General features: G+C 34.9%; 2 protein-coding genes and 1 pseudogene across 2 annotated transcripts; 1 reads left to right on the top strand and 2 right to left on the bottom strand.

Annotated features, from left to right (window-relative positions):
• Positions 1-4,809: 4,809 nt before the first annotated feature.
• Positions 4,810-5,751, bottom strand: LOC100724059 (olfactory receptor 1165-like). The gene has a single exon (XM_003461825.3). The coding sequence runs from the start codon at positions 5,746-5,748 to the stop codon at positions 4,810-4,812; it is 939 nt and encodes a 312-aa protein (XP_003461873.2). The 5' UTR covers positions 5,749-5,751.
• A 37,563-nt stretch (positions 5,752-43,314) lies between these two features.
• Positions 43,315-44,265, top strand: LOC100723775 (olfactory receptor 1165-like). Its single transcript, XM_003461824.2, has one exon. It carries the CDS (start codon positions 43,315-43,317, stop codon positions 44,263-44,265), a length of 951 nt encoding a protein of 316 aa, XP_003461872.2.
• Positions 44,266-49,508: 5,243 nt separating this feature from the next.
• Positions 49,509-61,062, bottom strand: LOC100723496 (olfactory receptor 5D13-like; annotated as a pseudogene).
• Positions 61,063-72,089: the final 11,027 nt, after the last annotated feature.

Genomic DNA, 72,089 nt, shown 5'->3' with positions numbered 1-72,089 from the left:
TTTGGGCTTTTCCTTTGCTTGAAGTCCTCTTTGGATTATGAATGAAGGGGATATGTTGATTTTTTTGTTGTTGTTGTTATTATCTTTTGCATCTTTGTCTCTGGGCATTTCTATTGTGTTTTGTATTTTTCAAAAATGAAATCCAAATGTTTTCATCAATTTCTGACCAAGTGATTTTCTTTATTCTAAAGTTTTAGCAAGTTCCTGCAAATTTGACTCACCTGTGGTGCTTGTATTACTGGCCCATGGGGCAGCTTGAACACTTGGAGGTTACATGTATGACTATCATATCTGGCAGCACAGGACCATCTTGCCAGGTAGTAGAAGCTGCTGGATGTGGCATTTATGTGTGTACAGCCTCAGGCTGAACGTGTTAATATAGAGTATTAAAGACAAACTCAGTTGATACCATTTCATCATAAATTCAGGAAGTCTAGCAGATGTTAGGGCTGTTGAACCTAGAGGGAATACCAACAACTCTCCATACACTGGAACACAAAGTTAACAAGTTTAACAATGAGAAAAAGAAAAAAAATACTATATGTCATGAGATAAAATAAATTCTGAAGTATTGCTATGGTTTGTCTTGGTTACTTTTACTTTTCTCATTGCTGGGACAAAATACCTGACACCCAAAATGCAGGAAGGAAAGGTTTATTTATTTTACAGTTTTTGGAGGTGTTGGTTTATAATCAGCTGGTTCCAAGGCAGGGTGGCATGGCACTGGAGCACCAATTCAAGGCAGCAGTCAGAACAAAATGGCGAATACAAGCCTCTTTTCCTCCCTTACATTATACACAGGCTACCCTCCCTCCAGGGTAGATGTAATACTCACAAAACCTCTGTGCCCTCCTCCTTCCCAGGATTAGGATATTTGCACAGTAAGAAACTTGGCTCCCTGCAGAGTCTCTCAGTTATACTCCCAAATTTCTCAAGTTGACACAATGTGTCAGCCATAACATATCTTTTATCTAGATGTCCCCTCAAAGCCTCATGCAGTCATAGGTGGGGAGTTTTAAGATGGCAGGATTAGAGTGTGATACTGGAATTAATTGTGCTTGCTGAGATTAAGGATGAAATCCTGGAATTCGTTATGTCATGCTGGGATTAAGGCTGTGTCACCCAGGTTGTTGCTGCACTGATCTGTAAGGCTGTAGACTGGATGGACTGGGACTATAAAGCAGCAGATGGGGCAGGCTGCTTTTTGCTGCTCCCTGCCTCCTTCCTATCCTGCTACACCATAGACTGTTTCTCTTGTGCACAGCCCCTCTGCCAGGCAACCCTGCCTTTGAGTCAGGTGTCCATGCATTGAGACCTCTACCAACTGAAAACTGAAATAAACCTTTTCTCCTTTAACTTGTAGATGCTGGGTATTTTGTCTCAGCAATGACAAAAGTAACAAAGATGATCTATGATACAATGATGGGCATAAAATAGGATGACAAAATCAAGTGTGAAAAAAGATGGCAGCAGGCCACCTAACTGTACCATAAAGGCACTGACATTGAGTTGGCTTTGAACAGTTACTGTTTCAGCGGGCTATAATAACAGTGATGAACACATGGCCACTTGCCTATGGAAAAGATGGCATTTAAGAACATTAGAGGGTTTTTTTTCTTGAATAACATCACAATCAGTGTGAAATGTTCCCTAATGAGTAATCATATGTTCTGATAATATGTAGTTTCGTAAAGAAAGAAGTAATCATAATTTGTAACTTTCAAACTTTGTTTTCAAATGTGTAAATTAATAAAATAATTCTGAAACATTGAGAGTGAGATACATGTATAATACTCCTACTCATAAACCTCATTCTAATGAGGAATTGTGTGTTCTGCAACAATATGATGTGCACTACACACAAAACTTGCAATTCAAAGTAGTCATACTAGATTGAGGTATAAAAAAAGCTGGAATATTTATAGGATGAAATATTAAACAGAGGCAAAACTAATGTCACTATGAAATATATGCTACAATTTCAATGACATGGAAGTACACTGGTATATTACAAAGTGTGATTCATGAAGCAAATACCGCAATATTTCATTACATTAGTTTGTCAATAGGAAATAAGTGGTCTACATATTTAGGTAGCATCTATAGAAAAATAACTGTCATAAGATGAAAGTCTTATTTTGGCTTTCAAGAGTGGAAACAAAGTGATACTTATATTGGGGATGTACTATCTGTTGATATATGTTGGAGTTAAATGTTCACTTAATAAATACTTTAAAATATATTTTAAATTTAACTGATGACATCAGAGATATTTTTCAGAGATTTATTTAATATATATATATATAATTTCTCTACATAATATTCAAATATAATCATATTATATAAAAAGATTATATATATATATATATATATATATATATATATATACAGTTAATTGATTGGGGAGAGAAATAATGAGTTAATATATTTTCATAAAATTTTGTACTTTTAAAAAATAGATAGTCTATCATTAATTGCCTGTAGAACTTTAGGGAAAATGGGGAAGTTCGTTTTGTATTAACTAATAAAACTGCCTTCACTATATACTCATCAAACCAAAACAGACACTTGAAGAGAGGGTTGATTCTGCAGATGTAAATGATGTGATTTAGTGATTTGTTGTGTCAGTAGTTAGCATGTGTGTTATGGCAAATGAATGGAATTCTATAATAGCTATTATTGAAATATAATAAAAATTGGAGATACATGTAGATAGTTCTAAAATTTTCATTCAAACCAAGTTTTTGTAATATAAACCCAGGGTCCTTGTTCTACTTGAAATCTTGTATTAAGGTTAAAGAAAAGATATCCTGAAATATGGGGTGTGAAGTATGGATCCAGTAAAGGCACCTGTCCGTGTTCACTGAAATTTCATTAAGCACAATTTAAAGTAAAGTCATAACACAAGGACTGAATTCCTACTTTCTTCCAGCTTTCTTCACTGTTGATTTCATAGTATACAGTAGGGAAATATTGAAAACTTGGTTTGTGAGCATAATTCATTCAAGAAATATGACTGTAATTGAAAGCAAGTCCACTATTAAAGTGAACTTCCTCATAAAAAACAATGAAACTTTGAATGATTTGTTATACAACACAAAAAGATTCATATAAAAGGATCACAATACAGTCATATTGTAAGGGCACAAATTACATGATTAGTAAAGGTACAGGTATAAAATAGGAAACATATATGGATTATAGCAAGTTAAAATCAAATAGCAGCCTTTGTATACGCTCTTGCTTCCTGTCATGTCAACACCCTGCTGAATTCAGTCAGCCTTGACTGTCTGGGTCTAGCTGCGTATTTGTTTTTGTTTTTTTGTTTGTTTGTTTTGATAATGCACTGGGCCAATTTGACTGTACTCAGCTTCCATTTCCCTTAATTAAGAAAATATATTGTTTCTAACTGGATTCAAGGACTTTGGCTGGGGTGAAGTAAGTCAGTCAAAGATACTTTTTAACACTACTTGTTCTCTTTGAACCTCCTCTTCTTATCCTCAGTATGTTTGTATGTTATGATAATTCCTTTTAAGCAAATCTATTTATAATTATTTTTCCTGACAATATATGACAATTCAGTCCATGTAACCAATCATGTAATGCTGTGTACTTCCTGATGCAAAGTGTATTTAAACTTCACTCAAAGTTGGCTCTAGCCTAGCAATTTGGACTTGGTCTCGGTAGTCTGTTAGTATAATAAACAGTTGTCTTCTAGCTCCTTGGTGCACAGAATCCTCCATTCATTAGATATTGGCTTTTCTGTAAAAATATAATACAATGTAAAGAAGAAAAATAAACAATTAATCTGCAATTACCTTTCATTGATAGGAGGAAGACGAAAGACAAGAGGTTTATTGTGTATGATAAACTTTGCTTTCACTAAGGGAGTCACTCTAACCTATTAGCTTAATAGAAACTTTTATTTTCTGTGTAAATTAAGCTAGGACTAGACCCAATGACTTGTATTTACCTGCTTTTGAAGATTTCACTTTTGAGCTTTTAACTACTTTTGAAGAAGTGACATTGTATTATTATAAACAGATTCATCACTCACTCTACTACAGCTTTATTTGGGTGACTTTTGCTATCAAATGTCGCACTGTTTCCAACATTTTATGAATCTCCCTAATCTCATTTGAAGTGAAGGATCACTTCACCTTTTGATCCTCCTGTTCTGCAGATGAGATCTCTCTCATAACCTGTTGCTGTTAAAAAACAATCACCCACAATCTCAAAGAGGGTGAAGGAAGACTCAGAGGTGGAGGTGGAAGTTGGGGTGAGGGGGAGACAGGATCAGAGAATGAGATTGAGAAAATGACATAAGAGGAGAGATCGAGTTGTTCAGGTGTGATCATGTGACCTTCAAAATCATGTACCACTCATATTGCAAGACATCACCTGTATAATAGATTAAATTTATTAGAAATAAATGTTTGGTCATTTTTTTTGGTCTTTTCCCTTTTTATCGGTACCAGGATGGAACTCACGACTGCCTGCTTGCAAGGCAGGCACTTGTGCCGCTGAGCTAAGTCTCCAACCCCAGTCATCTTGCATAATATTTGCTGAACAAATTATTCACAATATAATGTTTTGTAGTTCATTCTAAAATTCATGAAATGGATAAAAATGCAATATATTTGTATCAAATGATAGCAAATTATAAGTAATTCTAAACCCTGAAAACTATGGAATTTTGATACCTTAATTGATTACAATACAATACTGAATTCATTTAAAATATCAACAATCATGTATGTGAAAATATGAGATATGATTAAGACATTAGTAAACATGCATTTGTTTGAATTATATAGCTTGGGAATGCAATTTGGATGTGATCAGCTTTCTGACTGTATCTTTCACATCCTTGTTCCTGAGGCTATAGATGAGGGGATTCAGCATGGGGACCAGAACTGTATAAAGCACAGTTGCCACTTTGACCAGAAGCCAGGAGCTTTTAGAGCTGGGCACACAGTAGAGAAGGAGAATGATGCCGTGGAAGATGCTGATGGCAGTGAGGTGGGAGGTGCAAGTAGAGAGGGCTTTCTGGAGTCCACCTTTGGAGGGTATCCTGACGATAGTCACAACTATGAACACATAGGAGGCAAGAATGATCAGGAGGCTGCTAGCTTCACAGACTATAGAAATTATAAAACATACCATCTGGGTGAAGGAAAGGTCTGAACAGGATACAGAGAGGACAGCTGAGTACTCACAGCCAAAGTGATTTATGACATTAGGCTCACAGTAGGACAGTTGCACAAGGGAGTATGTGATTGTCAAGGAACAGAGTCCACCCCACATGTATGTCCCTGCCACAAGGAGAGCACAGAGCTTAGGTGACATAGAGACTGTGTAGATCAGGGGGTTGCAGACAGCCACGAAGCGGTCATAGGCCATCACTGCCAGCATAAACATCTCTGTAATCACACATGCACAGCCAAAGAAATATTGTGTCATGCATCCTCTGAAGGAGATGATTCTGTCTTCCACAACCAAGATTTCTAACAGTTTGGGTGTAAACACACTGGAGTAACAAATATCCAAAAAGGAAAGATGGCTGAGAAAAAAATACATGGGTGTATGAAGTTTGGGGTTGATCTTTCTGACCAAAATTATGCCCAAGTTCCCCAACAGAGTCACTGTGTAGATTGTCAGGAACATCAGGAAGAGGGGTGCCTGGAGGTGTGGGTATTCAGAGAATCCCACCAGGACAAATGCAGTCACAGAGCTCTGATTTCGCATATTAAGCAGCTTGAAGTGGAAGAAAATTGAGCAATGAACCTTGAGAAAATGAGTCAGCGGAATCTGAGCAGAGTCTCCATGTAAACCAGTAAAGATGAGCAAGGTCTGTGGATATTCCTGAGGGTTTCACTTCACTTTGGGGCATCACTGGGTTATTTTCTGAGTTTTTGCGCTGAGCAGTTTGATTTACCCTTCTGTAATTCAGTGATCTTGTCTATAAAATATAATATTATATGCATTACTATTTTATACTAATCAATAATAAATGTTAGTACTACTGAGAAAATCAGGGCAAAGCTTGTTTTGAAGAAATCAAAGGAGAAAGAGGAAGTTGAAATACATAGTAAACATAGTAGCCATATGACTATTGATGTGGAGTTACTAAAAAGATCAAATATTTTAATGTAAGTAAAATATGGCAAATAATTTTGAGGACAAATATACCTTGTCAGATATACTCAGGTGTGTGGTGATATTCTGAATTTCTCCCTTTTCTAACATAGAGTATAAATCGCTTTTATCTACTTAAGAGGGACTTTATGTGGTTTGATTGGTACTTCTAATAATATTGGTATTACTTCAAATTTAAATCTACTGTATAGTTAATGATACACTTTAAATAATAAAATGTAATGATCTGATAAAGTATTCTGGAGGTATCTTTAAAAGTTCCATATTTGTCACCTTCTGTGGGTCATACAATTGGTTTTCTTGTTCATGTCACATTAAACAGAAATAATTTATAAAAGTTATAATCTATATAAACAGAGTGATATAATAAGTAATATTTCTTCCTAAAGAACCATAGATCTGTTCCTGTTACTAGCTTAAGTATGGAGAAGGATGAAAGACATAATATAAAAGATTGAAAATATGAATTTTCTGCTTTTGATTACCAGCAGGACTATGATTATTAGGTATTTCATATGATGAATTTTGAATACAGCACAGATTTTGCAAGTGGCTGTGAAGACCCAGTAAATATGTTGTGTCCATCTTCAGCACATATGAAGTCTTTTCTGCAGCAACTCACTCTCCAGAATGAAATCTACAGCTACCATTCCCAGATACAGTGCACCAGAACTCCCCTCACACCATCCATGACACAGAGGATTGGGTGGACCTTTGTGAGTGTTCTTCTGTTTCCCACATGTTTTGATAAAAGAAGTCTTCACTTTGTATTCAGGGACTTAGACTGCTTTCATTGGATGTCTTGCTTGCTTTTCTCTCTTTGCTGAGACAAAATATCTGACACCCAAAATTAGTAAAGATAAGATTTATTTAGCTCACAGTTTGTGGATGTGTCAGTCCATAATCAGTTGGTTCCAAGACAGAGTGGCACATGGCAATGGGGCAGCAATTCATGGTAGTGGGGGAAAAAAAGCAAAAAGAGAGAGCAGTAAGGCTCTTTTCCTCTCTCTCATATAGTAAGAAATCTACCACTCCCTCAGTTCTCACACCATCTCCATGCTCTCTTGCAAAGGATGAGGATATTTACAAAGTGAAGATTCTGACCCCTGCTTGCTTGCTTACTTAAACTTCTCAGTTTGACCCAATGTATCAACCATCATATGAGTTTTTAGCCAAATGGGTTGAGAATTTTGAGGAAAATATGTATCTATTATAAGGAAGCCTGATAAAACCAAGGTCTGAGTAAGGCTCTGCTAGCTGGCACGCAGACAGAATTTCTGAATAGTTAGATTATATATTGTCTAATAGTAACTAAATATCTAAATGTCTCTAAAACAACTGACAGTTATGAAAATAACTGACATAGTTTAAAAGCTAAGAGTATTTCAATATTTTTACGGATTTTTCACAATATAGAATATCAAATATTTCAGACATTTGACATGGCCTTCTGTTTTTTCTTGGTAAAATATTGATTGTTGTAGGGGTTTTTTTGTTGTTGTTGATGGTCTGTTATTTACTTTTCATAATGGTTAAAGTTAACCTGGAGAATCCATTTCTTATGACAAATTCTTGATACAACATTAATTTTTCAGAGCTGCTAAAGTACCAAAAATGAGGTGCAGTATCCCAAGAATATCTTCCAAGTCCAGACAGAATGAATTTAATTAATTTTTGTAGCTTGTTTTATTTCTGACTTACAACCTGGGGTTAGCATTATGAATTTAGCTCAGTTCACTACCATGCCAAAATTTTTCCCTTCACTGCTCTTAATCCATGCACTCTATGCTTATAGACTTACAACTTTTGAACAAAGTTAAAGATTATGCATTTATTATTATTGTTATAGCATGCTTGATCCTCTCATTTCCATTGCAGGTTTTGCACCCTTTCATCCTAAGAAGATTGACCATATGGATTGCTTCTACAGGGCTTTCTTCCTAGTACCCTCACTGTAATTTCAATAGCCCTTAATATTACTGTTAATTACTGATGATTCAACTTTACGATCCCATTATGAGTTTAGAATTTTGTTGATACTTTATTTTCTTTCAGCTCATCTCGGGAAGAATATTAACAGTGGGATTAGAATATGGTTTTAATTTATTAATACAAACAGTGATCAGAATGTGGAAGAGTTCAAAGACTTTAAAAAGGATCATGTTTTTGCATCGCTCAACTTGGAGTAAAAGGATCCCACCACCTATTTAACACTTTACATACAGAACAGGTCCTGAAGAAGGAAACCAGAGCACAATAATTGATAATGATATCATGGTGATCATTTTGTAAATAGCGTCATGATGTAATTTAGAGATATTAACCAGTGTGTTGTGGAGGATACTGGGTTTGAAATTGATCAATTACTCATGTTTATCAGAGTAGAAAGAAGTCCTACGATTTACATTCTGCAGTGCATTTGGTTTTACATGAAGGAACTTTCATTTTATATTTTAAAATTGCACCAATTTCCTCAGGTAGTGATATGTTATCTTAACCTTCCCTTTGATATGACATTGTCATATTGCTCTTAGTGGTTATTATTTTATAACCTCAATTTATAGCTATTATAAAGTCAGGAAACATGAAAAATAAGCACAGATCAAAATGTCTTTCTTTGTGGCGCACTGGCATCAGCCATCATTTAGACACCATAGCCCTTGGTAGCCCACAATGCACCAATTATAATCTTCTTCAACCTTAAATACAATAATACAAGTATTTTGGGTGCACTTTAATAGAAAATATTTGCAGCTAAGAAGTACTTTATGTGTGTTTCTACAATGTCCCTCAGAAATTTTATGAAATAGCTTTTCACTGATATAATGCCAAATTCATGCCATTATTTTAACCTTTTGTTGTATAAAATATTTATTTTTCCAATCCACTAAGTTTGTACTGTTTCTCCAATAGTGCTTTTTATTATGTCCTGTTTGAATGGTAACTTTTTAACATAGTTCTTCCAAAAAGCGTTTCTGGACATTCCAACTATCACTATTTTTTTCTCTATGCTGTTTTTCTTGCATCTATGTTATCATCATCTTTACAAACATTATCATATTACATATTTCACTTGTATTTATATTTGTATATTTTATTCTATTTTTTATGAATTGACTAAATTTCAAGAATTCAAAACTTACACTGAGTATTTCTTTTAAAACCTCTACATGCATACATATATTTAAGATATCATTTAAATATGTAACTTCAAATTCATTAAAATGATGCTAAAAGTAGAGTTTGTCACATTTAACCAGTACCATTAGCTAATTAAGTTAGTGTTACTCTCCTTAAACTCACTATATTTATTCCTTCAAAACCAGTTTTCCAGATACTAATATACATCATAAGAGAATGAAACATACCCAATGTTACAGGTACTCACCAAAACACAGAATTACCTGTTGTACATTTTAAATTGGTTACTTCCTTGCTGTTATTAATAAATTACATGCATCATATGCCTAGAAATTAAATTTTTCTTAAAAATTTTACCACTCCTTGGAAGATAGTGGGTGACTCTTGTCAAACAGAATTTAAGAAAAAAGGCAACTAATATTTTTCAAAAGATCAAACATTTTGGATGGAGTTTGAGATGCCTCTATGGATGATTCAGACATTGAAACTATATTTATGACCATGTTGTTTGTTTCATGTCTAAGTAGTTGACTTTGGGGAATGGGACCCTAGAGAAATGATATGTGTTGTCATAATCTAGGAACCAAAAAATTAGAGGAAATGATTCTTCTGTTACTTGAAATGGAATTTCTTCTAAGCCAGGAGTGTATCAATATTCCTGTCTTAAGGAAATGTTAAATAAAAAGACAAGTTGCATCTATACAGAGGTTATGCTTTTGAATCTTATGGAGGGAAAATACAACAACAGAACCACAGCTCTATGTAATCCTGTAACCTCAACATAACAGAATCAAAGATTGACAAAAAACAAATAATATTTTCTTTTCTCTCCTTTTTTATTATTGAGATTATTTGTCACGGATGTAGGCCAAGACTAAAGGGATAAAGGCAGCTGAAAGCCACATGGTGAAGTAATATTTGGACACAGATGAGGTCTTGTGCCCTCAGGATGTTGTCGGGGCCCAAGTACATTCTCTAACCTTCCCCAAGAACTACAAGCCAGGCTAAGTCAGCATGCTCTCTCTACACAGTGAGAGAAACATGACTTGCAGCCTCTGAACCATCCCAGTGGAGCTGACACAGTTGAGATGAGGGAAACAAATCACAACAGCTTCCCATAACTCTGCCACTGTAAATAAAAGAGCTTAGTGTTGGGGATTCCTGAGCATACTTGTGGTTAAGTGTATGTCTGAGTTTCAGTTTTTGTCTTTCTCTTCCAACCTTTTCTCCGTCCAGTCTATTTTCTAGAATCTGTATTTTATTTTTTTCTCTTTAAAATTTTTGTCATATGCTGTCATATAATACACTTACTTTGAACTATGTCTCTGAAACTGGCCTCAAATTTTAATATTTCTGCCTCAGCCTACTGAGAGTTGTAATTACAAGCGTGAGCCATCATACTCAGCATTATTTTTCATTTTCCAAATCAACGTTATGTTATCTTTGTTTGGTTCTTTAGTTGATTATCTTCATCTCTTTTTCTGTTTTCCCTCCTATAATAATAATTATTATTATTTTATTATATTAATTGTTTTACTTTCCTCTTTTCTTTCTCTCTTTTACATCACTTTTACTATTCTTCTTTATCATTTTTTGCTATGCTTTGCTTCATTGATTTTCACCTTGTTTTAGAGTATTGCACAGCATGTATTTATTCTTTTGGTTCTAGGTGATTGATATTTGCTTAATTGCTTTTTGCTATCGTGCAAGTTCTTGTTTGCTTGCATGTGCAGCTTGTTCTGGCTTTAGATTGCTTTCCTTGAGGGCAGTGGTGAGGACTAATCACAGGTCACCAGTTTGCTCCCTGAATGATGGCCCCAGAGCTCCAACCTCACCCCATTGAGAGAAATTGCACCTCACATTAGGCAGGACCTCACCCACAGAAACCTTGACTGTGCTTCACCCTTTGTAATGGAGGAAACAGGAACACCCAGCCTGCAACATCATCCCATGTGAGCATGACTAGCAGGGGTTAAGCTTCACTTCTATACACAGAACTTCACTTAAATTTCAAAGACATATAAGACCGCCAATCAACACCACACCTGCATAAGGCACCCATGCATAAGATGACCATTATCTGTAAAATACATATTGTAAAATGGGAGGAAATTGTTCAAAAGGAAAGAAGAATTAGGATGAGGAAAGTGGAAAGGAAGGAAGGAGAAAAGAAAATATGATTTTAGAAAAGGGTGAACATTATATTCCTGGAGGTGGAGCATGCTGGAAGACAGTGAGTTCATGCTCCTGGTCTCCTCCATTACCAGAACACTGGATACAGAACCAGTGGGAAGAGCATAAGACCAATAGGAACCACAAAGCCCATGCAACAACCGAGTATATGCCATTGTATCCCCCCACACACACACATTTGAAAGGTGAAGTAATCAGAAAGGTTAGTAATGTGAAAATATCTGACACAGCAGTGAGGAGACAGCAGTTGAACTCTGAAGAACTCCACTGACAGACCAGTCCAGCCCCCACATCCAGAGGCCATGATCAGCTCCATATCCAGTTCATCTCTGGGAAGCAATATAGACATTATCATAAAACTGTAAACACCAGAAGAAGGTAGGTTCTTGGGATACCTATAAATAACGTCTATATCAGGAAGATATCCCTGAGAAACAGAAATCTCCTTTCTTCCTTGAGAGAGGCCTCAATGCTATTGGTAGAACTATATGTCATGGAAAGTTGATGGGCATCAATGTAGAAGACAACATAAAAGAACAAAGAGAATGTGGAAAATGGCAAGACACAGAGGTGGGACAAGGCCATAGACCCCCAGTTCACCCAGGACAGACCAGGAACTCACTGAGATCCATGAAACTGAAAGTCTAACACTCGAACTATCCATAATGATAACAACAGGAGTGAAAAAAAGACTATATGGAAAATGATCCTTCAGATACAAAACAAAATGTTGCTTAAAATTAAAGATATTTGAAAATACACAAATAAAAGAATAGATGACCTTAGAAAAAGATGGAAACAAATATGCCCAACATGGGGCCGGAGATTTATCTCAATAGTGTAAGCACCTGGTTGGCAAGCATGAGGTCATGAGTTTAATCCCTGGTACCAAAAATATTCCCAACATAAGAGAAAAAAGTATCTAAGAAAAAGTTCCAAACAGAGATCCGGGAGATTAAAACCTCCAGTGAAAGTATACGTAACAGACTGAATGAAGGAAAAGATAGAATTTCAGATCCTGAATTCACAGTGGCAGCTAATGATCATTAAAAAAAAAAAAAGATATCTCCGAAATAGCAAGAGAACATGTAAATCAATCCAACAGTTACAAAGTGAATCCAATAAGAATAACATAACATTTATTGGGGTCAGTGAGAAAACTGGAGACAGCACAAATGCTATGACAATCATAAATACATATTCCCCTAATGCAAGAGCACCCAACTATACTAGTTGTTGGTAGACATAGAAAATCAAATGAGCAATAACACTGTTGTAGCAGGAGACCTCAAAACCCATTGTCACAGAGACACAGTTCGACTAGCAGAAAATCAAGCAGGAAATGCCAGAGCTGAGCCAAGTGAAGTTAATAGGAAGAAGTGAGGCCTCAAGGCTATGTGAAAACAGCCTGCAGAGATTCAATGAGCCTAAAGCTGGCCCAGAGAATAAATCGTGCCCTGAGGCCCCACTGTCATTAGAGAGACATTAGTGTACCACTACTGTGTGCCAGTCCTCCACTATAGGAGCATGCATCAGAGGAACCCAGGTGCCTAGACTCACCACTACACTAAGGGACTGGCAGCCAATACAGGAAGCACCTGGGATGCAGCAATGGGCTCATTCACAGGAACACAGGAACGTTTCAGGATGAAAGAGCAAAATGCAATCTCAGGCCTTCAACCCACCCCAAACAAGTTCAGGAGACAGTCATAGTAGAAATTAGAAGGCATACACCTGAAATTTCTGAAAAGATAACAACTGAAGTAAAGAAGCAGCTTAATTCTTGTATTGTTAGGTTAATTTTGCATGCGTATTCTGATGGTCTGGACAGCTATTTAGAAGACAATAAAAAACATTCTGTTTGCCATTGTTGATTTCCTATTTTCTTGTTTAGAAGTCCTGTATCACTTTCATTATTTTGTTTTGATTAATTTTATTCTGTTTTATGTTGTTTGATTTTATTCTCTTCTAAACAAGAATACAATGGAATCCAGTCTGCACATAGAGGTGGGAAGATGGTATGATGGGAAAAGAGGAGATTGGGAAAAAAGAATACTCAAAGCATATCATATACAGATATGAATTTCCTATGATGAATATAATCATTATGTAATAAACTTAATTCACAAAAAATAGAGATATATTCACAAGGGTATGGCAAACACATTCTTCTGCTTAACACACACAAGCCTTAAATACTGGAAGGATCCCGCACTTGTGAGATTTATGGAGAAAGAAGGTGAGGCAGCTTCTCACATAGTAAGTACTGTGTCAATTGACAGTGGACAAAGAAGCCATGGGGAAGACACACAGCTAAATCTGCTTAAAGTCAAACTTCATTCAACAAACTGATTCCCAGGGTGCATTCTTCTTTTCAAGTGAAGCATGTTTGCACAATTTAGACATACATAATGATCTCATTCATTATATAGAATTTGACATGAATACACACTTACCAGAAAGAAATAGAAATGGTAAATAAATAAATGAAAAATTGTTCAATATCATTGGTCATTGGAGAGATGCAGATTAATGCAATTCTGAGATTCTTCTTCACAAAAGAAAGAATATTATCAAGAAATCAGTCAATATCAAATACTGGCAGAGTTGTTGTTGGGAGTGTAGACTAGTATGACCACTGTGGAAAGCAGTGTGAAGATTCCTCAGAAAACTAGGACTATATGTTCCATTTTACCCGGCTTTTCCTCCTTAGACTATACTCAGCGAACATTCTTAAGAAAAGACTCCATCCTAAGAAAGCCTTACAAAACACAGTAAGAGAATCCCTTCCCAAATTCCGTGCAAGTTTCCCAATGGAAACATATTTGTTTCTATGAAGCAGAGAAAGGTGAAACATAAAAACATAAAAATCTCTATATTTACATATATGTATTATATATATATGAAAAAAGTAAAGCAATGATTCTTCCATATGTTAATACTCTTTTAGCCACCAATTCATAGAACTTCAAAGATGACAAAATGTCAGTTAAAGAGTTAAAAATGATTATAAAAGTGACTTATTAACTCAAACAGGAATAAATAAGTGAAATCAGATAGACTATAATTGACAGAAAACAATAAAATGTAAAGTTTTAAAATAAAAATAAACAACTTTTGGCCATTAAAAGCTGAAAATTTCAAGCTAAAACCCCACTAAAATCCCCACTAATGTACTATATAAAGCAAAAGTTCAAATTTCAAGGTTTGGGGGCTGGAGATTTAGCTCAGCGGCATAAGCACTTGCCTTGCAAGCAGGTGGTCCTGAGTTCAATCCCCCTAACCGATTAAAAAAAAATTCAAGACTTGAAGGTAGTATAGATGATTTATTATATTATGAAAAAAATAAAGTAAAAAATAAGAAATTATAAGCAAAATATTCAAAACATCTGGAATACAATTTAAAAATTAAACAGTAATTTTGGGAATAAAATAGGTCATTAAGATACTAATGCCAGGCTAAATCACGTTTCATTATCAAATTTGGTTCCTAATTCCTTACATTCTATTAATTATCTTTTTTACAGCAGGACTCTTGACAGTCTTTCCTAAAGATTCCCACATCATGTGTAGGATCATCTTCATGTTGTTCTACATGGCAACTCTCTGAGTTCTCTCTATCCTCAGCTGTTTAGTCAAACATGAGATCTCTGTGGGCCTAGGCTCTTATCTCCCATATAGTGACACAGCCATGGCCCTCCCCACTCCTGTTATTCTTTCCAGCTCAACTCCCAGACCAGAGAAAAGCCCACCTATCTACACTTTTATCTGTTACCCTTTCAGATGAAAAAGTTATCACCTCTAATAACTTCAGTCTTCTTAACCCCACACTTATTTGATTATACATGATTTGGTTAAAGTTTGTTCTTGTCTAAAAGGTGCCAAATTCCAAGGAATCATAGAGATAAAAACAATAACAAATACATTAAATTCCTTTTAGATTCCTTTTACTGGAATCCACAAGGTCTTTTCCCCCAAAAAAGGTCATATGTTACATATTGGAGCCATATTTAACTATGATCAACTGGCCTCAAATATCACCACAGCTGATCTCTCTCCTAAATAAAAAAGATAATATTAATAAATAAAACAGATCATCTTCCAAAATTAAATAGTAGTAGACATTCTAACAGCACCAGAAGCACTTACACAATTATAAAAACCAAATGTGTGTATGACAAATTAATGACATGTCAATTTCTAAAATTCCCTGGACCTTATAATTATCCTCCTTATGGAAAGCAATTAGCAGATATATACTCATAATGATCCTATTCTGTTATTTGGCCTGTGCATACTTATTGATTCTTTGACTTTGTCTCCTCTAGACTTAAATATGTACTCCTACCCAAGATGAAAATGCCTGCTATCTACTGAGGACCAATAGTTAAAAATCATGCAGAGTATCCCTGTCTGCCACTTGATAACATCAACCCCCTTCAGCCTAAAGAAGCCAGATTGGTCATAATCCATTACAATAGTTATGACAGTTTGGATTTTTTCTTCAGAGGAAAAATGCTACAGGCAGCTGAGTCAGTTAACAATATCATAGGCAGTCAGACAGGGCTAGGGCATCAGAGGAGTCAGCACAGAGGAGCAGAAGTCTTGTGACACTGGAAGAGACAGATACCTCCTGTTGTGGACTAGATCCCAAGACAAGAGACTAAGCTTGACCCTCAAATCCTGCAGGAAGATGTTCTTAATATGGCTTTTTTTGTGTTTTCAACCATAGAGAGAAAAGTCAAAATGAAGAAAAATAACAATCTGATCTTTTAGCAGTGACGCTTGGAGCTCTAAAACAGATAAACCATACAAGATGGAGCTGCCTGAGCCCCTCACAGACCATTCTTCAAGTGCAGTAAGAAAGGATACAGGAAAAGAGAATGCCCCTGTGGCAATCTCAAGGGCCATTGGATGAGTGACTGTAATAGCTGCCAGAGAGCAGGTAATCCATCCTGTAACTCCTTGCCCTGACAAGATATCTCATCATCACTGTATTTGTCACTAGCTGATCTACTTGAACTTGCTGTTAAAGACAGATGGGGCTTGGATCCCACCACACCCATTAAGGTATCTTTCTCAGAGCCTCAAGTCTCACTGGAGGTCTCAGGTAAGACACTCTATAAACTTTTAGACATGAATGCCATGCATAGTGTTCTTCCTGAGTTTTTAGGTCATTATATTAAATCCTCTGTCTCTATAATAGGTATTGAAAGCCAACCAGAACAGCCTCTACAAACAGAGCACATTCCATGCAGGTTCCAAAATTTCTTCTTCATCCATAGATATCTGATATTACCAACATGTCCCACACCCAGTTTAGGTAGGGATCTCCATTAAAAGTTTAACTTCTCCCTTACTTTCTCCCTCCCCACAGCACTCATCCTCAAGACACCATCACAATAAGCTGCAAAACCATCCCCTCCTCTCTTATCTTTTTACAGTTTGAGACACTTACAGTCCCACATGCTATGTGTGTTTTAATTTGTCTCAGGTATCCCTCAATTTTTCCTTGTGTCTCCAAACACTGTATAGCTCCCAAACATTTACTGGCACTTAAACTTGTAATCAAGCATGTTTTAGACAATGGCTTTCTTAAATCTACTCATTCACCTTACAATACTCCCATCATCGCAATATTCAGGCCTAATCAGCCCTATCATCTGGTACAGGACCTTAGGGTAATTAATGGTGCCAATCCAGTGGTGCCAAACCCTTGTACTATGTTCTCTTTTCCCTCCCTCTACCATTCACTTCATAGTCATAGACCTTAAAGAGGCTTTTTCTTGTAATTGTCATCTCCTACACCCTGATTATCAGGATTCCTTTACAATTATGTAGACTAACCAGACACTCTCGGGTCTCAACAACTTACACTTGTCATCTCTATGATACAACCTTTCCTTAGGGACACATATCATCCCCTTCCTTTTTTTCTCATTAATGTCAGAGAAACATCCATGGTCAGACTGGCAGATAGGTTTTACACCCCTGCTCCACTACAAAACTTTCAAATACCTTGTTACCTTTGTCTGTACTTTTTCAGAATGGATAGAAGCCTTTCCAACAACCAGGAGACATCCAATGTAGCTACTAAATTCCAATTACAAGAAATCATTCCAAGGTTTGATCAGAGTATCCAGTCAGATAATGGTCCAGCCTTTATTTCTCAGATCTCTCAACAGGAGTACAACAAAAATGGAGTTTCCCCTACATCGTGTGCCTCAGAACTCCAATAGCAGTCAACGTCACTGAACTACAATCCTGGTTCCATGTCACTGAAGCTAAGCAGTGCCCTCCTAACCTTAACTCCCCTGACTCTAAACATCCTGAATGGTCATTCTCATCTCCTATCTCCTCTCTCCATCTCACCAAGGCCCCACAGCTACAATTTTCAAGCTAGGTCATGTTTTGTTATCCTATGTGTTTCCTTATCCCTTACATTCTAAACATGAGACCTCTCTTGGTCTAAGATCTTATCTCAGTTATAGTGACACTGGCACAGTCACCCCCACACTTAGTTTATAGTTTCCCAAACATGATTCAATGGTCATTCTTTACATTTCTCATTTATCATGCTTCCCATTCAGCTCAACTTCTGGACCAAGGAAACTTGCTACCTACACCTTTACTTTAACTCTTTCAGGTGGGGAAATAATTGTCTCTTGTAACTTCACCCCTGTGGGTAACTCTGCAGTTGGCCATCATCTTATGTTGATAAGACAACAAGCATCTTACTGTTACATTTCTATTGAGTAGTTAAGTTTCTATCTCTCCTCACCTTGCCTGTCACATGTCCCTGTGGTTTGGCCCATACAGTGATTATGCTAATTAGCCTGCCATATGGGCCCATGCACAGGAGACTTAAATTACCCTATAACATCCAGTCTCACTAGAACTTCCCACTGTTGCTAAGTTACCTGCTAACATCTCAGAAACCAACTCCCTCCTCCCCCAACACCCTTTATATTTGTTACTCTTTCTTTAAATAAATGAGACTTGATCAGAGCACTGTCTTGTCTCCATTCTTCGCGTCTCCTGTCTCTTCTCATCCCCACTGCCCCTCTAGGGTCTCCATGGACTTACCTGTAGGGCAGGACAAGTGGCACCCAAAGTGGGGCTTGAGAACGGGGGACTTCATGAGGGACACTTATCGTGGGCCCAAAGTAGAAAAAAAGGAAAAGAAAATAGGGGACCTGGTGACATGGGAGCCTGCCATGCCCATGCTGAACCTCAGTAAGTGAACAGCGATTATGGGACAAGAAATTAGCCAGCATGAGACTTTTGTTGAAAGTTTAGGAAAGGCTTTAAAGATGCAGAGAGTAAAGGTTAAAATTAAACAATTGTGTCCAATAAGGCTTAGTAAATCTTATCTCAGAGACAAAGTGACTTGGTAATTATTAATGTTATTCAAAAGGGTAAAAATATATTACAAGGAGAAAATTTTAAATGCAAAAGTGAGCAAACCCAAGGGACAAAGAGACTTTACAAAAACTAAAACCTTATATCCTTTGATAATGATAATGAGGAGATAAAGGGTTCCTTGGAGAACAAAGATAAAGGGAGCAGGCAAATTAACACCCAACCCCTTCCAGGCTTAGCACACTGCAGCTCCATCCAGGCAGCCAGTGCAGACAAAGCCCTTAGCAGGGTCTTCACTGCATGCCCTCCCCCATACTGTAAAGGCCCCACCACTGTCGCTTCAGCATGTTTAATTTTCAATCCTATAAAGCAATTAAGAAATCAAATTAAACTTTTAAAAGAGCAGATTACATTAAAAAAGAACACCAGGAGTTTATAGCCCAATTAGTGAAAGGGTTGCTGGCCCAGACCGGACACTGTAGCCAGAAAAGCCTCAGCCAAAATTAGGGAGCTCCTGCCTCCCCCGCCCCTAGAGATTTACCTGTAACCTTATACCCCCCACCCTTCGGAATCTGCCCCTGGCGCCAAACGTGTGCCAATGAAATACCTGTGCATCTCTGATGGCCTTAGGGCACTGCCCTAAACTTAGGCTACTTATATTCCCCCATGCCACGGATTCCAGTGGCCAGCGCGCCAGTCCTCTCTCCCCATGTTCCTGGAATAAAGGCCTCTTTTGCCTTATACTCCTCAACTTTTGGAAGCATTTTTCATCCTCTGAAAATAATCCTATCAATTAGAAAGGCAAAAATAGAAAGTTCTAAAATGATAGTGAAACAAACCAAGTTTCCTCCAGGATTTCTCCCACTGAGTGACCTCCCCCCACCGAGGGGTATGATTTCTAATTTTACCCCCTGGTCTGACCCAATATTGAAGCTAGATGATATGGAGGCTTTCTCTGTGACTTAAATGAGGGGTGCAGAGGGTGGAGCTTTCTGCCACTACTCTGGCTTGGATTTCAAACTGATAAGAGAATTTAAAATAGTGGTTACACAGTAGGGAGTTACAGCCCCAGACCCCTAAGCCCAAACAAATCTTTGTGGTGGTAAGCTTTGTTCCAGCAAACAGCAAACCATCTCAGACCTCACTAGATCCACAACAGGGAATGCAGGATTGAACCTCAGTTCCACCACTCACACAGTACTAACCCCTGAGATGGGGGTGCCCTCCCCACAGGAGTTTTTGGGCCCCTACCAAAAAATACATTTGGCCTTATAATAGGACATAGCAGCATCACAATTAATGCACTACAGGTTTTTCCAGGCATAATTGATAATGATTATTCTGGAAAAATTAAGGTCAAAGCAGAGGACTGGGGATTTAGCTCAGTGGCATAAACGCCTGCCTTTCAAATGCACAAGCTGGCAATGGGTAGGGCCTTGATACATTAGTAGGGGAGAGCATCTATGCAGACAGAGGCACAAAAGCAATTCAACCCTGTGCTTTTCACTCAAATTCAAACAGCAGCTACTGGAGCATGGTGAAAACTGCCTATAAAGGGTGATATGAGTTCCTCTCTCATGAGCATTAGCAAGGACCTGATGAATCTTTCTCAGAATTTGTCATTCATTTGACTAGCACTGCTGGCAGAATCTTTGGCCACAATGACACAGGCACATATTTTATTAAGCAGTTAGATTTTTAAAAGTTCTAATGCTGCCTTTCAGGCTGCTATTAGACTTCATAAAGCAAAACAGACCTAACAGGATATATACGCCTTTGCTTTGATATTGAAACTGTTTGCCAGCAAGGCCTTGCCATGGCTCTGCCTTGCAAGGGTTACAGTTAAACAATTATCTCAAAAGCATACACAAAAATGTTTTACCTGTGGAGAAACTGGTCATTTTGCAAAGAACTACAAAAAGGACTCCAAAGATAGAACATCTTAATATTAATTATAAAATAGGCATAATTAAAAGGGCACATCTCTAACTAAAACTCACAATTGATAAAATAAAAAGGGGGGAATGTTACCCCACAAGGGAGTCACTTAGAAATATTCTGTCTCATGCCTTATTCATCCTTAATTTTTAAAATTTATCCTTAATTTTTAAAATTTCGATGCCACCGGACAATTAGCAGCCACCCATTTTTGGCATACCAAAACAAAAAAGCCATTTGCTTCTGTACTATGGAAAGACCCCATGACAAACTTATGGCATGGTCCAGACCCAGGCCTTATCTGCGGATGAGGATCAGTATGCATATACTCTAAAGAGATGAAATCTGCAAGATGGCTACCAGAATGATTGGTTAAACAAATAGATCAATTGCAACAAATAGAGAATAATGTTACAGATGACTCCAGGGGTGATAATGCCTGCTGAGAAATGTTTCTCATCTCTTGTTTTTCAGATGATGAAACTGGGCACATGGATTCTGTGCCTTGGGATTATGATGATTCTACTGCTGCCAGGAAAGGGAGGCTTTGGATGCCCTCCCAATGCAAGAGCTCTGAGGGCCACTCTGTTCTCTTACCCGTGTAATTGTAAGGGAGGTATAGTTAAAACTAAGCCCATCTCTTACACTAGAATGACAGATTGCAATGACAAGATGGCATACCTTCAATACAACCCCCAAATGGGAGGAGACTATGCACAAGAATGGGTATGTCTCCCCAAGCTTCCTATAACCCCCAAAATAAGGATCAATTAGACCCATGTCCTACAGCATATACAGAGTTCCATGAGTCACTGCATTCTTCTTGCTATACTTCTGTACAAAAATGCACAAAAGCCAATAAGGCTTTTTTTACATCCAAACTTCCAGAGGTAGTTTTGGAGGAGGCAATGGGTCCCTTATTCCACGGGTCCTTGGAAATTCAAAATATGCCCAAGCTTCATGTCCTGGCACACCTGGAAAACCCATATGCTGGCACCAGGTCCCACCCATTCATGTTTCTGGTGGTGGAAGACCACAGGATAGGATCAGGGAACGTATGGTGCAGGTACGGGTCTAACAAATTATAGGTAATCTGTTCCCTCAAATCCACTACCATTCCCTGGCATTCCCAAAAGCATGGGGAATTGATCTAGATACCCAGATCTTAGATATCTTAAAAGCCACTTATATAGCCCTTAAAGTTTCTGACCTTGATTTAGCTAAAGATTGTTGGCTGAACATGGCCCAGGGCACTCCTATCCCCCTTTGCTTGGATCGTTAATTAGGTTGTTAATTTTACTGTCATTAGGCCCTTTTCTTTTTAATAAGTTGATGGTTTTGTCAAACAATAGCTGGATGCCATAAAAATGCAACCTATACAGGCCCATTACCAAAGGCTTAAAGTGGCTGATAGAGAAAATTACACAGAGCTTGCAAAACCATATTATGATAATGCTTTGTGAAAACTCTGTCTACTCCATTTCTCTTACCTTGGTGTGATAACTGGATAGTTAGAGAAGGGCAAATAGACCTCACACATGCTAACCAACTGCTGCCTAAGACAGGAGCTGGGCCTGTTGCTCCCTGCCTCCAATGATGGGGAAGGCAGAATTGGACCCGTGTGCAAGCGTCCTGACCTAAGACAGGCACAGTCTCCTCAAGGATGCAGCCTCTTATAAGGCTCTTATATTTTAAAGTAAAGGGGGACACATTTGGATCAAGCACACCTTTCCTTCTACCTTTCCTGGATCTTTTAATTATGATAGTGATTTGCCTTCTCATAGCACCTTGTGATTTTATTTCTCCAATCTAGGAGGCAAGCATTCACCAATGATTAACTTCTTGTCCTATCTGAAACATCAAGTACCAGCTTCTATGTGGGCATCAACCATCACCCCACTAACCCCCAGGCCCCAACAAGATGCCTCCATCCAGCATGAAGTAGTAAGAGACAGTCTTTGCTCTATTCTCAACAATACAAAGAAGGGAATGAAAGATTCTTGCCCTAGTATAAACTACTGTACCATTATGGAGGTAGTCTAACATAGTGGAAGGTACAAATGGGAATGCTTACCACTCCTCCTTCTTCAGCCCTAATTTCACCTCCCCTTCCTGTTTGCACACCAAGAGAATTCTTCTCAGTTTCTCACACATCCTCAATTTCTCCCTCAGATGTCACTTCTGGTCAGAGGTCATGTAACTCTCTGCCTTACATGTATCCAGTCAAAAGAGAGCCCAACTGTCATGAGTTTTGTGCTCCTTTCCACATCTTCAATAACCTGTTCTTTTTAAATTTTGCTTCTCTATTGCACCAGAGGACTCTAACAGTGTTAATACTCTTAACTATGCTCACATGGTAAGGGCCCCTTCCCTTATTCCTGAAGTGTTTGTATTGTTTCAAGACTGGCCTGCCTGTCGGTACATGACTCAATGTATGTAACCAATTATGTAATGTTTGGTCACTGGCTTTGTATTTCCCACTTCTCTTCTATATGAACTAAATATTTTCTAAATTCAGTGCTTTTGCTTTTGAGGAATTATTCCTTCAAAAGCTCACTGTTGTGAAGATCTAACGGTTCCCTGGTTTAAAGATTACATGCAGCCTTCTTATCTCCTTGGTACAGAGTCCTCTTTTTGGGTTAGTTTGGTTTAGTTTGGCTTGTGAATTTTCCCACAAAATCCTGAGGGCCAAACTCCACCTGGGCCTAACAAACATTTCAATGGCCAGCCCACTGATGATGACACAGGACTCAGTACAGGGTTTTGAAGGCAGGACAGGGCTCTGGCATACTGGAGCTACCTCCATTTTTTCCTATCGCCTGCACACTCTTTATGCATCAAAGCTTGCAAGATGCCACCACTGGCACAGCTCATGTTCTACCCCACCCCCAGCAACCTGGGATTTTTTCGCAGCCTGCCTACATACCAGCCAGCCATACTCCCCACTCCAATGTGGGGAGATGGGAGCGATAGCCTGAGATAGTAGCGGCAAATGGCCAAGGAGGGGCCAAATTGCCTAAATACAAGATGCAGTTTTTTTTTCCTCTATACCTTACCACAAAAATTTCTTATAATCTTCACATCTAAATTATTCCTTATATTCTTCAGGTCTAAAAATAATGTGCTCACAATTTCCAAAAACAAAAGGGAGTGTACACCTCATAATAAATTTCACTTGGCAGTATACCAATTAAATTATAAAATTCTGATAAAGATGTATATACTGGAGCAAAAAGATAAAAGAATCAAATAAAGGTTGAAATAAATCCTTGGAAAGACCTTCATATTGAACAATAAAAGCACCCAGTCCAGTGCTAATTTGAGGTTGAAGGTATGCTTATGTTTTTCTAGGAAATGCCAAATGTCCTATCTGGGTGTCAAAGCATTCTGTCTGGTTGTGTCACAGATCTGAACCCAGAGAAGGAGTTGATTCTGCCTCTTAAGGAACAGAGTCTCTTATGATAGTGATGCCTTAAAGACCATGCTACAATTGACAGAAAAGGATGAAACTCAAACCAACCTTAATTGACCAACTATGCACAGGAGATGGTAACCTAAAACAAAACCAAAAGTCTAAATAGAGAGATGAAAACTGAAAATTTAATGATCTAAAGAGACATACAACTTACTAGTATTCTTAAGATTAAATAGAAAAATATGTTAATTATTGCTAAGATTTTGTCCTTTCCAAATTCCTTTTACAAAAGATCTCTGCTAGATTACCTACAACAATTCTGACTAGTTAATTTATAGTTATAAATTCTAAATTTATAAAAAATAAAATTACTGCAATTCAAATTGGCTAAAAATATATTGGAGTGCACTCTGATTTGTAAGATCTTTGTCAGTCTGCTTATGTATCTGTCTGTTTGTCCAGGCTCTTAAGCAATTAGTGGGAATCAACAGAGGTAGTGATCAATCATATGTGTGGAGACAAAAGCACATGTGCCTGTACAGGCTTGCCCAGGGCACTGAGCACCTGAGAAATGCCCTGAGGGCATCACGTACTGGAGGTGAGCAGGTGTTCCAGACTCCAGAATATGAGGTATAAGAAGCAAGATAGCTCTGCAAGAGGGTATGATAAGTAGGCCCCTGTGAACTTAGAGTTCTCTCAGACACCAACAAGACATGTGATTTTTTCTATGTATATTCCAATAGGTACACATCGTCTGTCCTTGTTTGTCCATTTGTGCACTCTATGAATAACTGCTCTTTTTATTTTCATTATGACACTTTTACTCATTTTTGATCATTTGATCAAAGTTTTCTTTGGGTTGTAAATTTACAAACCATGTTTCTATGTGTGTTGCCAACTAGCCCAAATACCAGCCTGTTGTCATTTGTCCAAATGATGCAAAGATTATTTATGTAAATATAAAATATATTGTGGTTTATTATGGACTTGAAAGTCTCTCATTGTTTAAAAATTAAATAATTGCTAATATTAGGTTTTTGTAACTCATTAAAAATTATTAAAATAAGTAAACAAAATCTGTTCTGGTTGATATTATTGGACAGAACTCTAGCTGACGAATAAGAAAACTGTCTGGTAATATTTTTAAACAATTCTTGTTCACTGATTGGAGAGCCCAATTATCTCCATAGCCTTATGGGAGTCATAAAATATATCATTGTAATATTTTCACATTGGTATTTGTCAAAAGAAATAATACAATAAGGTTTTTTATTTAAACATGCTCTGATATAAAGTTTTCATATATCTATGATAGATTGTTATTAACCTCATTGTATATTCATGTTTTCATGCCTCAAGTTGTACATGTCTCCAAAAATGTAAAACAGTAATTGTTTATGGTAACAGCATTTTGCTTCAGATTCATACTTCTGATTTTAATAAAAACTTATGAGATGTACATCCACTAAAGTTCAACAAGTTAGGTAAAAGCTTTTATGTATTAGATAGTGATAACTGACCAAAAAGGGGTTGCATTATGTAAAAATGCAAATTCAATTGTGTTACAAAATGTCATCATGATTGTCATAATATTACATATGGTTATGATTTATAGTTTTCTGTGTAACATATATAACTGTTTGTCAACATTCTACAGGCGTGTAAATGTTAGAAGACCCATGGTTGATAGGAAATAATGATTCCACTTAATTCTCTAAGGTTTTTAATATTTTGATAAGATAGTAATGTTAATCTTCTACTCTACCACACTATTGTTAGCATTCTTTTCTTCTGGATGTTCAAGAACTGAGGCTTAGATATCAAAAATTAGAGAGATATATGTGACCAGAGGCTATCCAATATTTTCACCCCAGTCCTTGAAGGTCAGTGAGGATTCAGGATGTAACAGAAACTCTGCTGCTTCATGCCATACTCAATGAGTCCCTGGACTTAAGATCAAGAAGATTATGAGACCACGAAGAAAAGTAATCATTGATATGGCATGCCTGAGGGCAGTCACCCAGAGAAAGAAATTCCCCTCAAGACTTCATAGAAAGTAACTTTGTAAGCAACGATTGTGAATCATCCAAATGGTTGACACTGACAAAAGAACAAATTGGTATTTTAGCTGGTTCCAAGGTATTTGTGAGGACACTTAACTGACCTAGATAGATAACAAAAATCGATTGTATTTAAAATAGGTCTCACCTTAACTTGATCTTCAACATCTTGCAGAAAATGTACACCTACTAGAGGGACATAAAACAATGTCATAATATACACTAGTTATAAAAGAAACTCCAAGCAGTAAGATCTTCTGACAATTGCCAACTACCCTAATAGTTGTCTACAGTTATGAATTAATGGACTGATCATGAATTCCATTGCAGAAGGCAGAGAGTTAAAATCCTTGGACTGAACTTAAAATAAAATGATCTTCTGCCAGGTGCCGCGGCCAGCGCGGGGAAGGAGTCAGGTGAGAGACTGAAGACACAGGGAGACCAGTTGCTCAGGAGGCAAAAGGTGATTTATTGAAAGACTACAGAGTTTTTATAATGTTTCAAAACAAAGAGCAGTACAAGTCACTTCAGGACACTTTCTTGTGCACACAGCAAAGGTAAACATGCTCCTGGGCCCGTGAGAAACTTCTATGTTGTGCAGCCCAGGAGGTAAACATGTTCTTGGGCCCATGAGAAACTTCTATTGTTTATGTTATGAAGCTTTTCCCAGGTTAATATCAGCGCGATGCTTTGTCTAGAAGGCTGAGGTCACTGTAGGATGAGGAACTGATTGAGGTCCAGCTTCAGTGTGTGGTTTCCCACACCCGTTCACTGCCGGACCCCTGGCTCCTGCTCCCAACAATCTTCTACAATGTTGTCCAAAACACGTCCTCTAGTTTTAATTGATCACCTATCCTGTGAGACAACAAAACAAAAAAGAATGATATGTTGGGAGCCATTGAAGCAGGAAATTGACCTCAAGTGCAGGGCTGCAGTATGGCCAGGACATGACCATACCCAAAACAAAGAGTGCTCATGGCAAGCCACATGAACAAGTTTCGAAAGCCCAGAAAAATTTCAAAACCTTACACAATCCAAGCAATTGGTTGCTAGGCAGCAGGTTTGAAACTGACATCATCCTTCTGAGGATATAAAACATGCTACAGTGGTTGAGCAGGTTCTTTCCTTCAATTAGGAAGAAAAGGGCTCCAACTGGCCCCAGCTTTGTCTCTTCTTTATTTTCTCATCCTCTTATTGTCCCTCATCCCAAGAACCTCAAAGGCCACATGGATCATGGCAACTGATCAGCCCTTCAATATTTTAAAGTTATACAGTAATTCCATTTGTAGTTAAACATTTGGCTTTTGAGATAGAGGATGATATTTTAACAGACACTACCAAGGCTCTAATGGTTGTCCCCCTGCATTTATTTGCTATGCAACCTCCAATTTCAGTCTTGAGTGAGTACTACCTACCCTACCATTCTATGATACCAAGCCTGTAAAATCAGCTATATTCCTGTGGCTTTTTTTTTTAATTATCAGTATCAGGGATCGAATCATGACCACTTGCAAGGCAGGCACTTAAGCTGCCGAGCTAAATCCCCAATCCTTACACTTCTGTTTTGAAGACAAGTCAACCAAATGAAAATGTAGCAAATTATTCATGGATTATACATTTGCTTTGTTTCCTCCTTCATCATTTCTGAACTCACAGTCTTAATTTGAACATGGAAGAAATACTTGAGGAATTCTTTACAGATGTTTTTATTTGATGTGCTGGAAAACATAAGTACACAACTGCCACACTGTAACTCTGCTTCAAGAGTTGCCCTGAGAGAAAGAGAAGAGTGATGGAAAATCCTCTGTTAGTAATTAGAAATTTAAAGCATGTGATTGAATCTTTATGATCACTATTTTTAGAGGGTCACCTTTTTATACTTAGTTATGAGAAAATCTCAGTGACATTACAAGGTAAAGTAATACCCTTTAGTAATAACCTGTGTCATATGCTCAAAGTGTGCAACACTGTTCATTACTGTTTCTTCAGTAATTTTTGATACCCAGATTTTATGAGTCTGAAGTAAGTGGAAATGCAAATGAATCTTCTTCCTAACACCTTCTGTAACCCATTAGTTAAAACTCTGTCTTCCAAAAGTGCATCCATGAGGTCCCTCAGTTTAGAGGTCTTCTCTCTCAGTTGTAGCAGTATGACCCTCCAAAACAGGGATAAATAAATTACTATTAGAGTTTTCTCAGTTAAATGAACTGAAATGTGTCTTATATTATAATGCCCATGACCATACTTGTTTTTATGAATAGTTGCAAAGTCTACTATTTGTGTAAATTTCAAACTATATGTTTACTGTTGGGCATGGGACTAACCAGATTCATCCAGGGGAGTGGGCAACCAAATATATACAGTTACTCAGAATCAGAGAAGTACAAATGACAATGTGAGGTGTATATAAATTATTAATAATTACCAAATTTTGGATTTTGAAATGTATTTTCCACAAATAGAGTAAACAGATAGATATATGTATTTTTACTTCCATTGTGATTGTTAACATGTTCGTAATTTTATAAAAAAAAAAAACGTGTGGCCATTGAAGTGTGTGTATTTGTGAATGTGTTAGAGTGAGGGAAATTTAACAGAAATGCAGTACTAAGCAACTCAAATGAATACTGCCATATCTATGTGTAGAGGGACCTTGCAGATTAACACTGTTAGTAATTCTTTTTGATTCTTGTAAAGTACTGAACTGTTATTTTCTGTATTTCTAGATAGAATCATTATTGAACTATTCTTTCATTTGATCTGTATAATACTTCAAAAGTTGAGTATATTTTACCTTCCACTTTTCCATTATTGTGCCAACTCTTCAAAACTTTAACTTTTGTTTTTACACATGTTTTTAAAATTTTGTTTTGGACTCAGTCTATGACTGTGGTACAGCACAAGCCATGAGAGATTACTCAGAGTCTATGTCTGGTTTACTCTCTACATGTCCCAGGGATGCTGCCTTAACCAAGAACCTGTAGGATGAGAAAGTTTCGGGAAAAGACATCTCTGAATGGAAGCTTCTGTGGGCTTTTTGACAGAAAAGGAAAGCAAGGGTAGGGAAAAAAAGACAGACATCTGTCCAGGAATTCACTTAGGTGACCAGGGAATGTCAGGGTGGTTTGTCACTCTACTGACCTTAGGGCCAATCCAAGAGACAAATCAGAGTATGAAAAAGAGAGTTCCAGAATGTTCATTCTTTAAGTTGGTGTACTTGATCCTACTAGGGCTTGTTTTCGGTGGGCTGTCTTTTAATCTCTAAACATTTGATCTGGGAGATTTTGAGCATGTAGCCCCAAAATTTCCTTATTTCTGCATATTTATTTCATACAGACTCTTGTCAATAGCCCTCAAAAGTTGTAGGCTTTTGAATAATAATTAAAAAGCATTTATTTTGCACCAAAGCAAAGCTGTCATTTTTTTTATCAGTACCAGGGATCGAACTCACGACCACCTGCTTGCAAGGAAAGCTGTCATTTTTAATTGATGTTGTTCACATAGGGGCTGAGATCTACTTCTATCAATTTTCTGACATAATGCAAAATGTCTTCATTAGTCTCTGGCTCTTCATGTGCACAGGGAACAGACCAACAGTATCTAACGTAACTTCTCTCTATTTTTGCTAAGAGGTATTTAGCCTAATTAATGGAGAGTTGTTGTAAACAATTGAATGTACCATCTGTTTCCACTGGTTTTAACATGTTGTATCTTACTATGTTTCACTATATGCTATAGTTATAAACAAAACTCTTTATGGGCAAAGAGATAATATAGAAACCATTGTTTGTTTTCTATTAGCAGGTTCTATATACCCTGTAATTCTTGCATTCTCTTGAAAGGCTTCACACTGTTTAGATATGCTTGATATTATAGCACACAAGTTACACAAATAATTCAAGGGAAGAGGCACTATGGTGACTACTATTATGTTAGATTATCTGGTGGTGAAACACAGTGATGCTTGAATTGCTCAGTTCTGCCCTGCGTTGTTCTATTACAGTGTCCTCTCTTATCTCAGTCTTCCCCATATTTTTAAATTAATCCATTTTCTCTCATTTTTTAATTAAGGGAAAACTAAATTAAAGAATAACGGGACATATTATAGTAACTTTTTGTTGTCCTATTAACCTGACTTGAACCCCAGTATTTCTCTCCCCATCTTGTTCTGTCTGATTATTATATATTCTATTTTGTTTGATAGTATCAAGTTTGAGGGTATAGGCAATCACTTTGAAGGCAATAAGATATACTATGATGCCCAATATGGATTGACTATTATTCTTTTTTTTTTTTTTGGAAGTCCTGTAAGGTCCTCAGTGTAGATTTTATTGGTTTTGTTCCATATTGTTTTGATCAATTCTATTATACCAGATGATATAGACAACTCAATTTAAAAATAGCAAGATGCACAATGGTAACCACTTTTGATAACCTGGTATTCTATTTTTGCATCACGTGCTATGCCCACCCTTCTGTTCTAACTGACTCTGTTTTGCTTAGTCACATTTGTTTTTATTCTCTTCAAAGAAGTAATAAGAACTATGAGAGTAATAAAACCGTAAAGTCTAATTGTTACTGTGAAAAAGAGTGGAAAGTAAGGTGGACTAAGGGATATAACCACAGGTATGTTTGAGAGTGTAGGATAGAAAACCATATAACTGAGCTTTTGTTGGATCATTGAACAGAACTGTCTCCACTTTCACTGTTTGAATGTTCACTTTATATGCTTTAGTTTAGTGATATGGACAAGTGTTTCTGGGAAGATCATGTGTAGCCTGTTAACTGGTGATTTCGTACTGTATATATTTTTTTCTAGAAATACTGTATTATTTGTACCCTTTTACTGCATTGTTTTTATGTCCTTTCTTTTATTTATCTTCTCTCTTTAAATAAAAACAAAAAACAAAAAAACAATTGAATGTACCAGAATTAATAAGTGCAGAAAAATTTTGGTTTATTCATGCTTTCTGGTGATCTTTACAACTTCTTGTCTCCAGGTTCATCCTTGTGTTGATTCTTGCTCATGATGACTAAATTTCTACCCACATTACTTTTAAAAGTTTAAAATTTTACAGTTTTTACAGTAATCACATAGATACCAGATCCTGTTACGGATCTCCAAAGTTATCATCTATTCTCTCTATAATATATCAGCCCCAGAAATGTGTCACATCATGGAAGTAGGCTTCATGTTTCATACGTGCTCTTACTCATGATGAATTCACAGACTTGTACGATGAGCTGTGAATATCTACTCAAACATCATCCCCCTACCATATCTGCTCATTTGCATAAAATTTAATAAAATGTGATTCCTCTTCCATACATTCTTGCATAATTTGTGTCCTTCCATAGTAGCAGTGAGATTTTAAATACACAAAATAATTCATTTATTTGAAATCTATGGATTTAGGCCATCTATGGTAGGTTGGAAATTCTGATAATTTGCTAAGACACTGTGCTATGTTAAAAGTAAACAGTTTAAATGAAATAAATCAGCATATATATGCAAATATATTGGAAACAACAGATGAAATAGTTTGGGGAATCATCTGAACCTTGCCTAATTTCTTCTTTATTTTTCTTTTTGCTTCTCTTTGACAACTATAGATTTTTTCTTGTAACAAGAAATACACTGTATAAATACAGTTTATATGTTTGACTTGTTTTATTTATACTACTGTTACTTTTTAGCTCATTGAAAATAATATTTTGTATTAACATCTATTAGGTTCTTCTTTGTAAGGCAGAAGCTTTTTCATTGATATCTTGCACTCTGTGTAGCTACTTTGAGGATAATGATACATAGAGTAAAAATAAAAATGCAGAAAATAAACATACTCATGATACCACAGGATGCATCCATAAGATAGATACACCTATTGGTCAAAGAAAAGTAACTACATTTATTGAAGACCATGGGAAGGAATACCCAGGACAGGTTCATTAGGAGAAAATCTTGGCTCACTCTGATGCAGTTATAAGTAAAGTAGGGTGCAGGACTGGCCCTGGGACAATGCCCAAATGGAAGTGTGTAGAGAGAAGTACTCAAACAGCCCCCATCAGTCTCCTGTACTATGAGAGCTTTCCTTTGTAATTTTATGAATTTATCCTTTATCATTTTTTCTATTGTACACAGCTTCCTGATATTATTGTGTTCATGAATATTTTAATCATTCCTACTTTTAATGCATGAGCATGGGATATCTTTTTCATTTAAACAAAAAATGATAAAAATAATGATTCAGAAATTGAAAACAGAACAATAGGTGATTAAAAATGGGTAACATACGTGTATTGTTGTCTTCAAAGTCATTTTTTAGATTAACATACAGATCCATGAAAAACTGATAAAACAATAAAAAATTGAAACCATTCTTTTGGTTGAGTTAACAGAGATTAGCAGAATAATCTTTACACCTTTTTTTCTTTTCCCCATCCCAGTTATTCTTTTCCATCCTAGCCTTTTCCTCCCCTTTCACTTTCATACTTTATAATATACATTTTGAATACTTTTTATTCTGTTTATGTTTTATTTCTTCAGTTTCTTTCACCAGTGTTTTAAAGTCTTTTAATTTTTTAAAATAAAGGTTAAAACTAAACATAACAAAACAGAGCAAAGCAAATCAGAAACAAAACACTAAGTTACATAGAGTTCAAAGCAAGTCATCAGGAGATCTACAGTGGTTACCATAATGTCTCTTGTTTTCTTCTAAATGGTCGTCTATGTCTTCATACAATGAATATACACAAAACACAATAGTATACAACTGATCAAAGTTGAATAATGAAAGCTTTATAGGCCTTAAAACACAGACAATATGAAAATCAACAATGGCTGCCATAATGTATCTTGTTCTCTTCAAAATAGCTGTCCATACTTCATGTATGTTGAAATTACACAGTATGAAACAGGCTAAAACCACTATGAATAAAGAATAGAAGCAATATTTGATTTCACAACATGATAATACAGAATCAGCAATAGATAATATTATGTCTGTTTTTCTTCAAAGTAGTTATTCATTTCATCACACATAATATAAGTGACTCTCATAAACTGTTTAGAAGAAGTTCTAGGGTGTATCAGCCTCTATATGTACACCTATCCTTTCTGAATTAGAGGGAAAAACAAAACAAAAGAAAATAGATTACTAGAAAATAGGAACCAAAGTTGAAAAATAAATAACAATAGCAAAGAGCCCAAAATAATGACGATATAGGATTTCAAAACATGGTGGTAGGAACAGAACTAAGGTAGATATTTTACATAGTGACTTTCAAGAGTTCCTCAGGTCATCTGACACAAACATGTAAAATTGTTCCAATACTATGAATATTAACTACTTTGTTCTATGAACTTACAGAATTTGTAGCACAATCATCTTAGCTATCTTAAATGTGTTTATACAAATTTAGATATTAAAATTTTGATTGTAGCATACTTACATCTCTCTGATCTAGTTTATTCCTAGTTTTCTGGTAGATCTATTAAATGTAATATTCCTTTGATTTCTGTTTCAGATAATTCATTATTTGTATGTGTGTGTGTGTGTGTGTGTGTGTGTGTGTGTGTGTGTGCATGCCAGGAATGGAACTCACGACCTTGTGTTTGCCAAGCAGGCACTTATGCTACTGAGCTAAACCCCCAGCCCATTAATTTTATTTAGAAATACTACTAATTTTCTAAATCAGTGTTGTATACAATAACTTTGCTGAATTTGTTAGTCCTATATTTTGATGATTGTTCGCAGTTTTCTCTATATAATACCACATCAAATCAAAATAACAATAATTTAACATATTCAATTAAATTTAGAGCATTCTTCATTTCCTTCCCCTTTCTGATTTCTGTGGTTGTGTTTCATTACTATGTTGAAAACATAGTGGTGCATTAAGGCATCCTTTTTTATTCCAGATCTTAGGAAAAAAGCCTCACACATAGTGGTGCATGTATTTCCTATCCAGTTAATGTGGTGGATCACTTTATTTTGTAGTGTGTGTTAAACACTCTGGCATATCTGGAATAAATAGCACTTGATCATACTTAATAATCATTTTAATGTGCTTTTAATGTGCTTTTTTTTAAAAAAAAAGAAGTGTTGACTGTCCAGGAGGGAGTTAGAATTAAACATTCCATTCCAGTTTCATAAAAGTTGTCTCCAGTGTTACATGTGTGTGCATACTTTAATAAATACATTTTTAACACAAAAATATTTAAGAAGTTAATTTATTGAGTTGCCCTAAACTTATTTCAGTCTATTTGAATATTTCTTTCTTATATCCCATCACAATTCTTTTTCCTAACATAATGTCTCTTTTCTTTGAAATAGTTGAGCATACCTTCACACACAATAATATCAAACATAGTAGTATAGTAAAAAAATTAAAAGAATGAAAGCATTACAGGACTTCAAAACCAAATCACAAGAAATGTACAATGGCTGCTATGCTTTTCCTCAAAAATTTACCTATAATATCACACATAATAAAATCAAATAAAACACAACAGGATAGGACCAATCAAAACTGAAGAACAAAGCATGGTATGACTTCAAAACAAGATGATACTAAATCAGCAATAGCTACCATAATGTTTTGTTTTCTTCGAAATAACATTCATACCATCTCACATAATAAAATCAAACAAAACAAAATAAAATCAGACCAATGAATGCAAGCATTATAAGACTTCAAATCTATATAATAGGAAACCATGATTACCATAGCATTTCACATTATATTCAAAGTAGCTACCCCTATCATCTGAGAGCATAAAATCTAACAAAAGACAGAAAAAAGCCAAACCTAATAAAATAATGTAAACAATGCAAGAGTTCAAGATAAGACAATAAGAAATTGACAGTTTCCACCTTTCCCTCTCTTTGCTCTTTTTAAAAAAATTTATTTAAAAAAGACTAAACAAAAACAAAAATGGGTAGAAATAATACATACTTTCAAAGAAAGAATAAAGAGTAAGAAATCACTAGTTGACATTTACATATTGTCCTCTAACAAATAGTTATTCAAAGATACAAAAGTGGAACATACAAAGGGGCAACAGCAAGACTGCAACCAGTTTTGTTCAACAAAAAAATCACTCTGAGCAAAGAATAATAGCATTGCTGGGTTTCACATTATGGTACTCCCGGATCAGCACTGGGTACTGTAGTGTCTCTTTTTCTTCAGAGTATTTGTTAATTTCACTATGTGTCATAAGATCATTTCTCATAAACCATTTATTGGTTCTACACATGCATGAGTCTTAACATTTCTGTCCTTTCTATATTAGAGGGAGGAACAAAACAAAGCAAGACAAAACAAATCATATTCCTATAAAAACATAAAATCAAAAAGACTCATAAGACTGCTGTACAAGGACGAATTCCTAGAAAAACATGAAACGAAAAAGACATATAAGACCACAATCTTAGGTGATCTACAGTATTTTCTATGCTTTCTCTTGTTATTTCAATGGAATTGTCTACATCATCAGGCATAATATAATGGAAGATAGCATTACATAGCTATTTTAAACAGTACTCTGGAGACATTTAGGACTTCAAAAGCAGTTAATAAACCAGAATGGGTATCTTTTATATCTTCTCATCTTCAGATTAGTTGTCTCTACTCTTAGACTTGATACTATCAAGCATAACAAATTCGAATAAAATCAGTCAGACAAAACAGTTGCCTAACAAACCAGCTTCAAAGATGATCAGTCATAGTAAGACAATGTTGTAGGGTTTCAGTTTAAGTTAATGGGAAATTAAGCAAAGTTACTGTGAAATAACCTGCTATTTTTGGGATAGCTGTCTGTGCCCTCAAATCTAATGTGAGTAGACAGACAGGAACAAAATAAAATCAAACTAAACAAAACAATAAGACTACTGTGACTTTTAAATCCTGATACACTATTAACAATGTCCTATGGTTTCCCTTTTTAGGAAATTTCTCACCTTTCCCCTTTTCAGGATGCTTTGTATATTTTGGGTCCCACTACCTCCTTTAATTTTTAGATTAGATAGTCAACCTGTTATCTATCTGAATGGTGCTGAACATTTTTACCCCTGAGCTTGATTTTGTGCTGTACTCTTTACTTACTAAATCCAGAAGGCTTTTCTTCCATCCAGCTGTGTAGTTCTACACTGCCCAAAAGTGTCATAACTTTCTAATCTATCTGCGGCTGCAGGACGAGTTGTCCCTATTTCTCTCTGGTTTCTTGTCACATATAGAATTGTTTCTCATCTTTGACTTTTAGTTTATTAATCTTCTTTCAGGTTGAGTATATTTCCTATTCAGAGCATCTCAATGTATCCTGCCTCCTGATCTACTCTGCCTGTATTTCTTTTTGTTAGTGTATCAAGGCTATCTATATTAAAGATTGCAGCCTACCTTCTCTGCCTCATGTTTGCTATTTTATTTTTCTGCTATTATTTGTCCACTTTATTCCTTCATTCTACTGTCTGTCCTATTCATTGAGGCCTCTCTGCTACTGTAGCTGGAATTCTGGTATTTTTTTTCTTCTCTCTGGAATGTCCTTCAGTATTTTTGTAGGTTTGGATTGGTGGCCATGAACTCCCACAGTTTCTCCTTGTCTTGGAAATATCTGATTTCTCCATTAATTTTGAGAGAGAGTTTTTCTGGGTACATCAATCTGAGTTGGAGATTATTTTCTTTCAGGGATTGAACTATTTCCCATAGGCTCTTCTTGATTTGAGAATTTGTGTTGATAGGTCTGTTGTTATTTTGATGATTTGTCCTTTATAGGTGATCTGCTTCTTTTCTCTGGCTGCTTTTAATATTCTGTTCTGATCTCTTTCTGGGATCTTGATTATTATATATCTGGGTGTAGATCTGTTTTGGTTGTAGGTGGCTGGAGTTCTGTCTTCCTCATATATCTGGATATCATTTCTTTTTCCTATGCTTGGGAAGCTTTCCTTAATTATTTCTGTTAACGGTCTTTGTAGTTCATTTGTGGTTACTCTTGCTTCTTCACTCACATTTTTTATTCTTAAGTTATAGATCCTCTTGTCATCTTCTAGCCTTTTTTTATTCCTTGTTCCTTGTTATTTTTAAAAAATCTTTTCTTTCATGATCACACATTATAAATCTCTCTTCAAGTTTCAAAAGGCTAACTTTAGTTTCTGTCAAGGCATTTGCCAGCTTTCAATGGAGTTCTTAATTTCCTGGTAATCTCTTTGGATCTATTTCATGTATTCTATGTTTTGTTTATATTCTTCATCAAAGGTTTCTCTTCCTTTTTTGGATTCCTCTGTTCTTCCATCTGTGTTTTCTTGGGAGGTTCTTAGCATTTCTTTAATTAATCTTTTTATACCTTGCCTCACTTGGATTAGAATTTCAATTTTATGTTCATCTATGAGGTCACAAAGGTATTTTTTAATATCCGCTGATGTTGTAGCTAATATTGCATGATTCCTGCACTGGTTCACTTCTGTATTTACCTCTCCTGGGCTTATTTTTCCAGGGTCAGTGATGGAGGATTTTTTTTTTATTTTTATCTCTTGTCATGTTTCTGGTTTCTTTCAGACAGGTGTGTTGTGGAGGTCCCTGTCCCTTTCCATATGGCTTATGGATTTTCTGAAACATGCTGACTGGAGTTTTTCTGCCCTCTCCAATTTGCTGTTATCTGAGGTGCCCAAGGGAACAATGCAGGCTAACATCTAGCATCTGAGCCAGTCAACCTGCAATTGCCTTCAACAATATAGGCTGTGCTTTGCAGATGTCACAGGGTCCGAACAATTTCATCCCTGGCTATTGGGTCTCAACCAGTGGCATGGCTCAGCCCAAGTAGGTCCCACCAATCTACCACACTCCAAGATGTCCTCCAGCCAGTGACACCCACTGCGGGACCCATTCTGCAACACTCACCTGGAATCAATGTAGTTCTCCACCTTGGCTCCACTCCATGCTGCACCATGTCCTCCCGCCAATGGCCGGGACTCACCAATTCCTGTTATCAGTAGCTGTAGCTTCAATGCGATCTTGAATCACCTGATTCCAGCGGGCAGCAAAGCGTGAACCTGCTTCAGTGAGTGCTCCAGCCTTCCACTAGCATTTTTCCTTTCTCTTCCTATTTTTATTTTCACTTCAGTTTCCTCCTGGGTTGCTGAGAGTGCCTCTCTGCTCATGTGGCTTTCTCCATGTTGTCAAATTCCAGCATCTGAGCTGTTTTTCCAGAGAGGGTCTCCACCCAGCAACCTAGCAAGCCACCATCTTCTCTAATCACCACAATTTTTTTTTTTTTTTTTTTTGGTATGGGAGAATGAACTTACAAGCTTGCACTTACCAGGCAGGCAGGCACTTGTGCCACTGAGCTAAATCAGCATCTAAACGTGTTTCCGAAAAAAAAAATCAACTTTTGCATGCTAAACCAGAAACTTTCTCTCTTGTAAAAAAAAAATAGTAAGCAGATTTTACATACCTCAAGAATCACCCATTCTTTTCTTTTGTTGTTTCTAACTATAATTGCTGAGGTAATAAAAATGACAATGTAGAGAACTAAACAATTTTTGTCATTATTTACATGATTGAGTGTTTGATTCATAGAGTTTCACTGGAATTTTCTACTCTAACCAAAGAAAATGAGTTGCAATCCATAATATATATGCAGTCTATTTCTTTGAATATAATTATATTTCAACAGCTTGTGAAATTATTTACATACATTTATGTGAAAATCACATAGTACAAGATGTTAAGAAAGTAATGTTATATACACAAATTGTATAAACAAAATTTTCAAACCATATATGACATTGTTAGCATGTGGCCTTCAGCTATCTTTTGCTTTTGGCTTATATACTATTCTGAGTTACGTTTAAAATGGGAAAAGATAAAGAAAAAGAAAAGCTTTGGCTTTTGCTTTATAGTGGTCTGTTTCAAAATGATTTTGTTTAGGCTTTAATGTTTTTTCAGTGATCTAATCTCTACTATTTTTTTAACTGAAACATCAAACTAAATGTTTTGATGTGTGTCAGTCATGGAAGCTTCTAAGCAAACATTTATTTTTGTTAGTCATATATTAAAAATAGCCCACATTTGTAAAGAAAACTCTACATGGCTGCTGAATTTCACTTAAAAATTTCTATTACTTTTCCATTTGTAGCTCTGTATTCTGACATCCCTGACTTTCTTCCCTAACTTAGAGCCTGTAGTAATATGTGATGGAGTTACAGTTGGGGGACTTTAAAATATCAGTGTTCTCATATTTTTGGCTGTTTGGAAGAATATAGCTGAATCTATAGCAAAATCCTGATATTTAGAATTTTCCTATTTTCTGAAATCCACAATTGAAACTACACATAGGATATAACATTAACTCTATTTGCTTAACCATACATAGATTTAGAACAATGTAAAATATGTGTCTGTCTAATGAAATACACAACAGGCTAAGGAACTATATTAAAATGCATCAATAATAATTATGATGAAGATACTAAAATAGATAAGGTTGTGTTTTTTATTTTTTAATTTTTTAAAGATTTTTTTCCAAAACTATCATATCTGTAGAGAGGTAAGGTATTTTATTTTGTTCGCTAGTTTGTTTTAAAGATTAAATATATTATTTTAATGATTGCAAGAAATTAATTTTGTAAGTAACAGAAAGCAAAGGTATTTTTCTTTAATTTCTGTGTTTACAGCTCATGACAACAAAGTGTTAGGATTATCGGGGGACTTCATCTCCACAGACTCAGACTCAGAGGAGAAAGCAGCAAGGGCATGGGGCTCAGCTGCAAGACTGGTCTCTCCTCAAGGGAAATTCTAACCTCCTTCCAAATATTTTGGCAGTTGAGACATGTCATTCGTTGACTCCTTTGTTCAGTAAGAGTAATGTAATGTAAGAGTCACTCAATGCTTTTAAAGAAATGGGAAAATATATAACACCATTTTAGCATTGATTGAGACCATGAATGGAGTTTACTAAGAAGATAAGAATGTTATGAATTAAATTATCAACATAAAGAAATCCTGACTTTTGGGGCTAGGGTTTTAGCTCAGCAGTGTAAGTGCCTGCATGGCAAATGCCGAGGTTGTGAGTTCAATTCCTGAATTTTGGTGAGTTACTTTAATGTTATATATATTTTTATCTTTATGACATGTAGATTGAGATCAATAAAATTTTTAGAGAGGGAAAACCATCTATGAACAGAGAAAGAGAAATGCCTGCTAAATTCAGCTGATGGTTCATATTCCAGGTATTAAATGATACTTTCCTTGTTCCTTGTATTTTTTGTCTGACCTGGAAACTTTTTGAGGTAAATTAGGTGTTTTAAATGAAATGCCACATATGTTTGATCCTCATAAAATTTAACAAATTGAAGGAATATAAAATGATGCAAATATTAATATAATTATAAAAGGAAAAATATTTACTTTTAATAAAAATCCCATCATAAATTTTAGGAAGAAAAACAACTGAAAAATGTGTTACTTACATTTTCTGAAAACTTTTCTTGCAAGATATGTATAGGGAACATTCACTGAAATGAGATATGATATGAAATACCAGAGGAGAAATAGGACCATTTCAATGGATTAGAAAAACTAAGCAAGTTGTTTTTACATAGAGTACCATTTTGCAATATGGATATGCACTGACAAATCAACTTATTTTCATTTTAGTATAATTGTTACAGAATTCTTATAGAAAAGTATCATTTTGATGAGTTTTATAATGAGTTCAGTCAAACACACCATTTATTTTTATTCAAGGTTAAGAATTTGTATTGCATTTTCACAAGCTTTATAGGAACTCTTCATCACAACTTCTAGGAATACTGTGGAGGGACCAACAAAACAAAATGAAAGAAAACAAAATAAAACCAAACCAAATCAAATCAAAATTACAATTCATTTTACAAAATTAACACTATGATATTGTTTTAGCATTTGTCTGGTTCTGTTCTGTTTTTTTAAAGAATTTATGGCAAAGGCAGTGTTTGCACTCCAAGTGGGTCTGAGATGGGTAAGGAAGGAAATTATATTTGTCCTGGAACTTCCACATTGCTCTGCTTCCACAAAAATATGTGTTTAATACACTGTGAGTGCTATTCTGAAATTCTGATGATAGAATGTTTTAAAAAGGTTTACCAGTTGCTCAGTTGTAATGGAGCACAAAAAAGTGGGGCTGTGTTTACTGACAACTGGAAATGTTAATGGAAACTGAAGTTAAGTAGGATTTTAGGCAAACAGAGAGCCCTGATTAAGAAAACAAGTTTGGTTAAGGCATCAACAAGTTAGGGGAAAAATCATCAGTCAGCAATGGAAAAGTAGACAAAATATGAAGTGGACTTCAAAAGTAGTAATAAAAACACAGTTCACAAATTTATCAAAACATTCTGAATTTGTAAGCATGAGGATCATGATTGATCAATAATCCACAGACAAACTATTGTATGGGAGGTAATTGAGCTAGGAATATTCATTTTAAATTTTAACTAGTAGTTACATATTGCAACAAACTGTAATTTCCTGCAATCATGACATTTTGTCTTGGATAGATTTTTTTCTGCCATAGTGAGTCTAATTGAGAGGGAATTGTTATTCTAGATAAAATAAGATTAAATATAATATTTTAAGATATTTAAAAGTCTATAAAATGGTAAGAGTAAGTCGTTCCTTTTAATTTTTTGAAAAAAAATAAGAAATATCTCAATTTAAAACCAAATGATATAAATTCAAAACTAATACAAGACATTTTAAAACACATTTTTAAATGTAAAATTTACATGATTTGGGCTGGGTTTTATTTCAATGATAAGGTTGAATCATGTGCTTTTAGATGTCAGAAAAGAAAATTTAAGGAGAAAAAATGTTTTGTAAAATTATTGCTGATGGAAATGAAGCACAAGACATGTGACAACTTTGAAGCATTCTGTGCTCTTAAATTGTGCTATTTCTCTAGAAATTTCATTTTACAGCTTTACAGAAAGCCAATTAGCTATGCTTAGAGTGAACGTACTCTTACATAATATTATAGGAATTCTGTCTCTAAGTCAACTTTCAACACTTACTAACATAATTCATGAGGCTTGCTTTCAGGAGCTTCACACTTTACTTCAAAATTCTGAGCCTGCATGGTATATCACAATAAAATCACTGTAAATGCCTGATGATAAGAAAACATGCAAATACTGAATATCATTTTCAAGGGTCAACCCAGTCCTCTATTTAATATACAATGTGATACTTTGCAACTGGGATTAGTAGAGGCAGATGTCACCAGAAGACTCTAAATTCAAGCCCAGCCTGGAAAATCTGAAGACTTAGGGAGACACTATCTCAAAATAAAAAATAAAAAAAAAAATAATTTTATCTCAATACAAGGACTCTAGGTTCAGTCCTCAATGCTCAAAAAAATTTCTTTAAAATGTTCCTCAGAATATCACTTCATATGAATCATATACATGAATGATAACAGAGAGATATTGGAGTATGTAATTTTAGCGACATAGTGTTAAATCAAATTTATGATGGGCCCAGTTAAACATTCTCTTATGTGGATATTTTGAGAACTTGATACTAGACTACATGTTACAACAGTTGGATCTAGAATTTATCAATAAAGGACGTTGTCTGACAGTATATAGTTCTTATCCCAAAGTATTGCAATGTATTCATAGCTGCAATTTAAAATCACTTAGTACTTCCGTGATCTCCTCTGATCTGATCGATCATATGACTACTATGACCAGGACAACACTTTCCTGATTTTCCTTTGTCTCATTTTATGTTATATATTTTATTGGGAGATACTCTGAGTATCACATAGTTTATGTATAATTTGCATATAATATTAGTGTTGATAAATACTACCAGTTTATTCCAGATAAGAAAAGAGCAGAGTGTCTAACATCACTTGTCAGTAAGTAGCCATGCAGGACTCCAAGGGGATCGGAGCTCTAGGAAAGGGAAAGTAACAACCTTGCTCATCTCCAAGGAGTCCTGCTTCACTTTCTACTATTTAACAAGGTATATTTCTGCTAAGCAACTTTCTTTCTTTCTAAATGAAGAATCATGGCACATGAAGGGGGAAATCAAAGCTCTGTGCCTTCATTCATCCTGGTGGGATTCTCAGAATACCCACCACTCCAAGCACCCCTCTTCCTGGTGTTCCTGACCATATACACAGTGACTCTACTGGGGAACTTGGGCATAATTCTGGTCAGAAAGATCAACCCCAAACTTCAAACACCCATGTATTTTTTCCTCAGCCATCTTTCCTTTTTAGATATTTGCTATTCCAGTACAGTTACCCCTAAACTGTTAGAAATCTTGGTTATGGAAAACAGAACCATCTCCTTCACAGGGTGCATGACACAGTTTTTCTTTGGCTGTGCGTGTGTGATTACAGAGATGTTTATGCTGGCAGTGATGGCCTATGACAGGTTTGTGGCTGTCTGTAACCCCCTTCTCTACACAGTTTCTATGTCCCCTAAGCTCTCTGCTCTCCTTGTGGCTGGGACATATACTTGGGGTGGACTGTCTTCCTCAATAATCACATATTCACTTGTGCAGCTGTCCTACTGTGAATCTAATATCATAAATCACTTTGTTTGTGAGTACTCTGCTGTCCTATCGGTGTCCTGTTCAGACTCTTCCTTCAGCCAGATGGTTTGTTTTGCTATTTCCACCTTCAATGAGATTTGCAGCCTCTCGATCATCCTTGCCTCTTACGCCTTCATAGTCATCACTGTTATCAAGATGCCCTCCAAGGGGGGACTCCAGAAAGCCCTCTCTACTTGCACCTCCCACCTGACTGTCATCAGCATCTTCCATGGCATCCTCCTCTTTCTCTACTGTGTGCCCAGCTCCAAGAGCTCCTGCCTAGTGGTCAAAGTGGCTACTGTGTTCTATACAGTCCTGATCCCCATGCTGAATCCCCTCATCTACAGCCTCAGAAACAAGGATGTGAAAGAGACCATCAGGAAACTGATCGGCTCCAAACTGAATTGTCAGTCCACATAATTCAAATATGTGTTTATTTGTCTTAATTATATCTCACATGTTCAAGTACTTTATCATTGGTATTTTAGCTTTCAGTGAATTTTTATGACAGTGTAATCAGTTGAAATTAAAATGTGTGATAGATTTCAATGTTTAGAATGACATATTTTCTCTGGCTTGATATATTCCAATGCACTCATCAATTTCATCTGAGTTTCTGAATGAATTATATTTCAACATCTTTCCTTTGAACATTATGGAAGCAACAATGAGGAAATATGGATATAGGAGATCATACCTTATATTATGGGTTTGCTGTAAATTGTGCTTCATGAAAGTTTAGAGAACACAAATGATAGCTGCCTTGACTATATTCATACTGAGGACAACATATCTCAAAATTTAATAAGAAGATTCTAGAAAATATTCATTTTGATTCAGTGTAATGCTGTATTTCAAGCAAAATGAAGCCCTTAATCAGGAAAACTTGGCCTGAAATTCATTGAACCAATTTTGAAAATACCAGCTATTGTTTTTATGCATCACCCAGTTTTTTCTTACATTTCTATAGCTGTTGAAATACTGATAATCATGGAAAAATTCAATTTGACATAATTTGTATGTCAAATGAATATTATTCGACATAATTCTTATGTCAAATATTTACTGACACAAAACCATAATCATTAAATTTATTCCTTTTCAGCAACTGAAATTTATATCCTCATAGTTGTTTTAACAGACATAAAGTTTTATATATCATCAATTGCTTCTCACAAATATATCATTTTCTGATTGTTCACTTTTTTAAAATTTTTATTTAAAAGGAAAAAGAGAAAAAACAAAACAAAACAAAACACTGTAAGGGTACAAGTAATACAGATCTACAAAAAAAACAGTAAGAAATCACCAGTTAATAGATTACACATTATCATCTTAGAGATAGTTGCTCAAGTCACAGCATCAAAGCATACAAAGTGGACATTCAAACAGAGAGACTGCAAACAGTTGTGTTCAATGATCCAAGAAAAACATTAATATGGTCATCTATCTATTGACTAGTTCATGTTTTTATTCAGTGAGCTACAAAATATAGTTGAACCAGGGTCATTAACACAACTTTAGAATCATGACATTCAGCAAAAAATATAGTTAACCAGGGTCATTTTCTCTAAAATTCTGTAAGTATATATAGATCATCCATTGCTTTATTTTAAATCTATTTTTCTCTCCAAATTATGTTAGTAGTTTCTATTTTAAATACTTACATATTTATGAATAAATTATCTTATAAATATGAATCTGAATAATTTCTAGTCTTCAATTAAAATTTAAAATATAGTTTTAAACACTTAGTAAATAAATTTTGAACTCCGAAATAGACCAATGGATAGAAAATTCTTATTCACCAAAATCACTTTCAGCTGTCAGAAATAGCCAAACTAAGATTGCTTCATATTAATGCCCTTGATTATCTACAGATTTTTCAACCTAAAAATATTTATTGCTAAATGCCACTTTTTCCTATTGACAAACTAATAGTAGGAAATATTTTGGTGCTTCTTTTTAGTCTGTCATGCTTTATAAATTACCAGTATATCTTTGCTGAAACTTCATATATTTTATTATGAACTTAGTGTTCTCCAGTTTAATATTTAATTACATAAGTATTCCATATTCTCTTTATATTCTTGTGTAGTGTGATTATTTTGAATTTTTAATCTTTTGGGGTAATGTACATAATTATTGTTGGACAGTGCATAATTACTCATTCGAATGATTTTTTGAATGATAGTTTCGAATGATAATTCATTTGTCTGTGAATATTGTGCATATATTAGCTCTCAATTTTTCAAAATTATTGTATTAACTTACATGTGTAATAAACAAGTTTGAAAATACCAAAATTGTGGTGTACGTCCTCTAGTTCAACATTTAGTATTATCATACCACATCACACTTATTTTCTAATTATACAATATGTCATTGTAGCTTTAATTTTGATACTTATGATTATTGTTCTAAGGAACTCTTTAAAATGTTCATAAAATTGTTCCTTTTGTTCAAACTTTAGATATGACTTTTGAATTTATAATTATGTAAATATAGATGATAAATATAATATATGCTCATTATATGTAATAAAAATGTTTTCATGCTTAGCTTTATTTTTAATTTCCTTTGATATAAAGTAAATTCAACATTATCTTAATCAACTACATTACTTTTCTAATGATTTTAAAAATGATTATTCACATTTATCTATATCTGAAATCAAAAAGGCATTCTTCTTTGTTAAATTCAAGACTTCATTGTTGTTTTTCAGTTTATCTTTGTAGAAGGTGCCCAGGTTGTTGGGACTATGATAGTGTGGTGTTGTTTGGAATTACTGTGCTGCTGCCATTATCTTTTTTCCTGTAGATTGACAGGATTTTCTTCAGACAATGCAGAATGAGTGAATTTGTAGTGAGTCACAACTCATGACCCTTTAGAATCATGACATTCAGCTCAATGGTGTAGTTGGCATCCAGGAGCGAAGGCCTGACTCACTGGCAGGTGCTTAGAAACATTCAGGAAGAATTTAAATATCTAGATATCCATCAGCAAAAAGGGAGAGGAGAGCACTTATTTTGTATTTGGGACACTAGTCATGCTAACACGGGTAACATGCTCACATCTCATTTCACTCATTTCCAAAAGTTTCCACAGTGACTGTTCCAAGTGCTGATTTTACTGTGTTGCTTATGGAGACCTGTATGATCATATTTATTTATCAAAGAGACACTGATTATAACTATCTATTTTAAAACACAAGTACAATAAGCCAAGCTTGGCAAAACACAATTTTTCCACACAGAGTAAAGTATTTCCTTTTAGTTTTACTATAGACATTCTACAAGAAAAAATACATCATATACTCAAAAATACTATTAATCATCTCACTGAAAATGCATGTGCATTATGAATTTTAATAAATGTGGAGATCATCAAAAAGGAGTTAAACAAAACACAATGTAAGATATATATGCAGTCTGATAAATTAATTTAAGAAACAATCAAAATAAAAATCAGATGTAGGATATAAGTACTTTTTAAAGTTTTGAAATTTTATATTTTTAATGTTTATTTCAAGTGTATTGAAATATGTAGATTGATTTGCATTAGTTGATCATGCTTTTGAAGGAAGAGAAAATTAGCAAGTTCCAATTTCACACATGGGCTTGATAATTTAGAGTAATTATTTAATGAATGAAGAGGGAAGAATTTTCTCTCATTTTTCTGGTGTTCAGCTCACAGCAAACACCCAGTCACAGTTCTCTGAGGTGTAATTCCTGAAGCTCAAGAACTTGATGTTAAATTAACAACATAAATTTTTCTGAGTCTGACTCACCCTTAAGAGACTCACTAAAGTACACAGGATTGTCATTAATAAGGAGAAAATGTTTGTATTGTTAGCAACTTAATTAAAATTTTGAATAAATCTCTCATTGCCTAATTAGAAACTAGAAAAATTTGGATAAGAAATCTCTCATTGCCTAATTAGAAACTAGAAAAATCAGAAAAACTTTAAATTTTATATACTATTGTAGATATCTTTTTTAAATCAAAGAAGTGTTCATTAAATAGATAAGTATAATGTCTGATTTATCATGAATTATTAAGTTTTTTAACATTTGATATGGAAACTCTGAAATATAGCATCTTGTAGAGGATCACCTCTGTGAACCTCCTGGCAATGATATCTCATTGATCAAAAACAAATATACAAAATATTGAATCTCTTTTATGAATCATAACGAATCTTGCCAACATTTTACCCTTAAGCTTCATTTGAGTATTGTAAACCTGTTTGATAATTTGGGGAAATATCAACTTCATATTAATGATCCATTCTCATTTTTAGAAATCATTTCAGGCAAAATTTATTTTAAAATTTGCAACCCTAAAGGTAAATGTAATGAGGTTTTATAATGACTGATATTTTAAAGCTGTGAGGTGGAAGCATAACTTTGAGGTCTATATATAATCACCAAACTTGTTGAAAGTATATCTCTAGGAATTTGATATTGATTAGAATTTGAATTACAGATAAGTATTGATTTTTGGAAAAGATGATTGGATGAATATATTCAACAAATGGAACATATTTTCTGCTTCAAAATTGGAGATGCTGAGTGCATGAATGGGAGGACCAGAAATAGAAGTTTGCTGTGTAGATATGTGACAGATCGTGGAAATCCAGCAAGGGCCTGAATGTTAGGGCTTTGTAAGGGAAGGTTAAATAGCATGTCCATTACCTCATAGAGCTACTAATATTTTCTCCTGAAATCACTGAGATCTACTTGAAATTTGTTATGAATTTCAAGAATACGATGTAATACAAAATTGCAGCACCATTTTTTTCAATTGGTCTTCAGAATTTACTTATAACTGAATATTCATTCTTTTCTTAATAAAAAAATTCGTTAAAGGAGTAGGGTAAGTGGTATTCAAATTTAGAACACAGAAAGATTTGAAAGGTTAAAGCAGAAGCAATCAGAGGCTGAGGTGAGTTGACAAACATGCATATCTCCTCACTCTCTTCTGGTAAATTTTAAACACTATTTGCAGAACACAAAGATCAACAGAAGTTTAAATGTAATTTAGACCATGCAAAATAGTAAGACAATCAAATAACATGAATTATTAAGAAACTTCAGGAAAATCAATCACTGTCAAGAGATTTGTCATCAGCAATAAAGTTATCTGCCATTGTCAAGAAATATAGTTTGTATTCTACTTTTTACCTGAAAATTTAATAATGTAATATATCCCATATAAGACATATATGATATTTTAAATATTTAATAAATTTATAATAATGTATTATAATTGATTGTGATTGATTTTAATTATAATATTTAGAATTTTATTTTTTGTAACTCTCAACACATTATTTTTATATTCTGGTATGAATTTTGTCATTGTAAAGCATACTTCTTCAGATAGTCTCAAAATTGATAGATTTTCAAAAATATAAAATCAAACTCAACTGGGTAATCACATGGGAAGTACACTAACACAGAAAATTTGGTATTATACTATTTGATTCAAAGACTTTGCTTAAATGATCTGAGTAACAATATCTAATAATATTTGAAATCTAAAATATATTTATCAAATATTAGAATGGACAAAATTTGGGATGCGAACTAGAGAATTAACACACATTCACACATTGATTTGTTAAGATTAGGGCAAATTTGCTCTGAAAATACATTGTATTTCTGGAATCAAATTTTGTGACCCCACAATTTGGGTTGGATTAATTTCCCAAAAGCCTCCTTTATATTCTTATTTCCAGGACTGTAGATGAGTGGGTTAAGCATGGGGATGAGCACTGTGTAGAAAACAGAGCGATCTTGACCAGGAGCCAGGAACTTTCTGTGGTGGGAAAACAGTAGGGAAAAATGATGGTGCCATGGAAAATGGTAATGGCGGTCAGGTGGGAGGTACAGGTGGACAAAGCTTTGCAGAGACCCCCAGTGGAAGACATTTTTGTGACAGCAATGCAAATGAAAATATAAGAAGCAAGAACAATTATTAGATTACTTATTTCATCAAATATCACAAAGATTAAAATGACCTTCTGGCTAAGGTAGGGATCAGAGCAGGACACTACAGCAATGGCAGAATGCTCACAGACAAAATTGTTTATGAACTTAATCCCACATAAGGATAACATCAACAAGTAGTATATAAATATTAGGGAACAGACCACAGCCTAAGAGTAGGAGACAGCCACCAACAAGGAACACAGCCTCAGGGACATCACAACTGTGTAGAGGAGAGGCTGGCAAATTGCCACACATTGGTCATAGGCCATCACAGCCAACATGAATGGTTCCATCACCACAAATATGCAGGCTAAGAAAAATTGTGTGATTCATTCCATGAAGGAGATGGTTCTGTTTTCCACAATCAGGTTTTCTAAGAGCTTCAGAGTAATTATGCTGGAGTAACAGAAATCCACAAAGGACAAGTGAATGAGGACAAGTACATGGGAGTGTTGAATCTGGGGTTGACCCTGATGGTGAGGATCATGCCTAGGTTCCCCAGCCAGGAATTCCAGGAATAGGGGCACCTGGAGGTCGGGGTACTCAGAGAAGCTCAGGAGGATGATGATAACTCCAGAAGTCTGATATGCTTGGGTCCTGTGGCCAAAGAGAGAAGTTTTTACAAAGAAGTGAGAACCACTGTTTGTAACACAAAAGTGCAAAGAATGTCTTTCCAGTTTCTGATTACCTCCTTGATCTTCCTTTTTGGAGTAATTTAATTTATACTCTACATATATTTATATCCTTTATTAGACTGATTTCCAAGTATTCTACTTTTTAGATGCTAATTTGCAAGTTGCACTTTCCCTAATTTCTCGTCTGTGAGTTTGTTCCTTGTGATCAGATTGCTGTTGATTTTTGAATGTTGACTCTTGTATCCTGCAACATTACTGAATCTGGATGTTAAATCTACAATTATTTTGGTGGAGCTTTTGAAGTCTTCTGTGCAGAGTATCATGTCATCAGCAAAAAATGATAATTTAACTTCTTCCTTTCCTATCCTTATTTCTTTTATTTTTTTCACTGGTATAATTGCTTTGGCTAATGTTTTCAGAACATTAATGAGCCCTTAACACCCCACTCTCACAAATAGACCAAAGATCAACCAAAAATATTAGAATTAAAACAAGACTATTCATAAATGGACTTAGTAAATATGTACAGAGAGATTCATCTGAAAACATTGGAATACACATACTTCTCAGTTGCATATGTGAAGTTCTTCAAAGCAGACCATATATTAGCTGACAAAACTTGATGAAGTAGATGTAGAGAATTTGAAATCATCCCATATAATCTGACCATTCTGCAATGAAACTCAAAATCAATGACAAAGGAAATCACAAAAACTGCATTAACACATGGAAATTAAACATCCTCTTGAACAACCAATATGTCATAAAATAAAGATGAAATTATAGTGTATACAATCAAACAATAATTCCAATACAACATACTGAAACTTATGGGATGCAATGAAAGTAGTCATATGAGGGAAATGTATAGCAATGAACTCATAATCAGGGAAAACAGAAAGAACTCAAACAAACAACATAATATTGAATCTTAAATTTGAGAAAAAAATGAACAAGTCAATCCTAAAGCTTCTATGTTGGAGGAAATTATAAAGAAAAGAGAATAATTTAATTTTAATAAGGACAAAGAAAGTCATACAAAATATCAGTGCATCAAAAACTTATTCTTTGAAGTACATGAAATTGTGAAATCATTGGCCAACCTCATAAAAAAGAGGAAAGAACAAACACAAAGTCAAGCCATTATGAATGAATGGGGGAAATCACAACAGCTCCAATAGAAATCCAGAAAATCATCCGTTTTACTATGAGTATATACATTCATATAAGATGGAAACACAGAAGAAATTGAACAGATTGTGACACAATTTGATTGCCAAAATTGAATCAAGAAAATATAAAAATTTTAATTAAACAAAGATCAGCCCATGAAATTCAAAATGTAATTAGAAATTTACCAAGAAAGAGAAGCCCAGGCCCTGATGGTTTCACTTTTGAATTGTACATGAAATTTAGAGAAGTATGCCATTAATGCTGAATCTCTTTAAAGAAATTGAAAGGGACACAAAATTGTTCCTGAAAGCAAGTAATACTCTGGTTCCAAAACCAGAGAAGAATTCAACCAAAAAAAAAAAAAAAGAAGAAGAAAAATGAAAAGAAAGCTACAGGTCAACCTTCCTAATAAAATAAAAATGCAAAGAAACCTTAACAATATGTAATGATTTCTACAGCTTCTCTTTTGATTCATTTTCTTAGTGTACAAGAATTGATTTAAAATATTCAAAGTTGTAAAATTTATAACCTTTCCCAAATGATGACTGCAACATTTTATTGGTTGTGTTCTTTTTCTTTTTTATGTTTTTCTGTTTTTAGCAACTTAATATTCAACATGAGTGGCAGTGATTCTTTAGCAGTATTTGGAGCCATTTTACTCACCTTTAACATTTTTTACAGTAATAACTGGTTATTGTTCTATAATTCATTATTCTGAAAATTATTTATTACAGAAAATTATGTGTTGTGTCTGTGATGATACAACATTTCAAGCAACAATAAAAGTTCTTCACTTTTTAAAGTGAAAAATTCTAGAAGGCTGATGTGTCAAAGGTAGTAATGATAAAAATAAGAGATAATATAAATAAATCTTAGACCATAGTAAAATGTGTTCTACTTACAGTTTTGAAGTTTAAAGCTTTGGAAAACATAACGCAATAGAGAGATAATGTAAAATTTCTTGGCTATTTCCTAATGATCTTACATAGCTTTAAAGGAAAAATAAAAGTAGTAGTTTATATGATATTAAAATAATCAGACTAAATATTGAAATTTTGCTTTTGAATTTGAGTATTAAAATAAGTGATATGATGTGTGATAGGGAAACAACTTTATGCTTACAATGACTATTGTCATTTTGAAAAGTTTACAGAGTTGTGAAAATTACAAATTAGCAGAGACATCTATCTACCAAGGAGCATGTTTGGTAAACTTTCTTCCCGACGTGATAGTAACACTGTAGAACTTCATTTTACATTTCTAGTCTAAGAACATAACTACATCTTTCTATTCTTCTGTAAGTTTTTCCATTGCATTATATCTTCCATGAATTCCTCCGGCTTCACTCCTGTAGAAAATGCATCTTTCAATAAGACCTATTCTTCAGTAAGTCCTCTGTGTAAATTATTTAGAAAGTGTGATCATTACCAAATAAATCTGTGCTAGTATTTCTCAGACTAATTTTTGCATCAATCTTAGCATAATGAAAATGTTATTCTTGGAGGAAATAGTCATTGTGAGTCCCTAAGCTTTCCTTACCTCATCTGTTTAATTCTGAGTACTTAGAAATCATAAACAAAAATTACAGAGTAAAATTGTCAAATACTGTGTTTTCTTTTCACTGTTTTATTTTTCCCAAGATTATTTCTGAATTTTAATTTCTAGTGAACTTCACATGTTGGCACACACTTCTTTCTACTATTGATATCTTTCCTATACAATTCATAATTACTGAAAAGTATAAAACACTTTGTCTGATCTTGGTGTGCTATACTTTAGCTATCCAGGACAATTTTTATTGAGACAGACACCATTACAATATGTCCTGTGTTTATAGTGTTGGAGTTTTTATACCACTTGATCTTCAGGTGCACATGTCAGTCTCCTTTAAATCTTCCAAAAATGGGACATTGTTTCCTGGGGAATTACAAATGTGAGTCTTATTTCTGCCCTGAATTGTTTTAAAAACATACATAGTCGTTTCAATGATCTTTTCTCCCAGTTTATTTTTTTCACCCAAGGATTTGATCTTCATTTAACTTACTCGCTTTGTAACTGTAACAACATTTTCATATAGCATCTGCAACATAATACACACTTTACTTATTTTATCATTTATCATTTACTATTTTATGTGTAGCAGTAAACTAAAATTAACAAGGATAAAAAATAAAATTACGACACAGGTATTCAGTAGCACACATTGGGAAACTGAGTGTGTAGATAAGTAAATGAATGTATTCTAGGTTTGTATTATATATGAATGGGACAAAAGCCTGTATTAAAAATAGATAAAATTCAATTTTCAGTAAGAGCTGCATTGTGAAATCAAAATGCACTGAGATGTATCTTGAGTCCTACAAACAAGTAGCTGTAGTGAAACCCTAAAAGAACATGATCATCTTCACTTATGATAAAGTAAAAACAGTCACATTAACAGCATGTAATTCATTATTTTTCTATGAAACAAGCATGTCCAACATGCCCCACAGGAACTTTTCATCATTTTGGGCAGTCATGCTGAGTGCTGAAAACCACATCATGATGGCTAAATTGTACCATAAGTGGGACTGGGCATTAAGAGAGTACCATCCCACTAAGAACATATACATATATATGCTTGTGAGCAGTAACTGTACAATAGTGTTCATTGTTTGTATGAGTTTTTATCCAAGACCAAATACTTCACTTAAATTTCCTGAAGATCAAGTTATTATTCATGTGTTCTTATAATATGTCTTCAAATGCTTCTTCAGACTCCTTTGATTTGATAACTGCAAATTGCTTTCCTCCTACATCTATTATTTCTCCATTGCATTTTTAAAAAATAACAAAAATATACTGAGTCTAAATTCCAGGAATGACATACCATTTTAACTTTTAGAATATTTTTCAAAACTCTGTATTTTTTCACTAAGACTACTCTACAAATTTTGAGAAGCCTGAGGTGGAAAAAAGAAATCACTGATTTCAATCGCAAGTATGTTTTCTGATACATATTCAGCCATTTCTTACCCTCGCAGTTTTTTTGTATGTATAGATTTTCATCCACCTCCTACTTTCTGTTTTCATATTCATAGAATTTGGACTAAAGTTTCAAATCTCCCACTCTGAACTATCAACTGGTGGCGCAAAGTACTGTATACGCAGTTTCTTTCTTTCTTTCTTTTTCTTTCTTTCTTTCTTTCTTTCTTTCTTTCTTTCTTTCTTTCTTTCTTTCTTTATTTCTTTCCTACCTTCCTTCCTCCTTCCCTCCCTCCCTCCCTGTTTCCGTTCATTCCTTCTTTCCATTATTCCTTCCTTTCTCAGTAGGTGTCTTCTATGTATATAATACACATTTTAGAAACCAGCTGCAAGTCATAGGCCTTGTTCTCTTTATTCTCCTGAGAGATCATCAAAGGAGCAATGCCTAAAACTGCAAATGACTCAGTATAGCATATAACCTGTATGACATACTAAATCTTGAGTATGTGTGTCTAAAAAGAGGAGAATGCTATGATCAGGAAAGAAGAAAATATTTCCTTTTGATTCAATTAGCTAATAAAATGCATTAAAAGACACTGAAACAAACACTTTTATCTTGCAGAATTATGTGTTCATCATGACAGTGAGGTTTACATATAGATTAGCTTCGAGGAAAGATTATGGGACAGATTCTTAAACTCATTAAGAATCCACAGCTGAGTGTCACAGCACCTGCTTGGCAAGCATGAAGTCCTGAGTTCAATTCCCAGTACCAAGAAAAAAAAAGAAAAAAAATCCACTATGCACTTCAGTGCAGAATGTTTTGATTCTTTCATTTATTGAAATTTCCTTGTAATGTGACTGAAAACCAGAAAAATTCCTGCTGCTAATTAAACCGTAAACTATAAAAGCAACCCTGAAAAAATGTGGCAGAATCTACTATATGTTCAATGAATGATTCAGTAAGAAACCTCTTTTTCCTAACCTTTTCAAAACCAACTCTGAGAGAGCAAACAGAAGGGAGAGCAAAAAGCTATCTTTTAGCACTAAAATTTGGCACACATGTATGTCACCAAGACCTTTAGAACATTAATCCTGGGAGCCCATGAACTGAACAATTGGATGAAACAAAGCTCTCATATGACATTTTTATTTCTCAGTAATTTCTAAGGTTGGAGAATCCTAGGTAAATTTAATTCTATGATTTTATTTTAAATCTGCTTATTAGATTTAATATATGTTGTTTTATAAACCTAAAAATAAAAGATACAAAATGAAAAGTTACTGAGCAACAACCTAGATATTCCTACTAGTAATTTTTGTCGCACTTCTGTTCTTCCCCAGTCCTGGACTTTTATGGATCAGTATATATGTAGATATAAAGCTTATTCAAGAAGTAACACAGTTTCATAATTATTATCTTTAAATATTTCCTTATATTTAAGCTTCTTCTTATCCTGTGAATAGTTATTTAACATGCATAAACAATGGCTTGTTTTACTTCCAGTAAACATGTAGCATTATACTTGTTACTTAGCTTTGTGTATCAATGGATGTCAAATCTCTTTGTGAACTTTACTATTAATACACATGCCAAAAATCCTCAAAAATTTTAGTGACTGTATTCAACAAATTTAAATTATTTGAATACTATGACAGGTGGAATTTATTCCTGGAATATAAGTATAGTTCAACATTTAAAAAATCAATCAGTGTTTTTGGGCATGGTAGTGCATGCCTATAATCTCAATATTAGATAAGGCAAGAGAGTCATGCTCACTTCAAGGCTGGTCTGTCCCACATAGAGGATTCAAGGCCACTTTGAAGTATAAAGCGAGACACTGTCAAAGATAAAACAATCAATGTACTGTGACATAAAATTCAATGTACTTGTTAATTGAATAATGTTTACATATATGACCCTCTCAATTAGTGTAGAAAAAAATTGACAAAAATTAGCCCACTTTCTTGATAAATGTAACTAAAATTTTAAATGGACATAGAAATTTACTCACATAATAAAAGTCATCTATAAAGAAATTCCACATCAAACATCATGTTTGATAACCAAAACCTAAAGAGTTTTTTCCCAAAAATCATGGACCAGACAAGGATACTTGCATACAACATTTCCACTCGGGATAGCATCAGCATTTAACTAGGCAAGAAAAAATTGAACTTATTGAAATTAAAAAAGAAGATATTTTTATTTCTTTTCACAAGTGACATAAGGTTATACATAAAAGACTCTAAAGATCCCAAAACTTATAATTGTGCCCCCACACACAGCACACATATACACACATCCACAAACACAACTCATACAATGAGTTGGACTATTTCAAGTGGAGTTGTAGGATACAAATTCTATGTGAAGATAACAGCTGAATTTTAATAACTTCAAGGAATACTTTGAAAATGAAATAAAAATAATTCATAAATAATAGAAGCATCAAACTGCTTAGAGTAAACTGATACATGGAAAACTACAAATTATTGCTTACAAAGACTAAAGAATAAACAGGTAAGTAAAAAGATATATCATGTTCATGGAATCCTTAATATTTTCTCAGTATCATAATTTCCAGTGACAAAGAGTAAAATAACACAATTGTGCATTGAGATGTGTGAACTTCAACACAGAGAGACCATAATGACATGCACTTCAGTGGATTTAGTGGAACACAGATATCATATGATCCCATGTATATTGGGCAATGTTAGGATCAGCCTTGTAAACACCAAAGTAGATCACTTTAGTAGAGATCAGGTTGGGATGACAAACAGCATGTTCACATTTTAATAGAAACATTTCCAGTATGAGATGTTGAAAAGGCTTTTAAGATTTTAGTTATGGCTGCACAACTATGTGAATGTGGTTAATATTGGAATCCACTCAAGGATTAAAATAGTGAAATTTATGTTCTGAATGTGTTAAAAATAACATTTGTAATTTAACAGAACACTGACACAGTACTTAGAAAACTTCAGAAAAACAATTTATAAATGAACAATTTTTAATAGACTTGAAATGTGTTGCAGGCCCAAATCACTGGAAAAATTCTAACAATTATGATTATCAAGAGAAAGCAAATAAAAATTCTACAGAAATACCACTACTTAACTGGCATAAGTGATTAAAAATTTTAAATCTAACGAAATGAAATAACTGTAACTTATGCACAAAGAGCAAAATAATGACATACGGTGATACGATTGTCAAATATGTTAAAGTTCTAGAAATATGTACAAAATTTTGGGACTTTTTTATTTTAAGCAGAATAAATCAAAAGCGAACAGAACAAAGCAAATCAGAACAGGACAATGAAGGCAACATAGTACTTCACAACAAGACAATTGGACATCAACAGAGGCTGCCATAATGTCTCTTTTCTTTGAAATAGTTGTGCATTCCTTTATACACAATAATATCAAACATAAGAAAATAGCGCAAAGCCATTCAAAAGAATGAAAGTGTTATAGGACTTCAATACCAAATAACAAGAAATGAACAATGGCTGCTATAATATCTCATTTTCCTCAAAAAAATTATCTATACCATCATACATAATAAAATCAAATAAAACACAACAATGTAGAACCAATCAAAACAGAAAACAGAAGAAAACTTCAAAACAAGATGATTGAGAATCAGCAATGGCTATGATAATGTCGTTTTCTTCAAAATAGCTGTTCACACCATCACATGAAGCAAAACAGAATAAAATCAATCAAACAAATGGATGAAAGCATTATAATAGGAAACCATGATTACCATAATATATCCCATTATTATTCAAAATAACTGTCTGTACTATCTGACAGCATAAAATCTAACAAAACAAGACAGAACAAAGCCAAAGCTAACAAAAGTGTGTAAACAATGCAAGATTTCAAGATAAGACAAAAAGGAATTGATGGTAATCTCCACCTTTCTGTCTTAGATGTTTCTTCCATTTGATCTTACATTAACTATTTTGCTTTTGGATCCCATTAACTCCTTCCATTTGTTATGCTAGGGATCACACATATGATGTTGAACTGCTTTTGCCAAGAACATGATCTCCAGTTGCATTCATTTACCTACAGGACCCTTGAGATTATTCTACTTTATAACTGGGTAGCTCTCCACTGCATGAAAATACCAAACCTTTCTTATCCATTCTGCAGTTGATAGACAAGTTATTCTTGCTTTTTTTCATCTCCTGTCACATGGAGCAATTGTTTTCTCTCCTTTTATTTTCAGTCTATGAATTTCCTTTCAAGTTAAATGTGTTTCCTGCATACACTGTATCAATGGATCTTAGTTTTTGATCCACTCTGCCTAGGTTTCTTTTTATTACTGGCCTGAAACCACCTACATTAATAGCTACAAGCAGCATATACTGGTTGGTCTGTGCCCTGCTATCCTCCTGTTGTAGGCCCTCCACTTTTCCACTTCATTCAATTGGCTGTCTTGTTTGGCAATGCTCCTTTGCTGCTCTTCCTGGAACTGTGGTCAGGTATCTCTCTCTCTATAGAATATCCTTTAGCACTCACTGTAGGGTTGCTTTGATATTTATGGATTCCTTCAGTTGTTCTTTATCATGGAAATATCTTGTTTTTCCATCAATGTTGAAAGATATTTTTACTGGGTACATCAATCTGGGTTGGAAGTTGTTTTCTTTCAGAGTTCGAAATGCTTCACTCCAAAGTCTCCTGACTTGGTGGTTTGTGTTGGTAAGTCTGCTGTGATTCTGATTGGTTTTCCTTTATAGGTGATCTGTATCTTCTGTAAATGCTTTTAATATTCTGTTCTTGTGCTGAATTTCTGGGATCTTGATTTTTTTTATGTCTGGGTATAGATTTACTTGTTTTATGGCTAGTAGGAGTCCTATATGCCTCACCTATATGCATGCCAGATACATTTTCCATGTTTGGGAAGTTTTCTTCTATTACTTCTGTGAATATCCTCTTACTTTCATTTGTGTTGACTCCTGCTTCTTCACCAATACCTATCACTCTTAAATTGTGCTTCTTTGCCTCATCGTCCAGTCATTGAGTTGTTTATTTCCTGATTCTATACTATGTTTAAGAGATCTTTCCTTTCATGGTTACTAACTGCAACCCTATCTTCAAGGTTTTAAAGTCTATCTTCAGTCTCTTTCAAGTGTTTTTTTTCCCAGCTTTTGATTGAATTTTTATTTTCCTCCATGTTTCTTTGAACTTGTTGCATGCATTCTAATTCCTTTCTACGTTCATTCAAGGTTTCCATAATTTTCTTTTGCTGCTATTTTTTGTCTATGTCTTCTTTAGGCTTGCTGCACAATTCTTTCAGTATGTTTGTGATTTCTTCTTTTACTTGAGACATTGTTTTTACAATGTTGTTGGGAGCAGGAACCAGGGGTCCGGCAATGAATGAGTGTGGAAAAACACACATTCAAGCTGGACCTCAACCAGTTCCTTATCCTGCAGTAACCTCTAGACAAAGCATCACGCTGATATTAACCTGGGAATAGCTTCATAACATAAACAAAGAAGTTTCTCATGGACCCAGGAACATGTTTATCTCCTGGGCTGCACAACAAAGAAGTTTCTCATGGACCCAAGAACATGTTTACCTTTGCTGTATGCACAAGAAAGTGTCCTGAAGTGACTTGTACTGCTCTTTGTTTTGAAACACTATAAAAACTCTGGAGTCCTTTAATAAATCGCCTTTTGCCTCCTGAGCAACTGGTCTCCCTGAGTCTTCAGTCTCTCGCCTGACTCCTTCCCTGCGCTGACCGCGGCACAATCTCATGAAGTTGTTTCCTTACTTCAGTTTCTATCCTCCCAGAAATTTCAGATGTGTGACTTCCGTTTTCTTCCAAGATTGTATCTCTCATACTTATTCTTTATGGGCTAGAGGTCTGAGTTTACCCTTTGCTCCTTCCTCCTGACATTCTCCTCTAATTCCAGATTTACAGGGAGGTGGCAGGGCGTGGAACATGCTTCTTCAGACCTATTCAGCTACATTGTTGCTTCATTGATGATCATGGATGCATAGAAGTGGGGGTGCTCCTCTCATCCTGTGTGTCCACACTGGGGCTCCCATGATATTGGCAGACACACAGGAGTGTATCTGTGTGATTCAGCTGGTGGGTGATGGCTGCCTTAAGGAACCAAGGGCCTCCAATGGGGGCCTATGGGTACACAAGGCTTACTTGGCTGTGTGTGCCTGCTCCTGCTGGCTGCCAACAGGAAGGAGCCTTCCCTCGGCAGGTCCCTGAAGGTGAAGTAGGATCTGCTAGTTCTCTCTGCCTTGCTGGCCTCCTGCAGGATGTAGCCTCTTGTTGGTGGTGCATAGTAGGCAGACGTCTGTCTCACCTGGCCAGTGCTGGGCCTGTGGAGGAAAGTGTTTCCAGTGACAGCACCTGGCAGGCAGAGACAGATTTTTGGATCTTCTTTTGGCTCTCTCTGCCCACATTCATACTTATTTTCTTAATTTAAAAATGCATGGTAAGTTCAGCAATCCTGTAATTAATGAAAGTTTTACAGTGTTTATATCATATGAGGTGATTGTTGACAAGTTTCTTTTACCCACTTTCAAGAGAGAAATGAAATCTGCAATATGACAGATGTGTTTTTGTTGCAAGAAAATCATTTTATGCTAATGTTTGAAACATAAAGGTTAAAAGAAATATCAATTTAGATTCACATAGCTTACTGATAGATTGGTAGATAATAGCTAAATAAATTTATATATTTATATATGTATATATATAGCTATATATATACAGCTATATATATAAAAGCTAAATATATATATATATATATATATATATACATATGAGATGTGTGAGTAGACTGATAATTATAGAAATGTAGAAATATATGGATGCCCATAGTACATATGCACAAATCATATTCATATACACATTCATACATAAATAGATGCATAAGTCACATTATGTACACATTTTATGCTTTAAAATTTGCAGAGTATTGTATTTACAAGTGATTGACAGTTTCATATTATGAATTCTCAATTTCACCACATATTAAAGACCTACAAAATATTGCAAAGGAATAAATTAAACATTTAATTTATTTTATTAGAAATACAATCCAGGTCTCTTAAATCTTAGTATGCTTTATTGTTTCACATGAAACATAAACAGTTGTTTGATTTAAAAGTCTATTTTAATTTGACACAATGAGAAGCAGTGTTGATTTTGCGTTCCAAAAATTGTATTAAATGTATGGCTATTTTTGTCTTACACTTAGCCAAAAACCATGGTGGTTGGTAGAATTTGTTTTCATAGAATCAGTAATACAAAATCTGTCATCAAACGACCAGTAGTACACTTTTGACTTCTAAATGGTAAAGAAAAAAAAATAACTACTTTAAAGAAGGAATTGCTCACCTCAGCTTGAGAAGCAACACATAAAATAATTTTAAATGGTGGAAACCTTGAATGAACAACATAGGAAAGAAACAGAATGTGTAAAGCAAATTCAAAGTCATAGGTAAGGAATTAAAAACTCCATTGAATATTGGTAAAATCACTTGAATTAACCTGAAGACAGACTTTTAGAAGTTGAAGACAGGATTATGGTTAGTGATCATGAAGAAAAGAACTCTTAAAAATAACAAGGGTCCATAGAATATCAATTCAGCAGCTCCAAAAACATGACAAAGAAGAAAATAAAAATGATAGGTGTCAATGAAAGCACAAAATTCAATTCAAATGACATTTCAAAAATATTTGCAGAAGTAATAGCAGAAAATTTGCCAAGCATAGAAAATAATCTCATGTACAGGTAAGTGAAGCACATAGGACTCCAAATGACCAAAAATAAATCTACATCCAGACATATAATAATGAAGATTTCAGAAATTCAGCACAAACACTGAGTTTTAAAAGCTGTTAGATAGCGGAAACAGATCAGGTCTCAAGAAAGGCCATTAAAATCATGGACAATTTAGCAGAACCCTCAAGTCAAGATGAGCTTGGAATGAAGCGTTTATAGCTCCAGAGAAAAAAAAAATTACAAACCGGATTGAGGAGACTTGCAACACTATCTTTTAAAATTTAAGGAGAAATAAGACACTATAAAAAGAAATAGAAGAAATTCATGTCCACCAAATCACTCCCAGAAAGAGTACTGAAAAATATTCTAGATAGTGATAAAAATAAACTCAATTCCCAGAACAACGTAAGAAAGAAATTGTCAGAAAAGACATGCAGTTAAACACAGAAAAGAAGCAGGTAACCAACAACTGGAAAATAACATGACAATACAAAAATTTTAAAAAATGTGCTGTATACAAGAAACACATTTAACTCAGAAAGAAACTGATAGACGGAAAGTCATAGAATGAAATACAATATTCTATGCAACAGCAACCCCGGAATGAAAGCAGGGGTAGCAATTCTGTTTGCATATAATGAGAACATCAAACCAAAAATGATCAAAGAGATAAATAAGGTCACTAATGACTTATTATAAGAAAAATTCAAGAGTGAGTGGTAGTAATTATATATATATATATATATATATATGAGCACACAAGTATATAAGAGAAATATTAATAGATATTAAAAATCAAATAGACAATAACACACTTTGAATGGGGACCTTAATACCTCATTGTTACAATGAGATGGACCAATTAGAAAAAATAGCAGCAAAAAAGTAACATAACTGAAGCAACAACACCACAATACACATTGCTTTTCAGCTGTACATTGCATGTTGTATAAAATAGACCATGTACTAGCCCACAGAACATGAATAACAACATGCAAAGGGGTGGAAATTAGTCTGAATATTATCTGCCTATAGTACAATAAAACTGGAAATAAATGGCAAAAGAAACTGCAAAACCTACATAAATGCATAGAAATTAAATAAGCTCTTCTAAACCACAAATAGGTCACAGAAAATTAAAGAGAAATTATACAGTTTCTGCAAAGGACTGTGATAAATCATCATTTTACTGGAACAAAAACAACAATAACATAGCAGATATGAGAATCAGTGGAACAAATGAAAAAGTGTGGGCACAACTACAAAAATATTCAGCTACCTTATTTTTGACAAAGGGGCCTAACATGTTCACTCAGTGAAATATAACCTCTTTAATAAATGGTACTGGAAAAATTGGCTTTTCTCATGCCTAAGACTAAAATTGGACACATGTCTATCACCATGGACTAAAATAAGTCAAAATGGATCAAAGATCTAAATATTAAAACAGACACACTAAATCTGTTGGAAGGCAAGGTAGGTAGAAATCTCGCAGACATAAACAGAGGCAAATGGTTTGTGAGCAAAATGCATATTGTGAGCAAAATGAAGGAAGTACTTCAAAGAATCAACAATTGGGATCTCATTACAAAGTTTTTGCTGATCAAAAGAAATCACAAACACAGTGCAAAGAAAACCCACAGAATTGGAAAATGTTGTAGCCAAATGACTTATCAATAAAACATATATATATAATATATTATCTAGTTTTAATTTCCTACTTCTTTTTTGAAATTATGTATCATTTCTATAATTTTTTCTGTTTTTCTTTTTAAATTAAAAATTTAATTGAAAAAATTCAGGCCCCCTAAATTCAAAGACACAATTCAGACATGATCATTTGAGATGAACTTACACATCGCAGAAGAAGAAATGCAAATGGAGAATAAATACTAGAAGAAATGTTCACTATCACTGGTCAGTTCAGCATTAGAAATTTAAACTACATTGAGATTCCATCTCACTTCTCCAAGAAAGGCTATCATTAAGAAATCAAGAATATCAAATGCTGGCTGCTGTGGTGAAAAGCCATCACATCTCCACTATTCATGGGAGTGTATACTGCACCAACCACTGTGGAGATTCCTCAAAAAACTAGGATGTGAGGTCCCATTCAATCCAGTTATTCACCTTCTGGGTATTTTCCCAGAAGAACTGAAATCATCATGCTATTGTGCATCCATGTTTTATAGCAGCACAATTTGCAGACAAATTGTGTCAAGATTCTAAGGAAAAAAGACCCCCTATTTATTGTTGTTCAGAATGTAAATCAGTAAAGTCACTATGAAAATCAGTATGGAGATTTCTCCAAAAACTAAAAATGGAAATTTCATTTAATACAGATCTATAACTTCTTGTTATCTTCCCAAAAGATTTAGACACATGCTATTACAAAGAACCCCACACACTCATGTTTATTGAAGCAGAACTCAGAATAGTTAAATGTGGATGTGACCTATAAGTCTATCAGCTGGTGAATTGGTAACAAAAGTGTCCTGTGTCTCAACAACATATTGCACTTTAGCTATGAATAAATACATATTTCAGTCATTTGCAGAAAATTTGAAGAATACTGAGACCATAATATTAAAAGAGATTAATCAGGCACACAACTTTAAATGTCATCTGATTTTTCCTATTTGAAAAACCAAAAATATGAATAATATAAAGAACAAACAATCTAGTGATTCCTGCTTTGTGGTGAATATTTGCCATTCTGAGGAGCAGAAGAAATCATAAAACTCAGTGCTATCATATGCTGCGTATATCTAGTTGCCTTAACTCTCAGAACATTACTATTGATACCACTTTCTAAATATTAGTAGACACTGGACACAGCGTGATAGAAAGGTAAGCTAGACAAGATGACAACTTAAAGGTTAACTGGGGACAAATATGGAGGAAAAAGAAAGATCACTATCCAAAATATTTTTAGAATTTCCCCAAATGTGGCATATTTCTTTCATCTTCAAAATGTATTACAATTATATAAGTTAGTATTATTATATTAATGTTATACCATTATACTTATTATATACCATATTTAGTCTTTTTAGTTTCATGTTGGAACATGCTCTGAAAATAGATGTTAATCTTTTCAATCTCTGTCTCAGATATTGATCAATTACAAATTACTTCAGCAAATATTTATTGAGTAACTTTTATGCAGTAAAATGTGTGTCTATATAATTAAGTTGCTGTCTGGTTTTAATTTACATTTCTATTTCATGAAGTGAGTTCAGAAATATCATTTCTTAGAAGAGAAATTTACATTCAAAAGAATTAGGCAGCTCATCCAAAATATGTGCAATACTGAGATCTGTAATAAAAAAACTGATATATTTTGAATTTTTCCTCTTCTTACATATTTTCCTTACACTAGTCTAAATTGAATACAAAGTGGTTTTGAAAGTGATTATTGTGAAGATATTTTCAATGAATACATAAGACAATCTCAGGTTCACAGGCTTAGAATTAATATTAAGGCAAAAATGGGGGGGTTGGAATTCAGGTAGCAGCAGGATTGCATGTAAAAATGGTCTGCAGACAGTTAAATATTTCAAAAAAACATTACTTTCAAATTAGAACTCCAAAACCTTGATGGAAGAATTATTTATAAGTGGTAAGTCACAAACTGGGTGAGGTCACCCAAAGGGAATAGATTGGAAAAGTTAGCTCACATAAAATTATACGGATGCATTGTCATGTAAAAGATGCTCTCTTCTGGAGTGATTCAAGGACCGTGCACAAGGAATCATGATTAAATCCTGAAACTTTTACCACACAGAAATCACAGAAGTAGAATCCTGGGAAAGAACCACATGACTACTAACTGTATCTGAATCACACACATGGAAGTTCTGAAGTCATCAATGACTAGCAGAAAAACTGTACATGATGACTAGAAATCTGGTACAAATTCTTATTTAATTTCTCAAACTCTTAGAAAGTTCTGTAAACTATAAATATTAATTGAGTATTTCCATTATCAAATGAAACATAATACATCTGTATAAAGCACTTTACAGTATTCAATTTACAATTAGTTAGTAAGAAATGAAGAAAACAAATCAAACCAAAGTGCAAAAACAAGTAAACAAAAGGAAAAAAAAACTACCAAAATAGTAAATGAGGTCAGCATGTCTTCTGATTCTATCCAAATGGCACTGCATGTACTAATAGTGAAGGTAATAGTTAAACTGAGATCCAATCTTGGGACGCAACAAATATTCCTCTAAGATTCCCCTTCATAGTTTCTACTTAGTATTTTGTGAGCAGTATTGACAAGGAAGAAGATGTGTTCAGTTAAATCACCAGAGGTCAGTCTGGTACTTTTCTGCACAGTATCCAAACCCTTTGCTGAGACAGCCAGTCTTTCACAATGATGGCTGATAAGGTCAGGGCCCTGGCTGTTTATGCACAACAGAAATCCAGTTTCTTCCTGAGTGACTGGATGCTGATTTTCCTCTAAGAAATCACAACCTGTGTGTATTTATCATATAAGGTTTGAGAGTATCATTTCCCAACAATGAGATTATGACTCCCACTCAGTCAATGAGAAAACATCTCCCGTATGCTAATGATCAGGTGAGAAATCTGGTAGCAAAGAGAAGTAAACTCAACATTTTTTTGTGTTATTGATAAAAGTCATTCTTTGTTATCCATGATAGAATTTCTGAGAAAAACGACCATAGCTTCTATCTATAATATCACCATAAGTTGAGACAGCCTTATAAAAATTGGAGCCAACAGAAAAGACAGGCACACACACACACACACACACACAGTTCCAACCACAAAATTTGAAGTGTAGATTCACACTTTTCAAACTATTTTATTTTTATTTTATACTATTAGATTTTTTATAACTAAATAATATAATATTTTTAAACTCAAAACCATTCATAAAAACTCATCAGCTATAAAAGTTGTCTTTTCTATCTTATCCCTTTCCTCAATCTATATATAAGATGATGATTTTTAATATATAATTATCTTCTTGAAATTTGTTATCTATACTACATATGTATATTTTTAATATTAACTGCTTTTCAATGCTGAGTGAGTTAGTATACAGTCTATAGAATTTTATAAATTTAATTTTTCATTCATCATTAAGTAAATAAGCTTTGTATTAAATGTTAAATGTAGTTACATAATCATTTTCACTGTTATTTTAAGATTCCATTGCGTTAATGCTTCAGAAAGTATTTACCCAGTATTGTGTTGAAGAATATTGATCCCTAGAAAAAATGAATTTGTACAAACTTAAAAATGTCTTCTAAAAATGCAACTGATGGTTCAAAGATGTGACAATATTTGGTGTTCTAGGATAATACCACATATTTCCACAAATGGTGTAAGTCATAAAATCCATGTATACCTCCACAAAGAGTGCTGTGTATTTCTGAAGCAATTTAATAACTTCCATGTATATGAGAAAAATATTGACTTTAACAATGTTATGCCGTTTTTGTTTTAACTGGGTACAACAACATATCTATAATCACTGAAGTGCTGAGTTTCTGTTTTTAATGTAAGTTTATTGCTGCCATATTTAAAATAAAATTTCTTGAACACTAATAGGTATTCTGTGAAATAGCTTCTTTGAGACACACTAATAAGTGACAGATTACATTAAAATATGTGGTCTAAAATATTGCATTTGAGGTATTATGATACATCTATCTACCCTTTAGTAATGTATTCACAAAATATTCCTTCTATTCCTACATAATTATTTTAATTAGAGACAGTGTGCTGAGGTTTTTAGAGGCATTAGTGGAAAAGGTCTTAGGATACTCTATTAATAGAGAGTTCTTTTTTCCTAATGTATAGCCTCTCATAAAAGCCTTACAAGGAGAACAGATTTTCCTACTCAAAAAATGATGTGTTTTCTTTGTTGTCTTACTGATTTGTTACACAAATCAATATATAGGTGGACTTCCATAAAATTTTCTAAAGGTGCCGAACTCAAAAAATTCTGCCTAATCAAACATTGCCTTCATCCCATTTGGTGCTTTCACATCCCAAATGATTAATTTGTTCATATAACTTTACAGACATATACCAAGTGACTCTCCAGGATGTAATTTCTTGGGCCATAAGCCACCCTGAGATGGTAGTAAAGATGCATTCTTCACAGGAGATCCAGCTCTTGTCTTTGCCTCAAGAAGTGAAGAGGAAAACATGCATTCCCCGGGGGATGTATCAAGCTGTGCACATCTCCTTCCAACAGAGTCTCTTGGTCCCCAAGGTTGATGCAAGTCTTTAATTATTCTGAATATTTGTTGCCAACACCATTTGCACACTAACAAGCACTACTGCTTTTCAAAGCTCTATTGAAAACTTGTAGCAGACGAAGTTTTCTTGGCAAGCAGCTTTGGAGCTACTGAACTATGGAAAATGGCTCCTAATTACAAGGCCAATTCCCACGATGCAGTGATTTCTTCAGTGCAAGCCATTAGATCACAATGTAGCCTTGTATTTCTCTTCACTGTGTTCCTCAGCCAAGAGCTGTCACTAAGCCCTTTATTTCTGTCTGTCCATGAGTCCATGCCCACCCTTCCTTTGCAAGATCATCTTCCTGTGATGTCCACTTTCCATTGCCTTTTAATCATGTCATGAAGAGAGTGGCAAAATCATGAAAGACCTCTGTGTTCCCTGGAATTTTCTGGTTTTGTTGCACATGGTTCTTGAGGGTTCCTTTTTAAGGTATACATAATTGTTTTTCAAAGTATTTTTGTGGCTTTTAAATAAAACATTCTGAAGTTTAGCTTCAGCTTTCATATCCAGCCAATTTATCAGACTGCACTATTGCAGGTTATGATTGAATAGCTCAATGTCTGCTGTCATTTCTGACATCATTACCTTATAGTAACACAAATGCAGAAGTTATCACATACAACCTGAATAATGACACTATTACAATCTATCATATAAAATAGTGTCATCACCGCATGAATAGTTACTCTCATATATCAGTGAACATCCCAAGCCACTGTGGAAGCATCTGTCATCCTAGATGAATCCTTCCAATGAGGTGTTAGAGCTGGGCACAGTGACACATGCTTATAATTCCAGCAATCAAGAGACTGAGGTAGGTGAACCACTGTGAGCTCTGGGACAGCCTGGGCTACAAAGTGAGTTGAGATCAGCCCCAGCTCAGAACTGTGCAGTGAAACTCTATCTCAAAAACAAATAAACCAACAAGAATAAAACTCAAAAGATTTTGGAAAAATATTTCAGGATAAGCAGTATAGTGCAGACTATAGAAGAAGGAGAAAGAAAAGCTAAGATGATGTTAACTGATGGTCTCAGTACCTTTTCTGTTGCTGTAACAAAATACATAGTGCTAGGCACTTAACAATGCTCATGATTAGCTCACATATTTGGAGGTCTCTGGTGAGGGCCTTGTGGAAGATAACACCATAGTGGCAGAAGAATATTTGGAAGACAAACAGGAATAAAGACTCATGAGTCAGGTTTGCTCTTGTCATGACAGTGCACTGTATTGTGACCTAACTCATTCAGGGAGAGCAGCATTGTCCTTCTTAGGGGCAATGCCCACTGCCCCCATGCTGGGACCAAATTTTGAACACATGAAAACTGTGGGGCATATTTGAACCACAGACAAACCATAGCACTAGATCGACTTGAAATCATTGGAAAGACAACAAATAAACTTTCATTCATATTTACCTACAATACCCATCATAGTCGACATGAACATTACCAATATCATCTCCCTTGACCCCTTCCCAGCAAGCTGTGCTCCAGCAGAAATTACTGTAGAGTTTTCAGCTACTGAAGAACTAATACTTGGCAAGAATTCATGAAAGAATGCTGATCACATACCTCAGCATGCAAGGAGATGTCTATCTAGCCAAGGGAGGTAGTGACTATAACCCCTCACGCTGCATGCAGGATCAAGGTCTGCAGAGCATATCATGCAGAGGCCCAGGATAATTCCCACTTCATGATTCTCTGTTTGCAGATCTCTAGCCACCTAAGTAATCGCCCTCTGAGACAGGAAGCTGTGCTCCACAGAGCAGAAGCTAAAGGACCAATCTGTAACTAAAAATGACACTGTAACAGAAATAGATTTCCAGCCTCAACTAGGAACACTGTTAAGAACCATATTTTCAGTGAAAGGTTCCGTAGTGCAGTGGAAAATTCTTTATTAATTGTAGAAAGAGCTGGAAGCAAATACAATCAAGACCCAGTGATGCTCATGGTCAGATGCTCAGATGCTCAAGAGGTTCCCTCAGTGACCACAGCCCCTTTGGCACCCAGACTGCTTGCACATTTATGATGTTGTGAAGTATATTTGAAGAGGTGCAAAATAGACCATTTCTAAAAGTCTTAAGTGAAGCTCTGTCCACACATTTCAGAGAAAAATAAAGATATGAAGACTTTTAAAGCAAAGGTAAAAGGGTAAACTAGAACTGAGTCGACACTGAATTTTTGAAAAGTAATTGGGCTGAATGTGGCACTGCAGGCCCGGAGCCTCAGCACTCAGGAGGCTGTGGAAACAGGGTCAAAATTTCAAGCCCGGGCTGGGCAACTTAGTGATTTAGTGAGAATTTGCCTCCAAAGAACAAAAAAAAATTAAGGTTGAAAAAGGACTGGAGACATAGCTCAGTGAAAGGCTGTGAGTTCAGGCCTCAGACTACACATATACACATGTACACACATATGCACACACACTCACACAAAGTGGTATTTGGTTACATCTATGTACAAATACAGTGAATAATGGCAACTATAAATGTTTGTTTAACATCTCAGAACAAGCTAATTTCCTAAGAAATTATAAGAATAGCCACACTCCCTGGTCTGGCTCAGTTAGGATCATCCTTGATTTCTGTACCTCTATAGGCTTTGATGAGTTTGCACTGATGCGAGATGGCCACTAGGTGGTGATCAAGGCAAATAGTGTAGCAGTCAGGTCAGAGCTTGAAAAGAATCAAGCTCAGTTTAATCACTGAGGTTTAGCTACTTTGTCTTTGCCCTTGGAAAATGTTAATGGATGTTTTTATCAAGTTTTCTCCCTCCTGGATGTCACCAGGACCACACTAACCCATGTCACTTGAAATTCCTGGCTGGGGTCTCCTGTGAGCTCCTGAAGCTGTCAGAGACGTTGTCTGCTGGACCATGGTCAGTTTATTACTGGACAATAGTCAGCTTATTCCTGGTTCGAGGCACTGTGATGCCCCAGGCTCAGAGCAAAAGATCCAAGAAATCATGGACTGAAACTTCTGAAATCATGAAGCAAAATAAAGTGTCCCTCCTTTATGGTGCTTTCCTTAGTTACTGTTTCAGAACAAAGAAAGCAGGCTGTTAGTTATCGATCCATCAAATACTGAAGTGTTTAATGTGTGGCATTTGTTGAAACCTTGGTTAGATGACCTGATCCTATTCTCTGCACCCAGCATGCTTTGTTCAACCTCCAAGCCATGTTCTAGTCCTGGCACACAGGGAGGAATTCAACACTCTGATTCTATACATGAGATGAGCTATTTGAAAATAATGCATAGGACAAAAGAAAGAAAAAGAGTGAATTATGAATATCTTATGATGATTTTACTCCATAATATACAGCACAGCAGTCATTGAAATATCTGATGTGAATTGCATTAATTCATTAGACATCATAATGCTTATTTTACAGTTCAGTACTGTGTCATCTTCCATTCCAGTT

The sequence above is a fragment of the Cavia porcellus genome, unplaced genomic scaffold, assembly GCF_034190915.1.
Source record: "Cavia porcellus strain 051 isolate PalLab524CR breed Dunkin Hartley unplaced genomic scaffold, mCavPor4.1 scaffold_17, whole genome shotgun sequence".
Lineage (NCBI taxonomy): Eukaryota > Metazoa > Chordata > Mammalia > Rodentia > Caviidae > Cavia > Cavia porcellus.
This window is presented reverse-complemented; position numbering and strand designations above follow the sequence as displayed.

What these genes read in the sequence shown, in the direction of transcription:
- LOC100724059 (XM_003461825.3), bottom strand. Translation starts at nt 5,748, where the DNA reads ATGCGAAATCAGAGCTCTGTGACTGCATTTGTCCTGGTGGGATTCTCT.
- LOC100723775 (XM_003461824.2), top strand. Translation starts at nt 43,315, where the DNA reads ATGGCACATGAAGGGGGAAATCAAAGCTCTGTGCCTTCATTCATCCTG.